We start from the raw sequence: 58,326 nt of genomic DNA on the forward strand, positions 1-58,326 counted from the left end.
AATATTGCAATAATATTGTTATATATGTAAGACCTTTATCAAATTGTGCATTTTTCATTCATATTAAGCTGCTCTAATCAGGTCAACATTTGTTTTACAATCAGTGTGGTGGTTTTGTAATTGTAATTTGGGTTTGTAATTGTAATTTGTGCTTGCAAAATGGGTGGTAAACTAATGATACAACTGTAGTAACTGTCGTGGGCATAGTGGTGAGGTTGAGGTTGATTGAGGTTGCAAATGAGATAGTGGATTGTGTTGCTTATAAATATCAGAAGTGGCGCTAATGTTCATTGTAGTAGTTGTGTGGCCTGTCTCTTTAAAAAAACATTTCGATTCACTATGTTCCACAACTAACAGATTGCCTTATCTGTCTATGTGAGTCTCACTGTGAGGCCCGTTCATCGGATGGTCGATCACTGGAAGCAGCCATGAGAGTCAGGGAGTGGTCTCGAAATACTGTGAAAGGCCCACTGTAGAATGCCATCGAAGGAGCCCTGTAAAGACCAGCACAAACAACTTACTCGATGCACCTCTATGACGTCACCCGATTAACACTTGTTTACAACAGTGACCTCACCGCACAACTATTTTTACTGTGACGTTATCAAGTCAGAGCCTCACCTGCAAGGAGCTTTTATGTAACTAGTTAAATGCAAAATGACACTATGTGAACTCTGAATGACAGGAATGAGTCATTTATATGTGGCATACTTTTGAGTACATATAAAATGCTAGTGTGTAGAGAACCATGCATGCAAACGGTCACAGAGCTGCAGTATTATGAACCACCGGGCATACAGTGGGTTTATTTATTATTTCATTTCTATTGGTAAAAAGTCAACCCTACTACCCTAACCTAATGCATTAAAATAGAAAGAATAAGGTCTAATGTCATAGTGGCATACATATTTAGACCTTGCAGGCCTATTCCCTTGGTCTCAATCATGGCTGTGCAGTGTTTAACATTTCTTAAAACTTTGATCTGTATGTAATCGCAGGACGCAGAAAGCCGCTATATAAGGCTGAGATAGATTAGTGATAAAGAATAAAAGAATGGCTTTAACTATTGAGGTATCAGATTTCATTATAATACTTAGGGATAAACAGAGCAGCATGAACTCATCCTATGTAATCAAAGATGACATCATTCGATCTTTACCTGAGTCAAACTCACGTCTCCCAGCATCGAGTCCAGTTCATCTTTATGGAGAAAGGCATCCGTTTCAACAGAGTTTTGGTCGTGGCTTTGTGGAATCTGAACTGCCGGAGCGATCTGGATGTAGAACACAATTCCTTAGTATTTCAACTATTCTATTTGTTTCCCGGCTTACACAAGAGTGAATGAATGAGCATTTTGTGTCCACACCTGCAAACACTCAGCGGCCCCCTCTGCTGAGCCTCCCCAAGATGTGGAGCATGACGAGCACACAGACCTGCCTCTGGCACAGACGAGCACAGATGACATATATACATTGAATGCAACATATGGGAGCAATAGTGAAAGGCATTGTTTGAGTTTGTGATTTGTTTCTATCTTGATTTTAGATAGTAACGTGCTTAAAAAGAGATGCCCTTGCTTAACTTTACTTCACAATTCATGACTGTCTTGCAAAGTGGCTCTGAAGTGTCCCAGTTGACCCTTAAGGCTGGGTGCACTCACTCCTATGAATAAAAGACCCACAAAAAAACAGGTAGGCAAGCACTGATACATAGGATATATCTTCTTTCGGGGAGACCGGGGTTATTTGTCACATTGCTTTTTATAGCCACAGTAGAGGACAATGGTACTGATATATAATATGTGTATTGGTATTCCTCTTCTCTTCCAATAATAATTCTCTCATTTGGACAGAAGACATGAGGACAGGACACGTTTGAATTGATATTATGCTTTATCCCAAACTTTAATGTTTGGGTTATTTCTGTAATGAGAGCCTTCCTTTAGTTAGTCCCTTAAACAAAAAAACACTGTTCTGAAAGTCAGAGATGTTAGCTTCGATTTGAGCCATTTTAGAGCTAACATGCTAAAGCCGTTAGCTAGCTTACATTTCTGGTAAAGTGGAGATTCGGGGGTTATTTGTCACAAAAACTGAGGGGTTATCTGTCACATGGGGTATAACATGGTGGGACATCTTTTTCTTTTCTGTCTAATATGTTTTTCTGATCACTTTATTTTAACATTAGCTTTTATAGAGACTATGTTTGGGTCATTCTAGTAAATTTGTACATTTTACACCTCATAGAGCATCTTAAAAAAACAACAACAGTTAGATCAAATGAGTGCTACGAATACATGTGGCTTTGCATTGTGACTGTTTTAAAGAGGGGGTATTATGCTTTTTTCAATCACATAGCATCAGTCTATATCACATTACTATGATGACGAAACCTTCTGTTGGTCTGTAAATGCACTAAATTAGAATAACTGCCTTGTATAAAATTGCTCTCTCAAAATGGCTGTAGCGAATTTCTTTGTCTCTTTAAGAACCTCTGACCCTTTCCGACACGCCCCCTCCACACGCTGTCTGTGGCATCAGTGGGGAGGGGGTTCTGCTGAGGAGCAGTGGTTGGTTACTCGGCTGGTGACGAAAGCTCGAAGGCGTCTCCAGGAGGTGGGGGCGTTCCTAGGAGGACTCAGGCAAACCTATCCCTAAAATGGCCGCCATCAGAGTTTTTACAGGTTACTCAAAAATACGTGAATGTGCCAAGGCAACACTTCAGGCATGTTTTTAATGAGGGAATGACATAATAACATGATGTAAAGCTTGAAAAAGTCGATTTAGCATAATACCCCCCCTTTAAAACATATTTTGTCCTTTTATCTCAAAAAGCAAATAAAGTTACAAAGGTTTATCAAATTTCAAGTTAACATAAAAAAACAATAGTGACAACCCCACGTCTTGTGACTCCTTGCCCCGCACAAGGGGCACATTGTCACAGTCGATTTTGTTGTGTTTGACGGTTAATAACTATTTATCACAATATGATAGGAAAACGAGAGCGAGGTCTACTTCAAGTCAAGGGTTCAAGCTTTCATTTAATCCAAGTGTGACCCTTGTCCCCTTCCAAATAGTCCCGGTCTCCCCTATCCTATGAATGAGTGAATATTATGTTGATCTACCCATTATTTTAAGTGACACAGAGGTGAGAGCAGGTTTCCTTGTGCCTCTTGCAGTCTTTCTGCCTTCTGTGTTAAATGAGTGATCCTTGCTGGAGCATACATGTGGCTGAGATCCATTTACAGTCCATTAGTCACCATTAGCGGAACGACCAGCAGAAGCACATCGCTTTAATGTACAACAATGATCAATACTAACAAGAATTCAGAGGAAGGAAATCCATCCGCAGACTTCGTAATGTATAGATGATGGAGATATAAATAAAACCTGGCTGTAGGGTCAATATATCAGAGTTTTAGACTTGGACTTGAACAATAAGTTAAAGCTATATTGTTAAATGCAATGTGTCTTACTTGGAGAAATGGCAGTGCGAGTGGTACCGCTTTAGACATTGGGGGCAGTGAGTCAGGTCTCCGCCAAGATGGCAAACGCCACAGGTTTCTCTGACTGGCTCTGCGCACTGATCACAGAAAGACACACCGATCATTAGTAGAAATGTGGTGGTGAAATCATCCGCAAGCTGTTTTTACCTGTTTGTGCTCTGTCGAGTGGAAATTTGTTGCAGCGAGAGTGAATGATGGCAGCGATGGGAAATAGGATGGTGTTTGCAGGGGCTGGGGTGTGTGGGGCTGAAAAAAAAACAGAAAAAGCACAATATTGATGTGAATGTGAAGTGACAATAATCTTACAACTGTTTTGTGGTCACACTTTACTAATCACAGCCCAGTAATAACATGGTAGCCGGATGGAAATAGCAAGAATAACAAGAGGTCATGCATTCTGATTAGGGCTGGGTACCACTTATTATTATTTTTTTTGGATGAAAAAAAATTACTGAACGATTCTTTACCTTTACGAAAACATTTGTTGTCTAGAACCAGAAAAAAGAGCAATAAGATGTTTGGAAGATCTGCAAATTTACAACATCGGGTTCATCTCCAATGTCAAGAAATGTAAAATTGGGAGAAATAATGGCAATAATAAGGAAAAGATGTGCTAAAAAATAGAGGGGGGAAATTGGGGGAGAAATAGGGAAAATGTAACTTTAAAAAATAGGGGGAAAAATGACAAAAAAAAAGAAAGAAAAAGAAAAGGGTAATAAATTGAGAAAAAAAAACAATGAGGGGAAATAGTTAAAATATTAGTAATAAAAATTGAGCAAAAAAGAGGGGGGGAAATTTGCAAAAGTGAGTTGGAAAAATTGGAAATTGGAAAAATTAGGCAACCATTGGGCAAAACAAGTATGGAAAATGGGAAAAATAGGGAGATTGAAAAATGGGGGGAAATGTTGTCTCTGGGCCAACCGCATCAAAACTTTTTTTTTTTTTTTTTCAGTTTCTGCTTTTGATACTAATTTTTTCAATACGGGCAGTACCTAAACTAGACTGGTATCGTTTAACGGTACCCAGCCCTAATTCTGATACTAATCATGTTTTCTTGTAAGATGTTATTTCCACTTAAGCACCCCCTCCTCCCACTATGACTGTGCTGCTGAAGTAAACGTTGATGTGTTTTTGCTATGCGGTTCAATGAGTACATGTAACTTTTTAGGTTCAGACTGCATCAGAACTGTGTAATTTTAATTGAACCATTACGTCACACTACTAACATGAGTCTCAATAATGCTCGCCTGAATCAAACCCAATTAACGCTTATGTTGTGTAATTCTGCTAAAAATGGCCTGCAACATTAGCTTACCTGTGTAAATTGAAGAGCATCCTCTTTTTTCACAACCCTGCCAAAGCATAAGTCACACTGCCACGTGCCACTGCAAACACATTTATTAGACCTGCACTGCTGTTTTTAGATCAACAAAACCTACCTTGGTATAGATGTAAGAGGAGGGTTTAGGCAGCTGAGGTGGAAAGCACGTGGACACCCATCACAGCAGATGAGCTCTCCTCCGTCCTTGCACACAGCACACTCGTCATCATTACTCTGAACCTTGAAGCAACAAGACACCAAAGCACCAGGTTTGAGACACCTCAAATGTATTAAGGGCCACTTTCTATTGAGCACATTTCTACTGACAGGCTCCCCCTTGTGGTTGAAGGTCGCGCTTGCAGCTTTGCACTTGGATGCAGAACTTGAAGGGCCACTGCAGGAGTAGGAGCCCTCCCCAACTTTGACAAACTTCCAAGAGGCGCCTGCCAAATTAAAGTGCACAAAAGTGAAGACAGTTGACGTCGGGGATGGGAAGATGAATATGCTCAGATTGGCAGAAATCAAGCATTGCGTAAGTCACCGTCTGATCCAACAGCCTTTTCTCTGGATTTGGGGCTGGGCAGCTGCTCACTTGTGCAAGCGGAAGGCAGAGGGGCTGTGGGAATCCCATCTGAGGAAACAAAAGTCTTTTAATTTCATAGACAGAGCATAATGACACGACCATGATATACGTACTCGGTGGAAGAGGAGCCTCAGTCTTAACTTTTAATAACTTGACTTTTCCTCCTGGAACAAAACATTATTTACATCCATTTCTGTTTGGCATCATATGTGATTGAAGATACACAGCTTGCACAAGAAATACAAAAGAAATGGTTCATAAAAGTGCTTGAAGGATGTCGGTACAAAGTTTGACCACATTACCGGGTCTGTCAGTAGTTTTGGCTTGGTAGTGTGAATGCTGGCTTGGTGCTGTTTCCCGTCTGTTTTCCCGACTTCTTTTCCTGCTGTGACTTTTGATGTTTCTCTCTGGGGTCTGCTTCTCCTCTCTCGAACGTGGAGTTGCCATCCCTTTCACAGAATCAACATTAAATCCATTCAATAACATCGAAGGCAGCAAAGGTTTCAAAGTCGCTCACTGTGTTTCAGTTTGGCCATCAGTGTCCGCAGCTTTGGGTAGCGTTCCAGATTGTAGTCTTTGTTCAGGGAGCTCCAGAAATCCTCCACTCGGGACCTGCTCTGCTCCAAGACCCATGACAGGAGGGAGTACATGGCTTTGTGGATGCCCTCCTGAGCCTGTTTGTCTAAAGATTCCTACACACACACACAAAAAAAAGAGCAAATGTCAAACGAAAGAAGCAATATGTCGTGGTCTAAAAACCTGTTTGTTCTCACCTTGAGTTGCAGATCCGAGATGATGTTTTTGTCCGCCAAACCGTAGACGAGGGGGAAAGGGTCGTCCACAGCCATGGAGATGTCCGTGCGGACCTCCTTCAGCAGAGAGCGCAGGTTCGTGTCTCCGAAAGCCTCCACTCTAGACATGCTCTGCGTTTTTTGTGAATGAAATGAAAATGCCTTGGACTCCCCAGAGCTCACATCATGTTATTAGCCCGGTAGAGGTGTGTCCTGGATCAGATGATAATATAGTCTTTCTACATAATGCCTCTCGTTTGCTTGTTAGGCTTATTCGTGATGTGTTTTCATTATATCTCTTCCATTTTACATTCATTTCATAGAAGTAGCTCTATTGCCAGTGTTTAAATATGATTGAATATGAAGGATTCCTATAGATTTTTTGATCTACCTAAACCCAAGTCTCACCAGTGTTGAATGTTTGCTGTATATTTTGAGTATGTGTAAAATGTGAAGTTTTATACAACAATATAAAAGTAAAATACCAAAATCACATTATCTGTTATTCCTACTTTTCTCCTCTAGAAAGAATCTGTGTACAACTTAAATGACATTTCTATAAACTTTTGGAGGTCTTCTTACGCACACAAGGAGCGAAAAGTCAGTGAGAGTGACACTAATGTCTGTGTTAACCTTTGACCTTTCCGTGGGATCGAATGGCCTCTGTCCGTGAGGGGAATACCTCTCCTCGTGCGCAGCTGAACCTAGGCCAACCGTTTTCTTCCTAACAGGTTCTTTCCACCTCGACTTCCCCTTAACTTCAGCTTTTCAGACCGTGACTCAACCAGACGGAGCGTGTGACTTCTGCTGCAATTACGAGGCAGCGGGGAACAAACGCAGTAAACAATGAGGGCTGATTGACAGGTTGATTGGCTAAAACTCATTTTTCTTCAGCACTTTTCTTCTGTCAGTAAGTCTCTCTCAATAGACTGCACCATTGTCTAATATAAAAGCAGATCAAGGTCTCAGGACAATACTAGAACAATACTAACAGGCACTTCAGGTCCAACACTTTATAATAAAGTATGCCTACAAAGCAGTTACAGACACAATTTAAAAAGTATTAAAGCACTAAACAATGAACTAAATGTGAAGAAACGATATGTATGCCATTTTTAAATCAGTAAAGAATTTGGTTGAAATAAATAAATGGTTTAGGGTTGGGTTTTATGCTTTACAAATATGCATGATCAATGATAAATAAGGATAAATAAATACATTTAGAAGTCTTTACAATCTATTCTCAATAATTTCACCCATGTTAGATACTTTAAATCATCAATACCGTTGACCCCAGACTGTAGTGAATGTAGTGAGTGAGTGAGCTTCCGTCAGTCTACCTCAGGGCAGCTGTGGCGACAACAGTAGCTTACCACCACCGAGTATGGAGTGAATGAATGAATAATGACGACAGTGTAGCGCTTTGAGAAACTTGGTAATACAGGCTTGTAAAGCGCAATACAAGTGTAAGCCATTATTATTTCATTATAAATACCCAAAGAGGGGGATGCAAAGCACTTAGCTGGAGGGCATAAGATTCATTTTATTAAAGTAATTGAATTTTAGTCATTCATTGTGTAATTCAGTAGTTGTGTATTGAAATAAATGAACTCACATAACAAGATAAACGACTAAAATAACTTATTTTAAATGTTTTGTCCCTTGAAATGAGTACAAGCACTCATTTTACCTGCTGATCATTTGGGGCTGGGAGGGACTGCCTTTTATGTTGTTCCTCATAGCAACATAATTGCAAGAGTTTATGTAGGCCTCCCCCCACATTAGTATTATAATTTTTACACAAGATACACATAGCAGCAGAATCCATTCTTATGCATGTAAACCAGGAGGTGAGTGTTGAAGGTTAAGAGAGAGAAGCCCTTTAATCTGTAATTTATTAATCATTAAACATTATTACATTATTCATACTGGTGAGCAAGGACCACTTCTACAGAGGGACGTTCACAACATACATATTACATTTTATATACAGTGCAGTGCATTACAGTGGATTGTTATGGGTGTCTTTCCGGGATGGAGGGATCGTAGGGGGGGCGGGACTGGAGAAGGGTAGAGGCAGGTAGAGAGGAGGAGAAGTCAGAGGGAGGAACAGTTGTGAGTACGTCTTATTTTTATTTTTTTTATTACTTATTTTTCAACCACAGTACAATTTGTTCTATAAAAGTTAAACCCATAGAGAGCGATAAGAGTGCCACGTTTTCACAGCTAATGGTTGGTGAACCTACAGACTTTGGTGGGAATATCGAATGAGATACGTTTGTCATGAGATGCTATAGAAAGATGCGATAGAAAGCTTTCATGTGACATTCTTGGAGGCCGAAGCAACAATAGGTAACAATTGCTTTGGAAAAGGCCAGTATGTAACATAACCTGCGGCACTGTCTGAAGTACTGGTTACTCAAGTTAAAGAGAAGTCTGGGCTTGACTCGGGAAGTGACGTGAGGCGTCGATTTGCGCAAGCGCCTCTGAAATAATTTCAAATTCACAAGCAAGGGCTAGGTATGTGTAGTTAGCGGTTGTTATTTAGTCACTCTCACCATTTATGAAAGAAAAAAAAAACAAGGACAGAGCTTTGCATGGATGACAGTTTCCACAAAAGTTGTAGCTGATGCCATATTGTATTTTTTTCTGAACTTGCCGAGTGGCTAAAACGTATTTGCTAGCAGTCAAGTTGATATTATGTTTACAATGTATCACCATGGTTACTGCCCTCCAAGTGATGTCAATGAAAACCATCAATAAAACATTCTAAGACAGCCGCCCTCCGCCCAGAGAGGGTCAAAGATCAGCTCAGCGTGCATGCGTGCTGTAGACATTCAGACGTGTTTAGGCCGGCCTCCACAGAAATGGCTGACCCCAACTGTATTTCCTCCTCCTTCTGCGTTTAGGCATCATTTTTGGTGCTTTCCCTTTTTTAATATAAAAAATACAAAACAGAACAGCTCAAAGAAAAGAAGAGTTGGTCATCTCGGTTTTCCCTTTTCCTTTTTTTTTTCTCCAAATTTGCTTCTTTCGATATTTTTCTTCTCTTGTACTTTCCATATTGACAAAGTATACAATATTTTACAACTGAACAAGACTGAAAGGTAACATTTGATTTGTCCAATTAGATACAGCTTTCTTATATCCAATCAGAGAAGTCAACTGGGAGCTAACCAGAAGTAAGCAACACAACAAGCCTATGGTGTGAAGAGAACTGTCCGCTCGCAGCTCGCCATTAACACGAGCACCCGCCTTCGGGCACAGTGGGCTCCGCCGGTTTGTCCAGCTTTATGTCAATCACTGCGAAAGGCACGGTTAAGGAAGTCATCAGATATTAATGAAGAGCTGTCCTCCCCTACACGCCATTTTTGTCAGATAAAACATACAGTGTGTTCCTGTTTACAGTGACGTTGCCATAGAAATCTGTCAATTAAGAAGGAACTAGCAAACATTTATCATGGATTAACATTAGCTAAACAACTCTGCCAGGTCTCTACTGGTACCTACATCTAATTCACTTTAGCGTCCAATAACTCCACTGCAAATACAAAACTGGAAGCTTTGTGACGTTTCTGTTCTTCTGCCTTATGCGGCTGTTTGACTGAAAACGTTTCAACAGGCACATTAATGGCACTGTCTATAGTGGGGAAGCTGAGGATCTGTATCAAAGCCAACTACTGCTAGGAGATTAAAAATAAGCTTTGTGTCTCACTGCGTAAAGGATACTGCCTTCAGGGTTTGCATCGTCCAAGCTTTCCATCCCGGGTAGGGCGGCCGCCACTCGACGGAACAGCTGAGCAGATAAGAAAGAGGGGAATGTTTAGAAGAAAATAAGACACAGTTGAAGCTTTAACTTAGTAAATAAAGTAGTTTGGGGGTGGGGTAACAGCAACCATAGCCCAGCGAACCAACTTAAACTGCGGCTGTCACCTGCTTGACATTGCAGCCTGTCTTGGCACTTGTCTCGATGAACATGACGCTCAGTTCTTTGGCTCTCTGCTCCCCCTCTTCAATCGTGATTTGCCTTCGAAAGACACAGCAAAATTACATTAATGTGATGAAACTATTGAGTCAAATTCCTAACACACTGTGCTGACAACAAAGACTACAGTAGCACTTCACAGACAGGGCTAAAGTATGAACCCGGAGTTTAAAGTTTAAAGGTCTTTTTTAAGCCAAATCTAGAAGGCAATAAAAATTTTTTTTTAAAAACAGAGCTGTATTATTACAGGAGCTACTAGCCAGGTAGCTACTAAATGCTAGTAGATTTCCATTTTTCCCCATTGGAGGCATACCTCTGTTTTAACTGAGGTCTGACCAATATTATATACATTAATATACAGCCTTGAAAATACGTAATGATATGAGAAGTTAAATATATGTAGTAAAATACACTAAACACATATTGAGACGACCACATGCTGCATATTCAAAGGGATGTGATTAAACTGTGGCTAGTGAGAACGCTATTTGGCTAGTATGGACACATAGCAATACCAAAATATAGATATCAGTATCAGTTCTTGTGTCATGATACTTGCATTTCTATAAAAATACGCATTACATTTTAATATCTATAGAATTTGTATTTAATTGTGTTTTTTCTGCACATTTTTAATCGTTGATCAGTGATTAGAAATTGCTCTTTTTTTTTACTCATGTTGAGCATGTAAGCATCATGAGATTGTCCAAGTTTTAAAGCACATTAAAGTAAAATGTTTAGATATTGGTATATTGTGATACGAAGTCTAATGGATTTAAATGAAAATAACTGGTAATGCCCTTTTGGCTCAGGCAGTTTGCCATTGTGGCCAGAGATCAAAAATCACTTCAAGCCCTTGTTAATGCAATGTACATTTTTACTGCACTTCAACCACCGACACATTTGACTACCTCTTTTCCTCCAGGTCGGTCTTGTTCCCTACGAGCATAATGATGACATCACTTCCTCTCTCTGTCCTGACATCATCAATCCACTTGGTAGTCTGCTGGAACGAGTTTACATCTATGGACACCAAACATTTCATACATTTCAATAAAAATGACACAAAGCTATCAGGTTACATTTGTGACGTTCTACAATTTCATTTTAAGATCAGTCGGGGCGCTGGAGCCTACAATATTCTGCCTTTTGAAAGAAATGACCACAGAAAAGCCACACGTGCTGAGCCTAGTGTTTTCAGGGATAGTGGCCATGACGCATTTGTAGGCTTTAAGTCATAGCATTACACCAAATATAATAACAATACAAGCTTTTATTTAATGGTGGGTGTTTCATGTGTCTTTACAGTGAGTGGGCTTACCTTGCCCTTATCCCTCACTTATATGCACTGTTTATTTCGATATTCCTCTGCAAAAGGTAGGATTGCTGCTGTGTCGGTGTTGCTAATCATTAGGAGCATGTTTGTTAAAGTCTTTCGTTTCAGAAAATCTCCCCTCCACCTCAATATAGGCTCTAAGTCGCATGAACACAGCCTGCTTTAATCACTCTTACTTGTGATGTCGTAGACCACCACAGCCACCGTTGAGTCCCGAATGTAGCTGGGGATGAGACTCCTAAAACGTTCCTGTCCCGCAGTGTCCCACAACTGCAGCCTCACCTGGTTTACACACACACACACACACACAAACACATGTAAGCTGTGCAGATGAAAGCCTTGTAAGTACACGTCCAATAGGGGGATAAGCCTGTATCAGCTTGTATGCAGCCACACAGTACTGACATAGTAATGGTATTAATGCCCGCTAAAGCAGATGATCCACGCAGAAGGCTTTGACATCTAGGTTTAGAAATGCCGGCGCTATTACCACATGAAATAACCTTAGCCTAATCGTGTTTGGCTGTGAAGGGAGCCGTAATTAGGGAAATCAAATCAAGGATTAGTCAAAAAAGACATTTTGGGCTGACTCACTATAGGCACATTTAGTCTTTCGACGCTTGTATTAATTTAAAGTGAATAACAATATTAGGGACTTACTGTTCGGTCTTCCAGGTACATTGTCTTTGATAAGAAGTCAATTCCAATGGTTGCCTGTGGTCAATACAGATGAAGTTATTAGAAAAACATAATTTAGCTTAGCACCAAAAAGGGGAGGACTAGTCTAGCATTGACATTATGTGTAGATTCAAGACTTATGTAAATGTTTAATGGTTTTTTGAATAGACAGTGCAAATGTGTGTTACATCTGTCTCTTGAAAATCAGAACGCAGTTGTTCTGTGTGTGTGTTTTTTTTTCTCTTCTTCTTCTTTACCTGATATGTGTTGTCAAAGCTGTCATACATGAATCTGGTGATGAGTGATGTTTTCCCCACTGAAAAAAGAACCCAGACATGATTAGCACCATATTGTTACATTAATAAAAGATGTCAAACTGTGCTGTCATTCTGCACTGAAGAATCTGAGATGAGCAGAGACTAAATATACAACAACTACAAAAACAAACCCAAACGGCACAGCTAATCACCTCTTATCTAATCAAGTATTCAAAGCGATGTATCCAAAAACGTATTTTTCTTGAGGTAGGTGGTGCAGTATTTACCCCTGTTTATCGGCAACAAAGACATTTTAAGTTAATATATTCATTGTGGTTGTTCCTATAGCTATAGCCAATGTAATCTCTATTAGTGCAAGGAACTATCGCCTTCTAACAAAGCACAATCATGGTACTGAAAAACATTTTTGCTCTGTAGCGTATAAAAAAAACAACAGTGGTTTGGAGGCTGCGTGTCTGCTGCCTGCCAGCGATGGGCAGTGGCCAGGCCTCAATTCAGCACCACGGACAGCTACATTGCACCACGGGCCACACGAGCCCACACTAGCCTCCTCACAGACACGCACGCAGCACACATACTTTATCACCTATTGGCAAGAGCTCAACGTTTGTCATTTTAGGCACTTCAGATTGAATTTCACTGCTTTTTATGGCATTGGGGCTCCTGCTGCTGCCACCTTGGATGTCAGACACGTATTGAAGCGGCTTTAAGACCTATCGATCCCGAATTTGTGCCGTCACATCAAGGCACGTACACAGCCATTCTCCACAAAACAGATGGATTATTGGAGATGGGTTAAAAGCTGTGGCGCTGTCAGGTCGCTTTGATGTGTCTTTTTGTGGGACGGAAGCAAAGGTGCGATGTTTGGAGAGGCTACAGACACGGACAGCCGGAGCCTAGGGTGTGTCCCGAACTGACACATGGGGGAACCGTGCGTTATCTCCGCTTAGACCTCCAAAAAAAAAACCCGGCATACTTTGTATTACCACCAACGCGCTTCTTGATCATAAATGTGCAACGAGAGTGTCATAATTGAGTTAACGCAGGAAACAACACGCTTATTTGTGGTTCCCTGTACCAAGCACATCAAAACATTCCCTTTAAAAGCATCTGCTCGGACACCAATTGTGCCATTTTGCGCAGAGAAAAGTAGGTGTTTGACACGATTTTTAATCGCCCTTGAGTAGTGATGCTTATCATGCATAATTAAAACCTTAATTTGTTCACGTTTGCTTATCTTGGTCTTCCACTTCCAACATTTTTACACGCATTTATTAGCCAACAGCATGGGCGTCAGTGCACTAACATAGGAAGCCGGCACCGCACCTATCTTTGAACAATTACAAACCGGCAACATAAATGGCCTTCATTATAAAGCTTACGTATGTTAAGCGTCAGTAGTAGACGATTACCAACGCTCAACAACACTCACCGCTTTGCTCTCCCAGAAAAACGAGTTTAAATTTTCTGAGGGGGTTCCCCAGATCTCCTCCAGCTGACATGGCGGTGGATAAAAATGCTCAACTTGGATTATTTTCTGTTTTCCAGTCGCTTTGCGTCTTGTCGGCTGTTGTGGTGCGCGGAGAAATCTTCCTCACAAAATGATGGGAATGCAGCTCAGCATCCTCCTGTCAATTTACAGTCACAGTGCGCATGCGCGACCTCACCTATTAAAATCCTTTACCTTTCAGAGAGGCAATGCTAACTGATGGCGCTTTTTAACCTCAAGTTTGAAAATGTGTCTACAATGAGGATAAGAACATCAATGATATAATGACAAAACCAAGAATGAGAATACATCGTAGTTTTAACAGACCTGCCTATGGGTAAGAAGTTTTAAACAGTAAACAGCTTTGTAGTTAGGCTACTTGTTTATCCTATTTTTGATCCATGCTCTTTATTTTGTGTGACTTGCTTCGCAAATATTATCAATCAATGGTTTCAGATTCATATCTTGTGTCTTTCCTCACTTCAGCTAACAATGAAATATTACAGTTTGCTTATTTGAACATGACTCTGACACAAGACACTAGCATGTGAAGATGTGCTTTGATTGTGAATGTGTGTAGCGTAAAACTGCAAAACTAGTTTAATTAAAAATAAATAAATAAATAAACTTGATCCTCCAATTTATTGTGATTTTGGACATACAAAGAAGAACAAGACACAGCAATGCAAATTCCTTTTCTACCCTTTGGACGAATGCTCAAAGTCAAACAGCTCTGCCTCTTTCTCTTTCCAGAAGGCGAAACTGCGATCAATATATTTACAAATGTCTTCTTCATTGTTGAAACAGGATACGTCTGTGCCACTCCTGCACTCATCGGGGCCAGAGGATTGAACTATCACGCTGGGCACCGTCCTGGACTCCTGCAACAATGTCAGCGTTGGGCAGCAGTACACGCTAGAGTCCCCGAAGAAGCGAACTTTAATGTCGTCAAACCCATCGCTCCACTGCCTCCGTCCGGTCTGAATCTCCTGCAGGACGGCTTTATGAAAATCCCTCACCGTCTCCCAGGGGAACGATCCAACATGGTCGAACACCTCGAAGCACAGGAGATGCCTCATTTTCCTCTCCTCGGCTGACAGCGGCTGCTCCAGGATGTGGAAGTACCCCAGCATGAACAGATCAAGAGTCAAGCTGTCATAGGTCACTGTATCGCCGTTCACATTGGGGACAAACTCCTCTGGGGAAAAAGTTGTGGAGGGGAGCTTGCTGTGTGGCATTGGCAGATCTTTGTCGTCCAGTCTAGTCTTCCACGAGTTAAGCATCTTGTCCACGGCACATTTTTGTTGACAGAAGTGCCGCATGGAGTCCGCTTTAGACTGGGCAGCGCTCACATGACGTTGACCATGTTTAGCTTTTGCCGCTCTCATCGATATAGCATAAGCGGACTTCTTCCAGTGGCTCAGAAACAACACTACTATGCGTTCTTTTCTCAGGCTGGTGCTCTCCATCACAGGGACGTTTCTTTTCTCACTCAAAGCTCCAACGGCTGGATTATGCTGCCCCGCATCTTCGTTCAGAACTCCTGCAAAGGGATATAGACCACCAATCTGACCTTCAAAGTTAGATCGGAGGCTTCTCACCGATACACCTGACTGCTGGATCTCCTTTTGCACTCGCTCCCTCTGGGCTCTGTTGTAAGTGCTGGTCTCCAAGCGGTGGCTGAAGGCTGTTGCCATCCCTATGTGGGGTAACCTGCAACCACCTGAAGTTTCATGATAAGATGATGGCGTCTCTTGTCCTTGCAGTTCCAAAGCTTGGCCCTGTTCAAACCCTAAGCTCTCTTTTGCCTCTTGAAGTTCGTTCACTCCTTCTCCTGCCTCGTTCTCTTCAGTTATTTGGCTCAAATTAGCCAAAAGCAGCGACATGTTCTTCACCATCTCGGAAACACGACCACACCAGCTTTGCAGAGTGCGACGTCCCTCCGCGTCTATTTGCTGAAGGGCGTCTTTGTTGAGGGAAATGTTGACAACGGGATCGGGGAAAATGGCTTTTAACTCCTCTGTGAGCCTCGTCAGCTCCAGCTCGTAGGCCTGGCACCTCTTCTGCAGTGAGACATTTTCTATCTGCTTATGGAGATAAACTATATCGTCTTCACTTAGCAGCTCGCCAAAAGGCCCCAAGACGGCGTCGTGGGCTTCAGAGTACTTATAGTCATCACAGGAAGGGTAGGCAGTCGTGCTCTGTGACAAAGGCAAAACAGTATTAGGTTTACTTTGTCATTGCCTTTTTGACATTTTAACTTCCCACACATTCCTCCATTTAAGTAAATATAGCCAGCTACTGTACCTTCTCACTTCTGGCTGAATAGTTGAGGGTGGTAAAAACAATACTGTCCGTAATTGACTCCAAAAAGTCTAATGCAACATAACCCAAACTAAATCTCTGGATATATTACTGGTCAAAGCATTTCAGAGCATAACTCTCTCAAATCTAGTAGTAAAGTATATATTGATGAACTACCTGTTTGATGTCCTCCTCTTCGTCCTGCAGCTGGACCTGCAGCTGTCTCACCATCACCTGTCTCTTCCACTCCACGATGGGATGTCCCGTTTCGTCATGAGTGGGCACCAAGGCGTCGATGTCTGCCAGAATCACATCAGCGAGGGGCACCTTCTCCACCACTTCCTCACTGTCAGGCCTCTGCCACAGTTCAGCCACAAGTCAGACTTGATTAGCATAGAGTCAGACTTCCACTCCACACAACATTGTATTAATTTCTCCACAAGTTACAGGAATACCATTTTCATTGTATCATTCATACAGTGACATTACACTTTGGAAAGGTTAAAGGGAAGATTTTCAGGATCTTTGACTCGAAGTTATCCAGAGGGTTGTTGATTTCTGGAGATTTTTTTTATTTATTTTTATTCAAGCAGTCATTATATTTGAGTTTAGTGGCGCTAGGCTAGTGCTAGGCTAGCGCATGTCTATGGTAACTAGTAGCCTGCATTAAAAACAGTGCACCTGTGTTAAATCACTTATAACACCAGACTACCGATATAAATGCAAAACCATTTTGCATTTAAATAACTTATATTTGCGCAGCATCAGCTTCCTGGTTGTAAGCTACGCAGTGGCGGGGTGATCTGCTCGGTTACTAGATCCACAGTAGTTTGTTTACCTGCGGCCGGCATTACTACACATGGAATTCACAAAGGAGCTTTCTACAAATCAGATATGGCAACGTTTGGAGGACTACCCGATGATTTAGAAGAGGTTTTTAATGCTGGCTACTAGTTACCATAGACATGCGCTAGCCTAGCACTAGCCTAGCGCCACTAAACTTCAAATAAAGGACTGCATGAATAAAATATATATATATGCATATCTCCAGAAATCAACAATACTCTGGATAACTAGGAAATGAGGCCCTTTGTCAAAAATCCTGAAATATCCTTTTAAACATATAAAACACACACATTTCCTAGCAGAAACATGGTCCACACAAAAATGCTTTGGTTGATTCAAATAGGCTGTAAAAAAAAATGTCAAATACTAGTGGCCAGAAAATTAAATCAGTGTACTCCTTTGCTTGACTGGCATGGATGATCCGATGCATCTGACCTAACTCCAATGATAAATGAAATGGGGTATCTCTAGACTGCTGTGTTTTTTTTTAATGTAGAATAAATTTCACAAGTATATTACTGTTATAAGCGTGTCAGAATTTACAAGTGTTAAACTTACATTTGGTCCAGTGAAAACAGCTGTGAGGCCTGCTTGTCTCATCGACTTGATAGCTTTTATGTGGGACGCTGGCGTGAGATCTCTCTCCGGAGGTTTCAAGTAGTTGAATGATGACACCACTGTTGCATTGTATTTGAGGACACAACTTAGCACAACATCTTTTTTCCACAGAGGATGAAATTCCACATAAACCCACCTGTTGAGGCCACCTGCAGATGCTGCAGGGAGCCCCCGGGGTGTTTTCTGGAGCCCATACCAGGGCTCACACAGGAAGAGGTCATGGGATGTTGGGATGGGTATCGAGGCACCGGCGGCACTTCCTTCACCGGCTGCTGGGGACACCAAACACAAAATGGGTAAGAAATACTGAAATTAAACAGATTTTACTGTACATTTGGTCACCTTGGTGTTCTCCATTTGGGTTTCTGCATTTAGTTAGAGACTGTTTTCTTTCTGAAACTGAACAAAACAATGATTACTAATACCTTTGCCAACATGTCTTCCTGAAAGCAGCAAAAAAACTACCCTAGCAGAGGAGAAATCTGACACACAGCATCCCCTATGAGTAAGTGATAACAGCAATTTAGTGACACAGACCCCCCTGGCGGTAATGTACAAAATGTGCTTGTAGTGACTGAAGCAAATACACAAACTGCTGAAACAGGAAGCCAACACAATGAATGTAGTGTAGCCCACACAGAGAGCTGCAGTTTGGAGACATGTGATATCCTGCTTCAGGTAACCCCAATTATTCAGAGCATTTTAAACAACCGTTTAGGAAGATAAGTACTGACATACTAACAAAGAATGATTGAGCTCGGCACTTACAGGCATTACAACTTGATACGGGACTCCATCTGATACATACAAAGTATTGTAGAGAAAGTTACTATTTGAATATGAGAGTATGAATATGAAAGTTTTGTAATGTACATTTCATTTGCAGTAATGACATACTGGGAGCTGGTACCTGCATATGTGTGTCACTTCCATAGGATTATCAATCTAATGAGACTGTGATTTTGTGTCCCATCAAAGTCATCGCATTCAGTTTGCAATTTGTTGCTGTGTCCCACATGTCCTTAGATGTCCCTGTATGTGAAATAAACAGTGCAGAAAATCAATTTCTGCATTCAGAGCTTGACAAGCCGATAGTAGATTTGATTTTGGCTCGTAACTCCATAACTCTCTCTAGAACTTTGTCACTTTGTCCAATTTACTTCTATTGAAACAAACCAACAAACTTTGCTACAAAACTACTAAGTATTATCATTGAATAATCAAATGCATACTTACATGCTAGATTATCATTCATCAGCTCCAACAGCAACAAAAACAAGCAAACGCAGTCCAAAACCACAAATGTAAATGTGTGACGTGAAAATCCTGCCGTTTCTCTCTCGGCAGGTGGAAGCCAGAAAAGCCCCATATCCTGAAGCAGCTGCACCCGGCTCCAAACCTCAGATGGGGGTCCTACTTTCTGTGCATTATTGAAAAGGTGGGATTGGGTGACCTACATGCGGAAGTATAGCTCTGCGAATGTATGTGGAAGATAATGTACTACTGGACACTGGGAGGGGGTGTGGACGCAGTAAGTGGTCAGGTTGTGTGGCACATGCTCAAATACAGCAGGTTCACAAAGTTATGTATGCAGCATTTTGATTGTAAAATCAAATAATTACTTTTGGTTAGATTAATCTGCATTGATTACCCTTAATTGGTTGATTGGCAGGTGTGAAGAGACACTGTCATCCACACCCATTCCCCACTCTCAGCTGTTGTTGTGCTTTTGAATGTTCAGCAAAGGTGTGTTGTTATTTCCAATTGTTGTCCATGATATAAAGAATGTATATATATGTAAGTTTAAAGAATATAATAGAATACAATTTGAGCATTTTCAGTGTCTCTTGGATAGTGGTGTGTAGTGGTATGACAGGCTTTCAGAACTCGGTTTCCCTGGTTGTGAAATAAATAGTGAATTAAACACATTTTCTCGTCTTTTGCCGTGGTGTAGAAAGAAACACATTGTTCACACTGTAGCTACGCGAAGCAGCGTCTCCAAAGCTAAGAGCGGTACATGACAGGAGACAGCTGCCCCTCTCTCTGCCCAGAGCCTTTGTGCCCGCCTCCCTGTTCTGTTGTTAGTGGATTAGTCTGACTGGGCCTGCTTCAGCTGAGTACACGATGAGTGCATAATCAATAATGGAGGGCTGCACAAATGCCGCAGAACGGTCTCCCCTATGAGATACAGCTCCAACTGTACAGCACACGTGAAAAAGATCTCTGTGTATCTGTGGGCTGCCTACATCCATCAGTGTATTGAGTTACAGTCCTTTCGGATCCAAAACAGGACCTTAAATGTGAACGGCCACTCCCGAATGATTGTGTAATTTCAAATGTAAATCTAACTTCTAACAAAAAAAATAATGAAGTAACAAGTGAGAGATTATCTAAATGGGAACGTTTGAATCCAGATCAAGAGCCCGATGACAAGTTGTAAAGCAAAAATCAATCATGATGGCATTACACAAAAGAGGTCTTAAACATTTATTTATTTGCATTTTTGTTAACAACTTTTGTTATATGTCCACAGACATGAGAAACAACACTCAAAAGAGAATGGTGAGACGTCTTTACTGGACCTGTATCGTTTCCGTGTTTTCAGTGGGCCATGCAGATAAACCCACTTTCACTACGTTCCCCACGGTGCTAAGACTGTCCGGGGTCCGCTCTTTTCAGGCTGAAGTGACGAAGCATTTACATCATGGTACACACAAAGTTATCACCTTTGAGAGTGGACCAACACAGAAATCTCCATTTATATACAAGACAGAGCCAAGAGGAAGGTTTTCAGTCGGTCATAACAGGGGTCAGGGATAATACTTTACAAGTAGCACTTCAGGGTAAGAAGCTGTTGTCATTAGCAAGCGGTAAGGCAGGAAAAAGGGACATAAAATCAGTACAGCTCAAGAGTGGACCCGCATGCTTCGATCCAAAGCGATGACAGTTAAGAAGCAGCCAAATAGAAAGCAATAAACCCTTTAGCTATCAACAGTTACTGGCCAGTGCCCCCCAACTGTCTCAGTGCCTTATATGGAATCCTCCAATTATGAAGGAAGGAATAAAGCTAGAGAAAGACAAACACTGCAAATTGGAACAAGGCTTTGATTATGAAAGCCAAAATCATCTTTCTTTTAGCTCAAAGTGTCACAGTCCTATCATACATTCTCAAAAAAATCTAAATGATTTTTAAAAAGCCAGTGCACATTAACTTAACTTGAGCAATAACTTTATGTACCACACAGTGGCATGGCAAGCAACCTGTCCATTATAAGTATTTTATCATAACACAATGATTCACAATATAATGACCAATTTTATAAATTATTTTCAAAACAATTTGGACTTCAGACTATATTGCTCAGCAGGTTGGCTGACCTGTGACATACGGCCCAAAATGTATTCATGTATAGAACAAAATGAGAAGACTGAATGGCTGGTTGACCATGTCTTACCCTTTGTAAATCTTAAATACAAAAGTCTTAATTATCTTATTTATGACGATTTTAATCATAGTGATATAACACCTACAACGCAATTACTTGTGCCATGGGTGCAGTACTTTTTACAGAATATACACATAACATTACACAATATTATGTAGAGCTTGACATATTCTCTATCCATTCTCTATCCAAAAAAGCCTTGAGTAGTTAGTTATTACATAAAAGCCTTTCTCTGCTAAAACAGTGATATATTTAGGACCAGCTAAACAATAATAATAGAGGGAGGCACTATCCGGTGCATGGACAACTCAAGTAACCAAAACAGTTACACAATAACAGCAACATAAGGTCCGACTTTTCAGCTACTCAAGGACAGTGAACTCTGCAGTAAGTGCTTTCCACTGTCACTGTCATTCTCCACATACTGATTTAAATATGTATAGAGCTATAGCTTTATGGGTCTGACAGCAAAACCCCAAAACAAACAATCCTTTGGTTAAACAAAAATATAGTGCAATGCAAAAAAAAATAAAAATAAACAAAAGTTAATAGCTATGATAAACTTTGTCAAAAGACAAGATTGTGTAAAAATAAATAAATCATAAGATTAAGGACAAGGCAAGAACATTTCTGACAGTACAGTATTTTGACTCTTCTTTGAAACACATGTACAACAACAATTACCCTTTAATGCTTATGCTACTTTATGTTAAATGACCAGTGGTACAGCACCAAGCCATTACAAACTGAGGTAAAAGTATGCCAAAGAAGTAGGATTACTTTGCTATGTTATAACTGGAATCTATCCTGCTTTTTGGCTACAAAGCAGATGTTTTATTTCCTATTTTCTGGTGGCATAATATTGGTAATCAGTCAGGTTGGACACATATGCACCACTACCTCTATACACATGATGAAACTACATACACTAATCCTTTGGGTGGTTAGTTTGCCTTATGTATCTAAAGGTAAGACCATGCAGGGGTACTGAGAACAACTGTAAAACAGGGACATGATAAAGATAGTAATCACTGTGTGTATAAGTTTGTTTTTATAGAGAAATGTTCTTAAGTGGAGCTTTTAGGTTGTTTCCACAACCACTTTACATCCTCTGAGGTGATGCCACAGGGGGAGCTGACTGCACAGACTTTCTTCTTGACAGCTTTGACCTATAAAGAACCAAAAGATAGACTAATATGACAGGTTCCTGCAACGAATACATTGTAGCCCAAGATAAAATGGCCAACATTTCAGCTTGTTCCATAATACTTACCGGATGGTTCCGGCTAACAGAGGGTTAAAAGCGTAAAGCCAGTCATGCATCTCTTTGTCATTGGTGGCCTGGAGTAAAATCCCACGATGCTCGGTGCAGACGGCGAATGTGTTCGGAGTCTGTCAATAGGAGAGAATTTGAGGTTAATTGCGATTCAGGACCTTCAGCAAAGTTTTATCATGAATAAGGAGCCCAGTCATACTCGCAGTAAGGTCTGTTTGTCTTCGCTGTATTCCACTTTGGCAGACGACAGGTTAATGACGGCTCGCTCCACGCTGTCTCTCTCACTGCGGTACAGATAGACATATGGCCGGCGCACCACTACATATCTTTTGACCCAGCCGCTGGTGTGGGGCTCCAGGAAGTGTAGGTAGCCTTTCTTTGAGACGATTGGACTAAAAAACATAACTTTGAGTCATTGCTAAATCCACTAACTTGTAGGGTTGGAAACATCTGAATATGAGAAGTTCGCTGACCTGACGCGGATCTCCTGTATGTCAGGAACAAAAGTGTAACCTCTGAAAGCTTTCTTTCTGTCGACTGGGCTGTAGGGGTCGAGGTCTGGAGTGGACGCCCCTGAACTGGGCTCAGTGTGTCTACATACAGTACACGACATCAGCACAGCTATCAATGACTATTATATAGAATACGGAGATATTACCTGATGTCAAAGTTTCCCTCAATCAGCGAGGGGCAGGTAGAAGAGGGAGTCAAGGTGCTTAGACCCGAGGAAGTCGAATCCCTTCTCAACGAAGCTGACAGGTCCGAAAGCTAAAACACACATACGTTCACATGCACAAAGCAGCAAAAGCAAATCGAAACAGACAAACAGACAAGCGAACATTTGAGCACATACAAGAGAACAGTTTGATCAGACGTGTAAACAATATACTTATACCTATATACTAGTATATCTGAGAGCCCCATGCTGGTTAATAAGGTTAAGTACATGCAGGTCGTATTAGGTTCGAGGGATCCTCACAAGGTTAAAGGGATGATTTGGGGAAACTGGGGAGGAATGAGTTTATGTAAATGATCTGTTTACATGGAGAAGTTTCCAAATAGGATTTGCATTATTATTATTATTATTTTACGAATTGTGAATAGAAATAATAATAATAAAGAAAAATAATGTACGAGATATGGACTGCAAGATGGATGACGAAAGACAGTATTATGCCTGTTCAGCCAGTATGTGAGGTGTCAATAGGAAAGTAATGCGTTGAGAAACAAATGCATGTGGACAGTGGGGCTTTGTAGTGGCAGCAGGTTCATAGTTAGGACTAAAGGGCCGGTCAGAGGGGCTTGGCTGGGGCTCACCTTGCTCTCACTGGCACTGCTGCTCACCTGGCTGTACTCTCTGTTGAAGGTGTGCATCAGCAGGCGCAGACACTGCAAACAGCACAAAGTAAAAGACTTACAAAGTATGTAGAAAATGTTTGATAACATTAAAAAGCACAGCCAGTGAAAAACACAGAGTATTGTTGAAAATTAACAGTCACCTTAGCAGCCAGCTCACGCTGCCTCTGGTTGGGGCTGTCTGGGGCAGGACTGCTAACTGGACTTTGGCAGAGAACAGGACTCTTGGCCATGTCACTTATGTCATTGCACTTGTAGAGTGCGTCCTGTCCCGCTAGCAGTGTCGCCTCAAGTTTCTCCCTCAGCAGCAGATAATGCCTGGTCTTCTCCACCTGGGCACAAGTCACAGTTTGCTTTTAGTACCAATCTGCATTGTGTAACCATATCTGTTCCCTGCAGCTGACCTCCTGCAGCAGGCTGAGTTTCTCTAGCTCCCACTGGTGGTCAAGGATGAGACTGTCACTGCGCGGTCTCCATCCAGCCAAGTTCTCCTCTCCACGAACGTAAGCCACAGATGTGTCCAACACTCGCCTTCGACGCCTCTGCATACCTAGAGAAGAACCACATTTTTACTTCAAATAATCTCATGTCATTTTGTACACTATTTGTAAAGTAAATGTTATTCTCACCTGGGCTTCCATTGTCTGCCACATGGCACAGAGTGATCTCATAGACTCCAGTGACACGATTACTGAAGTGTGGAAATAAAAGCGTTAAATGGAGGCTGTGCAGTCAGGCGTGTCAGTCAGTAATTACAGTTAAGCTGTACCTCTCAGATGGCCTGAAGCAGCCCGTGCTGAAGAGGTTTCTGATTGAGCGAGAGGCCGGCAGTTTGGTGTCTCGGGCATAAAACACCATGCAGAAATCTTTGGTGATTACAGTCGGCTGAGTGCAGTTCTCCATCTGGAGTGAAGTTATAGTGTGAACAAATCATACTTTAAAATGTGGGCTTTAGTTTACAACGAGATGATATACCTCTAGATAAGCCGACAGTGTGATATAGATCTTCTCTCCATAGGGAGTGACTCTATTCAGGAGTAGAGAGTTGTGCATGGAGCTGTCCCAAGCAGCTTCAAATCGGTAGAAGGTTCTGCCAAAACAAAATGAAAATCTCAGTATCGGATGTCAAATATTTTTCCTGAAATAATCAAATAAAGAAGTGCGTATACCTATGATCAACACCCAATGAGATGCTGTGCAAATAGAACATAGGATGTTAGCAAAAGGTATTAGTTTAGCAAATGAAGTGTCTTGGAAATTAAATGCTGTGGTTTAAACAAAACAATATTGAAATGGAAAAGCATGAAGCATTTAATGGTTAAGAAATATTTATACTTGTCATCGTGTTTTGGCCAGTAATATCCAGACGAAAGTATGTTGAGGGAGAGGATGTTCGGGTCTACAATGGTTTCATCTGCTTCAGGAGTGTTTCGAATACGACCTTTACGGAAACAGGGCATCATGAGACAGGGGATAAGGAAAGGGATAGGGGTTCAGTGTGTTCCTCAAAACTCACCAATAACCAACTCTTTGACCTCTTTCCACTCAAAGTCATTTCCATTTTCATGAGCAATCGTCACTGTAATTCTCCTCTGAATGCCCTGCAGAGTACCAAGATTTGTTTTAAAACCTGCATTTTAAAACAAAACTGAAGCCTACTCTTCTAGCTTACCTGATGTAAAAGGAAGGTCCCATGACAGGGCATGCCTCCTCTGTGGTCAACAACAGCTGGGATGTATCTGCAATAAATGCCACAAAGATCAGACTCTGCCAAACAATGAGCAAAGTGTACTGTAGTCAAACATTAGGATTCCACTCACTCTCCATTGGCCTCCAACTCACAGACCTCAAAGAAAACCATGAGGTCATATTTGGCATGACAAGGCCCTGCCGTCGACCGTGTCAAAGTGCTGAGCTTTGTGGCTGGCACTGAAATAAAGCACACAAGGGAAAACATCAAAAACATGAAATGTACAATTTTCTTTCAATTTAATATTTATTCAGACACATTTGTAGCTTTACTTAGTTGTGTGTGCACAAACCTGGTTTGGATAGTGGCATGACTCTGGGAAACGGTCGTCTGGAAGGTCTAAGTGGGCTAAGGAATGACAAAAACAAATGTAAAAACCTATTCAGGGCTTAAGTTGAGCATAATAAAGTATTAAACCTTAAACCTGATAAGATCTTTGCAGAGCAGAGGGAAGGGCTGTTTCTGATAGTGACCAAAGACCTCAAAGACTATGGGCTGTGTCTTGATGTATTCCACAAAGGATTTTGTCACTTCGACTGTGATCTATTGCACAAATACAGAATTTATGTCAAACGATGTGCTCTAAATACAGCTAAAATAACATATTTTCATTATAAATGTTTACATTTTGCACATGGTAAAAGCCCAGAGGGGGCCCTCTGCCTGTGTTCTTCAGAGGCTCAGTGGAGAAAGCTTCGTCATGACGATGGATGAAACTGAAATAAAAAAGTACATATTAAAGCACTTGTACTACACATTAAAGGTTGCTTCAGATGACATCATTCATTCACTCCTCATACCATATTCAAGGATATTCTGCATTCAAGGATACATTCACTTACTGTCAATATACTGTAGTAAAGACTCACTTGAACTGACAGAAGATGTCGGCGTACTCTGCCGAGATGCTGGACGCTTGTAAGACTGTGACTCTGAAAGTGAATGTGCTGCCGATCTTGAGGTGGGAAAGAGCCTTTTCAGGGGACAAGTCCAGAGGGAGGTCCAGGCCTAAGCTCGGGGTTTTCATGGGGCTTCTAGGAGGATCCACTTCTGTGACAAATGAAAAACAGTGTCAATACGCTTTAGCTAGCAAGTAACTATTAGTCATTTATTTGATACAGAATCAAACTAGTTTCTACCAGTGCATGTATTGTTGTTGACTTCATCGGCTGAAATTCCCATCTCAGCATTTTGCCCCTCTCCCTCGACAAAGCGCAGCTCCTCTTGAGACGAGTGCGACACAGTTCCAGAGCATGACTCTGTCTGGAACTGAGACAGCACAAAAGACAGATATTACATATCCTTTTTGCAACACAGTCGTCATAAAAGGTACATACCTTTTCAAATTGTTTATCCTCAAATGAGATTTTGGCAGTGCCTGATTGTCTCACACCAGAGCCATAATCAGGTGCCTCTTCATCGGCTGAAAAAAAGAGCAAGGGAATATTTATGTTTATTACATCATTTTGTATACTAGTATTGCTGCATTTTCACATTTTCTCTATAAATGTATTGTCTCTGGTTCTCCATGTGGCATAACACAACTGTCATCGTTTTACACTTTACCTGATATGGCCTGCACAGCGACCCGGAGAAAGCCTTTAACCTCTCCTTTCTCACTGACAATGGCCACTCGGTGCACAAGCGGCACTGGGTACAGCAGGTTACTGAGGTACACAAAGGCCCTGTGGACAATGCTGACAAGATTAGCAGTAGGGACTTATACAACCGCTAAGGGCGCAGAAAGATTAGAAAAACGACCCTGCTGGCACTGACCTGCCGACCAGACGGAACCAGGGGAAGCGGTCGTAGAAGGGGTCTCCTCCTGTGAGAGCGGGGTCACACTCCTCCACTGCACTACTGGGAAGCTCTGCAGCTCGATCATACATCTCCCTCATTAGGTCCAGCCTCTGCCTACAGGGGGCCAGAGTTACACATATTACTGTATGTAAACCGAGCATGGTATGTTGGATACATTTCATCAACATTAACTTTCTATGCTTGCAAATGAGGTAAACATGTTCAAATACTGACTTGTTGTTGTTTCAGTTTTCAAGCTAATTATCTAATCAGAAAGCATGTGAGTTCTTAACTTTAAGTTGCCGGATTTTCTTGCTAAAACCAGCGTCCTATAAACATAGAAGTACTCTCTCTGATCTAAATCTCTACTCCCAAAATCCCTTGACCTGTCCCAAACCAAAAGCAATTTAACGCTAGATTTCTGGATGGTCTCTGAGGTACAGATACAGACGGCATCTCTGGAATTGCCCATATATGGTCATGTTTGAAAACACTTCAGGGGGAAAACAATTTGGAGAAAAATCTAAACTTTCTCTAATTCAAAAAATACTTTAACAAATGCTGAATTATGAATATAGTTTTCTACTCAATAAAGATGCAAAGACAGAGAGGAGCAAAGTGGTTCAACAGCCCATAAATACATAAATAACGGAGAATGCTAGCATGATGCTTCATGTTAGCAATGAGCTAATGCTAACGCAAGCTAGCGCTAGATACGACTGCCATTTTTTCGCTTCTACTGAACAATCTGCTGTGAATAAACATCCATATGGACCCAATTTGACGTGACTTTATTTGTATGTGATACATAAGTTTATACTTCGCCAGAAAATGGCTAAAAAGAGTGAAAAATTGTGTTTCCCCCTCCGCGAGGCCACGCCCCATTCTGTATCTATGGCAGGTGCAGATATAGCGCGTTACATACATCATTTAAAGCCCATGCTACACTACCTTTAACTTGCGCCTTTAAGGGGTGTTACCTGAGTTTCTCCAGAGTCCAGTAGTGTGTGGCTCCATTCTTCTGGTCCTGTACCTCCACCGCGACAATAGTGCGAGGGAAGGGCCGCCTCTCCCGCTCTTTGGCCACACTCGGGGGCAGCAGGTCGGGCGGCAGTGGAGAGTAGAGCGTGTCCGTCAGAAGAACAAACTGGAACTGCACCTGAGGACATGGGAGATGTGCAAACTGTGAGAGGGGTTTCACTGTCGACTGCGCAGTGGTCCAACCTACATGACTGGAGACTGTCAGGACAAGTACTCTTTGACGGTAACTCTCATTGATTCAAGTTCAATTATCTCATCCCTAAGCACTGACACATACTGAACCGAAGCACTTACTCATCAAAACTATGCAGTTAGTTACCTTTTTCTTGAGCTCCACGCTGATTGCATTGGCCTCTTTTAGAAATATAGCGTTGCCCCACAGGAGGTCCCTGAGCGAGGTGAACTGGTAGAAACGCCACTTTCTGAACGCCCACAGAGCCAGCTCGGTCTCATGTTTAGTCCAAGGAACTGAAAGCGTAGACACATCCAAGGTCAAACACATTTAGCACGAAAACGATCCAAAAATACACCAAAAAAATCAATAACGTTTAAGTGATACTGACCTTCCTCTTCTGGCTCCTCCTCTTCTTCGGGAGACTCCAAGTAGCGGGAGTCTACTTGCTTTTGTAGAGCCTCTAGTTTGCTCTCATAGTCCTTGGGGGAATATCAATTTTATTTTCTAATGCCATTAAATAAAAGGAAAAATATCTCAATAATGAGCAGTTTTCTTACCAATCTCTGTTGTTCCAGTAGGTTGCTGGCTTCTTCTCTTTCCTTCCTGTACTGATCCTCAAGCTCTTGTAGCCTGTAGAGAATAAAATAAACCATTGCCACTCGGGGATTCATTTGAGGTAACAATGTGATACCTCTTTCCCATAACACACCTCTGCTCCATCTCCTGCTTCATGTCGATGCCCTGTTTCTCCAGTAGTTCCCTCTGAGCGAAGGCCCAATCTACCGGCTCCACAGGCGTTTCAGCACATGGCGTCCTCTCTCGCTCCATACGGGCCTGCTCCGGGTCATTGAAGCGGAACACATGGCTCTTGCCCATAATGATTCGATTCCCTGTTGAGAAAAAAAAGAGACAGAAGATTTTAGAGAGCTATGACTCTCGCAAAATAAAACAGATTAGATTAAACTTATGTACAGTATTTGATGTTAGGATACACCTGTGTCTACTGATCGTACCCACCTGATCTTAGGATGATCGGAGAAGTGACCCTTTTGCCGTTGACGTATATTTCTGCTTCCTCGCATGGCTCCAAGATAACACAACCTGTTGAGAAAAGGTAAAGAATGACAGTAATGACAGTAAAAAAAAAAAACATTCTTTAAAATGAGGTTCAGTGGAGGCAGTTCATACTTTCGCCTTGTGGGCTGGTGGTGCTGCTGAAGGTACAGTGTTCGTCTCTAATGAAATGGCCGCTGAGGACGATGTCTTGACGCGTTTTTGCGTTTTCTCGTCCAACTCTGAGACAAGAAGAGACAATTAGACTTGGCCAAAACTCCCTCATGTTTCATTGATCTGAGAGTGTAATGAATGTTACTTGGTCATGCCGTCCTTGATGTAATAGAGCAAACACTCGGACATCAGTGGATCCTCGTTCAGATTCACCAGATGAGGAGTCTACGGGAATTTGCAAAAGAATATGAATTACTGCAAGTTTTACAGAAATTATAGATTTAATGTAAGGGCCAATGAAATGTTACCTTTTTAGGTGAGAAAACGCCCACAGTTCCTCCATCTTCTCTCATGGCTACACCCATCTCAGCCAGCAAGGCCTCTCTACAATAATGGATTAAAAATAAAATCAGAATATAACACTACGCTCACAGAAAAGACAAAGGGAGAGAGGGATATTGTTCATCCAATTACACAATGGAGATCATTTTTTTCACTCAAACGTGGCTGTAAATACTGTTAAAGTGGCGCTAGCCCACGGTTAGCTTTGCCCGTTAGCCTGTTAGCTTCTTCTTCGTGATTCCATTCGTGTGTGTATAGCGCCTCCGACCCGCAGGCAGCAAAGTTGCAATTGTGGTTTTCTGGCCAGAGACACCAGGGGGAGATGAAAGACCCTCCAATCATCCCATTAACAATTGTATTACCCCCAGAGGGGCTACAAAAAGGATTTATTATGGTAAACAAGTTACTTAGTACTGCTTTAAACTTCTGGTTTCAGCATATCTTTTGAACTCCCCAAATCAGCCGGATAGTGAGTTTACCTTTCCATACGGATGGCTTCTGTGCGCCTTAGTTTCTCCTCCCAGGTCTCATTAAGCTCTGCAATGATTTTTTCTGTTTCCTGCGCACATGATCACATGCAAGCATATTTAAAAAGAAATCATTGATTATTTGGACATTAAATGTATTCACAAAATTTTGCATCATCGTTACCTTGAGCCTTTCGATGGCCTCCTCACTGGCCGGGCTGAAGATGCGGTCGTGGAGGTTGCTGATAGACCCCGCACGGCTCGATAAGGCGGACAGTGACGGAGATGGGCTCATCCCCGTCATGACGTGGGTCACTGCGGAGAGATCACCCCTTTGATTGACAGCCTGGCGATTATTCATGAAGTTTTTGTAATCACCCAGGTCTGTCAGAAAGAGAGGCGTCGCATGGGAGTCAGCACAAAGAAAGAGAAGGTAGGAGCAGACGCCGGAGAAGTAAGAAAAGGATGTGAGGATTAAGAGACACACAAATGAATGGAAAGGGGACGAAAACCCAAGGAAAGACGAGGGAGTACAAAAAGAAGAGAATTTTAAATCATGTGTCAAGAAAGCAGCTAGACAAGCCATTACAAAGCAAAAACAAGCATACTGATGAGCACAAAAGAACGCTAGAGGCTCGTTTGCTGGTTTTTAAGTAGGTGCACATTCAACAAGCGTACAGGCAGGGTGAACTAATAGGAATAAAATAAACCCATGTGTTAGATGAATGTTAACCATCGCGTGATTCAGCTGTTCAGCCTCAGAGTGGCTCCTGGCAGCGGCGAGGCACCTGACTTAAATGAGCTCCACACACAGAGACCCGGGAGGCTCAGATATAAAATGGCGTCCATGGGGATGATCGCAATCTTTAATTAAAATAAAGTTCGTCTGCTGGTCATTTGAGAGAAACCGCTTTGCACTAAAAAAAAAAAGTCCAAAGAGAAGAAAGATAGAAAAAATATTGCCATTGGAATTCTAGTTGATTTCAGATCCTTTCACTTTGCAAAACAGAAAGCTGTAGTTAAAAAGGGAGGCCATTTTATTCGAAAATAAGTTTCCAAATTTCTGCTCCTGACTTTAATGAAATGTAATATTTCAAAGAAAGTCACACTTAAAAATATATAATAGTGTTTTATGTGCTTTTGGTCTCCTCCGGTTGGTCTGTTGTCGGCTTAAAATTCATAAACATTAGGTGCAAAGCGCAGGCTCGTTGTTTTTCGTGATACACACGTTTCAAACCATTGAGGATGGGGCCGGGACAGCGATTTGCTGACAGAACAGAGAAAAGACAATATCCATGAGAGGCACCTATTCTGGCTATGCGTACCCAATCGAGATCACGCCATATAAACTGTCATGCGTACTACAGTCTTGAATATGTCTGTAAAGTCTGAATAGGAGGGACTCACTCTCAATGATGTCTCCCAGGCCCTGTGCGAGGAGCAGGTCTCTGAGACGGGCCACTTCCTCTTTCAGCTCACGCACCAGCCGGTTGTTGGGGTCCTCGTTGATCACTGCGTTACAACGGATCTGTTTGGCGCGGTCAGCATACCTAACAGCAAAGGGCGTGGGGACCAGTTTTAAAATGCATGCCTCATTTCATACTGTAGATTAAAGCGGATTATTCTCTGATCTAAAAGAAGAGGTCATTTATGTTTGTCTTACCGCAGAGTGCTCAGAGTCTCGTCATAGTTAATATCTGCAGGACTGAGAGCAGCAACCATAGCCGTGCGCGAGTTTCCTCCTGAAGGCAAACGGGAACACAGAGCTCATACCGATATCCACAAATGCAGATGTAACGTTCTGAATGGATCATTTTTTATGCTGCATACCCAGGTTTTCCCTGAGAAGCCAGGTCAGCACTGAATCTCTGTATGGAATGAAACTCTCTACTTTCTTCTTTTTCTTATTCTGCGCAACATAAAACATTGCATTTGATTCAAAGTAATAAACATACTGCTTTAGCTGTTCATTTTTGCCAGGCATATCGCTACCTTATTCGGCGCTGAATCCTGAAACACAAACAAAACACATTCACGTAGTTATATTTTGTAACAGGATGTGTGAAATAAATGTACAAATCAAGATATACCTGTTCGGCCAAGGCTGAAATAACTTTTCCCAGCGTGGTCAGAGATTTGTTGATGTTTGCTCCCTCCTATAAACATGTAGTATGCACAACAATCAATTTCTTTCTAGATATAACTGCAAACACATGATAAAAGCTTTTAATCCACACTTACTTTCAGTCTGGTTCCTTTTGCTCCTGTCGAGTCAGCCCTTTCACTCCCAGCCAAATCCACAAGGCTAATTTTGCTGACCTACAAAATGAATTGCAATCAGATCGGAAATTGCATATTTGAACAGTTGCGCCTATTCCCAAAGAGCACAATGTCATGTCATCCTCTTATCCTGCCTCCATGTGGTTTTATTTTCTATATATAAAACCTACAACCCTGTAGTTTAGAAATCCACAAACACGTTCTGAAATGCATGTGATTGTTGTGTTTGCTCAGCATTTCATATGTCTTATTTCAGTCTTGTAATTACAATATGTGTGAGAAAATCATAAGTAGACATTATTTCCAGTTCAAAGATTTTGTATCCAACCTTTTCTGACGTGTTGTCTGTCTCCGCGTCAGATTTCTTCTGTGTAAAGATGATGTTGAACACAGCGTGAGAGCGGCTACTTGTCTCATTCATGTTGGTCGCAGCCACCGTTCTGCAAATGATTATGAAAAATATTTAATCATATCAAAAGTAGCTTACTGCGAGAAATGTAGAACATTTTTGGTTTTGCTTTTATACCTGGCTTTGTTCCCGGAGTCCATCAGGTCTTGGATGTCATTGTACGAGGTGACGGCGAGTTTGGACAGATCTTCCACATAGGGTCCCATCAGAGGGTGCTCCCTGACACGCAGGTTTCCTTTGTTTTTGGGGTTTAGCAGATCGCGCACACGCTCACAGTAGATCTCCATGTAACTCACCTAGAAAGTTTACAAACGTAAAAAAAGGAGAATAAACTTGGGCATGTTTTTAGGCTTATGTTTCAGTGTCTTACCTCCACAGAATATGACATGTTATTGTCATTATTGCAGTCACTGATTTTTGTGAAGAGGTCCTCACAGAGCTAGAAGCAGAAAAAAAGGTTAAGCATACTGTATTTAAAATGTAATTTCATAGTAAGAAATGGAAACATTAGACTCCTATGGTACTAATTATCAGCATTTGCCATATATTTCCTCATAAAAAAGTAATGTAGTTTAATGTGATTTATACACAACTAGGGATTTACCAGAGGTATAATGCCCTGCTGGTCCTGTTCCTGGCGTCCCATCATGGTGTAGCTTTTTCCAGCTCCTGTCTGACCATATGCAAATATGCACACGTTGTACCCCTCAAATGCATGGAGCAGCATTTCTTCTCCTATATCTTTGTACACCTGCACCTGGGACGCATAGTGATCGTCCTCAGGCTGCAGACAGAAAAGAAAGGACATTAACATGTGTACTACAATGTCTACATACTTACTTTTAGAGCTGTGTTTTGCATTCTTTTTGTGGTGAAACTTACTGTTGTGTGTGACCAGTAAGAAAAGTCAAAGTTGAAGCTCTTGTTTTCTTTTGGCTGTTTGGGGTTCAGGATTGCTAAAGAAAAAAAACAACAAAGTTAGAATTATAAAAGCATATGATAGTCACTATTTGCACTACGAAAAACAGTATTGACAGTAATTGAATAGTATATATCGGTTTAAAAAAGCTACAGTAAACTCCAGTGTGCTAGCTTGCCAGTCCTATAGCTTGAATCAATGCAGATGGCTGCATTAGAAAGTCATTCAGGAGTCTCCTTTAATTCAGTCAGGGTCTATATCATTTAGACAGGGCATACACTTTTGACACCAAATTCTATCAAATGTATTCATTTTAGCATTCATTTAAACAATGTGTACTATTAACTAAAATGAGCAGTTATTTTATTTTTACTGGCTTTACTGAATGCATTGACTCAATGACTTTAATTGTACAGCATTGATGTAAATACAGAGTCGCACTTGTAAATATGTCTTAATGAATTATCTATCAAATGGGACAATAACTAACTTCATCTTTTGATAATAGGCACATAAGGGAATGGTACTTTGATCCACACATGGGGTGCAGCCTGTCTGGCTCGGGATGACACTATCACTGCGTCCCAAACACAGAGCTGGCTTCATGGGGGCCAGGCTTGACTGGAGCTTTTGTTTGTTACCCCCAGCCAACAAAAGGCCACCACAGTTGTGTTGTAAAAGTGGAAACTGCCTGCACGACAAATAACTATAGGCCAGTCCCAGACAATGTGGGTCACAGAGGTTACTTGGAAGAAAATGGATACATAATAAACTTTATTAGATTCCATACAGAACACATTTTTTATTTTTATCTTTGTCATGTTAATGTTTTGTTTTGTGTTTTTCCAGACACATAGAAGTCTGCAGAAACATGAATTTCTCAGCAAGGACATAAACATTATCTCTAGGGTTCCATGCTGACTATTTCTGTTGATAGTGAGAACTACAGACCGGGGGAAAACAACATGTGCATGTGCTCGAACTGTTTACATGTATCAGACTTACTTGTTGTATTCCCCGACATCTGAATGATGCACTTGCTATCCTTCCCGATCTCCCGGGAATTAAATGGCCGGACCCTCACGGCCACTTTGACAGAAGCCCCCGCCATGGTACCTGAGGCTGAGTGAACGAGCCGATCTGTGGAGCTATGAGCCGGTCACCTGCCCATGAACACACAACAGCATGACCTAAATATATGCGAAATCATTCAATAAAAATGAGTATGTGAATGCCAATCTGAACCTCCTCACTGCTCTCTGCATTAAAATGGCTGCTTATCTGTGGGCATTCTCGCTCTGGCCTCCCTAGTGCAAGGCCTTGTTATGGAGAGAGCTCAATAGCTTTCCATCAGAGCATCCACACATGGCCTACTACTATATAATAAGTCAGTGTTTTAAAGCATAATGAAGATAACAAAAAAAAACATGTAGTCACCAAACCAGTTCATTTTACTTACATAGGCCGATTAGAGCCTATTTGTATACAGTTAGCTTGCATTTGATTACTACAACAGAGAATGGGTTCATGTATTCTTCCTGTACATTCTCACATAATAAGAAATAACGACACAAACTACAAGATGTTAGCATTAGGACACTTAGAAGTTGGAACAAATAACATCTACAGTGACCGCACCTCAAAAACAGGCCTCGTAAACAGAAACACCACAGACCTCTTCGCACCTAAGGGTTTACTGCGTCAGAAAGTAGGTCGGCATATGGATCGCGTTTTGACTGCAATCTTGGCAGCCTCTCTTCGTTTTTAAGAGGTACGGTCACATAATGCCAGCCCAAAAAGGTGAAATCGACAATGCAAGGCCTATTTGACGCAGCGTTTCAGGAAGAAAAAAAATGTACGCGTATCCAAGGTGCGTAAAATCCTTTGACGCTCATCACTGTATCATTTAGAAACATCCGAAAATGTCCTTACCTCGACACTCAGACCCGTCGAGCGCAGGAGCTGAATCCAGTGGCCATACAAAACAACCTCTCCCAAGTCTCCCTCGCAGACAGACAGCGATGTAGTTGCGTGCGTTTCCCCCAGTCAGCGCTCAGCCTACAACATCCTTCATTTAGGCGCGTCCAAACATGGAGCGTCCGCCGGAGAAGAGGTCCTCGGGGGATGAGTCAGGATTCACAAAAATGGGCGAGTGGGTGGGAAGAGGAGCAGGGTGGCACACGGACGAGCCGAAGATGGGTGCGGGACGCTCCTGCCGCCCGTCGTCACAGTGTCAATCTGGCGATGGGGAAAATGGCGGCGCTGCTGTGGATGCTGCGAGGCGGTGTGACATCAGCACCAGCATCACCATCAGCAGCAGCAGCATCAGCAGCGAGCGATGCGCCGCAACCACACGGTCCTAAAGAGACAGGGCTTGTTGGTCATGCTGGGAATGAGAATTCGCAAATTAGGTTACGTCTCAAAAACCTAGGCCTATAGCTTGGGACATTACTATCTACCCAACATATGTTTGGCCCGTTATCTAGAGCCTAACCTTTTTTTGTGTGCATCCCGTGAGCTATTTTTAGGGACTCTCAGAGATAAACAGAGCATTGTTAAAGGTGCATTAGGCAATTTTTGTGTGTGTATGTATATATGTATATATGTATGTATGTATGTATGTATGTATGTATGTATGTATGTATGTATGTATGTATGTATGTATGTATATACAGTGCCTCTCGTAAGTATTCATACACCTTGAACTTTTGCACATTTTATCATGTTTACAACCCTAAACATAAAGATTTTATTTTGATTTTTTTTACTGAACGTTCACACACAAGTAACCGACAACTGTGAAGTGAAAGCAAAATGATACATGATTCCGTTATTTTTCAAGTGAAAAGTGGGGCTTGCATAAGTATTCATACAGCATTTTCTGAGTGCATTAAATTGCCTTTAAAACATTTCTAATGACTCCAGAATGTTCACACCTTGGCCACCTGTGTGTAATCTACTCTCAGTATAATTTCAGCTGTTCTTTTAGGCCCTCAGAGCTGTGGTCGGAGTGTGTTGGTCACTAAACAACATCATGAAGGTCAAGGAGCACCAGAGAGGTCAGGGATAAAGTTGTGGAGAAGTTTAAAGCAGCGTTAAGTTATACAAAGATTTCCGAAGATTTGAACATCTCCCGGAGCACTATTCAATCCATTGTTCGGAAATGGAAAGAGTATAGCACCACTGCCAACTTACCAAGGCGTGGTCCTCCACCTAAAATATCAGAGCGAACAAGGAGAACACTGGTCAGAAAGGCAACCAAGTGCCCCATGATAACTCTGGAGGAGCTGCGAAGTGCTGCTGCTGAGCTGGGGGAAACTGTACATGGGACAACTATAAGTCGTATTCTTCACAAATCTAGCCTTCATGGACGAGTGGAAGAAGAAAGCCATTATTGAAAGGAGGCCATAAAAAATCCCGTTTGAAGTTTGCTAGAAGTCATATGGAGGACACAGCTCCATGTGGAAGAAGGAGCTTTGGTCAGATGAGACAAACGTTGAACTTTTTGGCCCAAATGCAAAACGTTATGTATGGAGCAAACCTAACACTGCTCATCGTCCTGAGTGCACCATCCCCAATGTCAAATATACGGGGGGGAGCATCAAATACAGAGACATTTTGGAGGAAAACCTGCTGGAGTCAGCAAGAGAACTGAGGCTGGGGCGGAGATTTACCTTCCAGCAGGACAATGACCCGGAGCACAAAGCTAAATCTACAATGGAATGGTTCAATAAAAACATATTAATGTGTTAGAATGGCCCAGTCAAAGTCCTGACCTAAATCCTATTGAAAATCTGTGGAAAGGTCTGAAAACTGCTGTTCACAAACGCTCTCCTTCTAATGTGACAGAGCTTGAGTTGTTTTGTAAAGGGGAATGGGCTAAAATGTCAGTCTCTACATGTGCTAATCTTGTAGAGTCAAACCCCAAAAGACTTTCTGCTGTTATTACAGCAAAAGGGGGTCCCACAAAGTATTCATGCATGCTGTATGAATACTTATGCAAGCCCCACTTTTCACTTTTCTATTTTTTGAAAAATAACAGAATCATGTATCATTTCGCTTTCACTTCACAGTTGTCTGTTACTTGCGTGTGAATGTTAAGTAAAAAAATCAAAATAAAATCTTTATGTTTAGGGTTGTAAACAATGTGCAAAAGTTCAAGGTGTATGAATACTCACGAGAGGCACTGTATATCAATCAAACACCTACTAGGAACCTAAATCCCGCCACCGGGATGGTTAGTAAAGGCGCTACCCGCCCCAGCAGACACTGGGTCAAATACGCATCAAGTATCAAAAATACATCAACATTGATAAGTTGTTGTTTTTTTTACTTTTATGTTAAAAAAAACGTTGAGTTGTTTTATTAGAGAAGCATGTCTGCTGTGTTTCTGCTTTAAAGTCCACAAGCACACACATTTTGTTTAATGAAAGTTTTGTTGTTGTGTGATTTCTACTTATTTGATCTAATGAAAAAAATAGTAAGACTGACTGCCCACTGGTTCTTCCTGTTTAACTTATTTGTTGTCCAAAGGCCAGTCAGGGCGACACAGATGCTTACTCACAGTGTAATCATTTACACACTACTGTACATCTGGCCTAGGATTACAGATGAAAACTTGAAAACTAGCCTTTGGGCTAACTTTAGGATATTTTACTGTTATGTTCAGTGTAGGGGAGAATACTTTGCAATTGTATTTAGTTACAGAATACTGAATACTTGTCTTAAAGTGTAATTTGTTAACTTATTTTGTTACTCTGTCCAATCAGAGTACTGTATTCTGAATACTTGGAATACTTTCACATTGATTTGCATTATATTCATGCACAAAAGCGGCATATAAAAAACATGCAGCTACACCACACGGCCTGTTATGAACTCAATCAATCAATCAATCAATCAATCAATCAAACAAACAAACAAACAAACAAACAAACAAACAAACAAACAAACAAACAAACAATCAAACAAACAAACAAACAAACAATAAATTACTTTTCAAGTATTCAATGCACCTTAAAGTGCTGTACAACAAAACAACATAAACATTGATATATGACCTAGTGCAGGCAGCATAACAGTGATACAGTGGCCTATCAATAAAAGAGTTAAAACAAACAAAACTTTAAATAATTAAAAGCTCAAAGGATCTGAGAATGAGTGTCAATAATAAGAACGTCTTCAGCCTAGATTTAAAAATCGTTAACATTCACTAAGTCTGCAAAGACGTCAGTTGAGAGCCACTGACTTGGGACTTGACTTACTTCCCTGCTTTTGACTTGGACTTGAGGCCAGTGACTTGAAACTTGTAACTTGCAAAACAAGGGCTTGCTTCCATACTGCAGAGATGAATCGGTCAACCTCTCACTTGTGTGTGCTCCAGGTTTGACCATTTTGACCATTCCTACATACAGGCATGAGCAGGCCATATTGTGCCTCAGATGTCGTAAGCTTCACAAAAACAAGAAGTGAAACAGAGAGTTTTGGTTTTACAACATACAAACTTAAATGTATGTGCATGTCTTAAGTGTCCGCAATAATAGCCCCTGCATGTGTGACAGCTCAAATGTTTTTAAGATCACAAGATACACAATGTTGGATTATAAAGTATTAGTCACTGCTTAACTCACAGAGGTCATTGAGTCAGCGTCACTATGACGTCATCTGGTCCTTTGGGAAGACGCTGATTGGTTGTTAGAGAGGAGGCACCTCTCTGTCACCTGCTCCGGTGGGCTGTAGCGGCTGCAGACAAAATCAATAAGCACTTTGAAACTGACCTGGACTGGTTTCGGGCAACAAGTCTGAAGTTCTGAAAACAGTTCAGAGCGTTCAAAGGCCAACTCTGAGGGAACAGTAAAAACAAGGAAACACGTTGCTTGTGTATGCTGTCATGTTTTAGCGTGTTTAATTATTTAGCTCCACAAAAACTGCCCAAAAGACCAAACTGTTAACAGTAATATTTTATGACGTTAAAGCTACAGTAATTCAAAGCCCGACTTGTATAGCTAATTGAAGTTGCTTTGTTTTGCTTGTTTACTTAAAAAAAAAAAAAGCATGAATAAACAACAACAAAACTACAACAGTGCTTTAAATAAAAACACGTCCATATCACACCTTCTAGCTGCTGCAAAAACAATCATTTAAAAAGAAACAAATATGTAATAGGCGTCTGCAACTATCACTGATCTGTTGCCCTCTCGCTGCGCTCGTGACGCAGCCAAGGGTCAAAGACCTGTTTGTTTAAAACTTCACCCAAAACTGCATATCCCGCGCAGTTAGTATTTCTGCGTGTGCGAAGCTCATCTGCAGGTGCCAGAGGACTTCAGCCAAGATGCAGCGCGCTCTGTTCGGCCGCAGCGCGAAGCTCGCTCAACAGGCAGCTGCTGCCCTCGACGGGCCTTTGGCAGCAAGGAGCGCGACTCTGATGCAGCGACAAGAGCGTCCCATGTCCTCCGTTACGATACCACCTCCGGCATGCATGCTCCGGCCCCTTGAAGCGCCCCTGCGGTACCTATTTGGACCAGGACCTTCTAATGTTCCTCCACGCGTTTTAGCTGCAGGTGGAAGGCCGATCATTGGTCACTTGCACCCAGAAATGTATGAGGTATGACTACTTTGTGTCTGCAACAAAGACCATATGGAATTGTGGTTAGAAATGTTCAACAGTTTCGTAATTTCATCATAACTTGACATTTCTTACGATTGTAGATTATGAACGACATTAAAAAGGGGATACAGTATGCCTTCCAAACTGAGAACAACATGACCATATCCATGAGTGGCTCTGGACACGCCGCTATGGAGTGTGCAGTGTTTAACACCGTGGAGCCCGGGGAAAATGTTGTCGTTACAGTGAACGGGATATGGGGAGAACGTGTTGCTGAAATTGCAGAAAGAATGGGTACGCATTTGCGCACACTTTTACGCAGGTCAAAGTGACAACTTTTCGACTAACATATTGTTTGTATCTTTACAGGTGCCAATGTCCATAGAATGGTCAAAACTCCAGGAGGATATTTCTCCAATAAAGAAATAGAGCAGGTTGGCATCTATTCTTTAAAGGGTTTTAGACAAAAGCATAGACTTTCAATTAAATATTTTCCTCCTTTCATTAAGGTTATTGAAAAACACAAGCCTGTCCTGTTTTTCCTCACACATGGGGAGTCTTCAGCTGGGCTCTGTCATCCAATAGATGGCATTGGTGACATCTGCCGAAAGTAAGACTATAAAACTGTGGATGTTTCTCTTTGGCCCAATGTGTTGTCATATTGATTTAGTTGTGATCTATTGCACCAGACACAACTGCCTCTTCCTTGTGGATACAGTCGCCTCTCTTGGAGCAGCGCCTATTTTCATGGACCAGCAAAGTAAGTTGGGCGGCACGGTGGCGCAGCGGTTAGCGCTTGTGCTTCATATTTAGAAGGTCCCGAGTTCAATCCCCACCTGTACGGGGCCTTTCTGTGCGGAGTTTGCATGTTCTCCCCGTATACTACTGGGTTTCCCCTACCACTAAAAACATGTACAATAGCTGAATCCTCCAGCCAGGTATTTCTGACCATCAGCCTGGTTTCTCATCTGGAGATGGGTCCCTGAGTGCCGGCCCACGTTGGCTGCTCACTGCTCCTACAGGTTGGGGATGGGTCAAATGCAGAGAATGAATTTCCCTACAGGGATTATACTAAAGTATACCTTACACTTAAGTAAGTAAGTAAGTGTTTTATTGTCATTGTACGAGCGTACAACGAAATAGTGTTCAGGTGTCAGTCCTGAGCTGCTGCGGCTGAGCCGCATGACCTTGGAGGACGGAGAAACTGTAGCTTCCCTCTGTCTCCTCTGATCATCTGAAACGGTGCACCGTCTCCTGGGCTTGTCCCCGTCTCAGAGCGTGGTGTCCTGCACTGGTCAGCTTCACCTCCTCCTTCCTCCTCCTCCTGCACAGCTCGATCCGCAGTCTTTCACCATCTTCTTGTTTATACCTTTTTTAAATTTCCTGTAGCTCCTCTTGTGACGCCTCTTCTGTGCTACAAGTGTGGGGGCTCTAGGTGCCTCTTCAGTGTCTCAGAAGAAGATATTTGTAGATCTCAAATGGGTTTAGCTGATAAGCTAGCAGTGTAATGTACTTTTTGTTTGCTGCCTTTATAGACATTGACATTCTGTACACTGGATCTCAGAAGGCATTAAATGCACCTCCAGGAACTGCACCTATTTCCTTTAACGAAAGAGCTTGGTAAGATGCTATAAGATGTTATAGGCCTATTCTGTCCTTCTGTTCTGAACAATATTTGTTTTTGTTTTTTTCTTTATGCAGTCAGAAGATGTTTAACAGAAAAATCAAACCAGTGTCTTACCTCTTTGACATGACACATTTGTCTAACTACTGGGGGTGTGATGGAAAACCAGCCCGAATGTAAGTCTCTATTTGCAAGGAATCAACTGTATGGACAAACACTGCCTGTGCTAATGTGGCTTCATCTTCAGATACCACCATACTGGTCCAGTGTCTGGCTTTTTTGCACTGAGAGAGAGTCTGTCAATTTTGGCTGAAACGGTAGCAGCACCTGAGTATTTGTGTCACAGAAGATTCAAGGTTCACATTACAGATCTTTACATTACTTATATATCATCCAGGGCCTGGAAGCATCATGGAAGAAACACAAAGAAGTGGCTTCCTACCTTTACAGAGGCCTGGAAGACTTGGGCCTCAAGCTCTTCATCCCTGAGAGGGTAAGACAAAACATGCCACAGTAAAACTTGATATACATAAATCACATGATATTAATCTGACGAGATGCATTGCAGGACTTGAGGCTTCCCTCTGTCACCACAATTGCAATCCCTGAAGGCTATGACTGGAGGGAGTTGCTGATGTACATAATGAAAAACCACCAGATGGAAATGACTGGGGGACTTGGGCCATCCATTGGCATGGTGTGTTTATTATTATTATTATTATTATTATTATTACTATTATTATTATTATTATTATTATTATTATTATTATTATTATTATTATTATTATTACTATTATTATTATTATTATTATTATTATTATTATTATTATTATTATATTATTATTATTATTATTATTATAATTATTATTAAGTTAACTTTTTATGAAGTAAACTCTATTATGTTTGGGAGTTTTATCACAAACTTGCAAAGTAAATGTGTTTTTTTACATGCACCCCACTAATGTATACTACTCCTTATCAGGTAATGCGGATTGGACTAATGGGATACAATTGTGAGAAGCATAATGCTGATATGGCACTGCACGCTCTGGCAGACGCTCTCAAGAACTGCAAAAAGAGCAAAGCCTAAATCATTCTTTTTGAGCTGAAATAAAGAGACATTGCTCAGGAATGCTACAGTGTGATTTCAGGAAACTCGCGTGACGACTTTTCTGCAAAACACCTGCACTACTTACTATTAGGACAAGTGAAATGGATTGATGTGAATTTTAGGAATAAATACATTTATTTTTCAGTTGTTGTTTTTTTTGTACTATTTTATTTCTCTATACTATACTATAATGTAAATAATATAAATAAACATGTCAGAAGGGTTTACATATTATACTACATTTCCCAAGATTCCTTAGTGTAAGTAAGAGCAGTTCACGTCAGGTCGACTTTCAGCCAGTCTTACTTTACAAACACTTCTGTCATGACCAGTCCCATCAGTAACACAGGTGAGTTGATGCCAACTTAAGCAGCATTGCGTTGACCTTCCTGTCTGTAAAAATCACAAATATTCCATAGATAGTTATTTATTATTGTCACTGACATCAAGGGAGCCATAAATGAATGCTAGCAGGCGGCAGGCTAACTTTTCAAAACGAAAGTAACCAATGTTACAGCCTCCTGTTGTTCCTATTGTACATGTCTATTTTGCTCAATCTTGAAGGATGTTGACATTAATTCAACCTCACTCAGTAATGTACCACTACTAAAACAACAACAACGAACATACTTTATCTTCATATCCACGGTTATACCTGGCGGTGCACAGCAGCGCCACCTGCTGTCTTAAAACTATATTGCATGGCCGATCTTTACCATTCCTGTTCCCCAACCGTGGATGAGAGACGCAGAGCAGATCCTCTTGTTCAGGGCCCCTCCTCCCGCGGGCAACTTAACTCCCTAAACTTCCTTAAACGTTTATTTTATTTTATTAGTGAACTTCTCATTTATAATCATGACCTGGCCTGGCAGGCCAAGACAACACAAGGGCAGTAAGATAATTTAAAGCATCTATCCATCCATTTTCTTCCACTTTATCCGGGCCGGTTTGTGGAGGCAACAGTCTGAGAAGAGATGCCCAGACTTCCCTATAAGTGTGGGCATAAATTATAGCAGTATAATTATCGTGGTATAATATATTACTACTACTACTTCTAACCCTTCTTTTCCTATTTTCTTTCTCGTCTTTGAGCTGGCTCCTCTCAACATGACGGAGCAGCGGCTCTACTCTGAGCCTCTCCCAGGTTGACTGAGCTCCCATAGAGATAGGGTTATCTCTAAGGGTGTGCCCAGCCACCCTGCGAGGAAACTCATTGGCCTAATTAATTGGCCTAAATAATTGATAATAACTTTAATTTAAAAATCAACAGTTTGGAAAGTAGTAGTAGTAGTAGAGAAATGTTTCTCTTTTATGTGTGTGATGAACCTTGTTGTACTTGCAATAGAACATCCAACCAAGTATTAATAACATAGTGTTTATTTATGCCCAGTGCCGCTGAATGCAGCTCTGGCTCCTCTTGAATGGCTGTTGGGGACATGGGAGTCCGACGAACCTGGAGAAGGCACTTTCCCAACTATAAAGCCTTTCCATTACACCGAGACGCTGCACTTCAGCCATGTTGGACAGCCAGCCATCAACTATATGTGAGCTATTGGGGAAAATCTGTACAATTTCTGCCGTATGTCGCATGTTTGCTAACAATCCTTACTGTATTTTATGTCCTCATGTAGGTTTAATGCCTTTCAAATAGAAACTAAGAGACCTCTTCACCGGGAGTGTGGCTTCATTCGGCTGAAACCTGGTACAAACCATGTGGTATTCATAAATGCACAAAATACAGGTAACTTACTTTCAAGTTGGTTAGTTTTCTATTTATGCCAATATTATGAATACTGTGCATCTAATTATAAAGCATTTTTATCAATATCAACATGTTACTACTTACTGTGACCCTGAAAAGTGACCCTCCAAGTTGTGAAATGTGCCCTGTGAAGAATTTGGATGCTACAAAGGAATGACTTTGCACCACAACTAACATTTAAATTTAGTGGCTTCCCCTTTCATTGTGTGTAATAAAAAAAAAACGGGTATAAGGCCTTTAATTTTACTGTAAACTGCACTCATACAAGGTTTGGTGGACATTGAAGAGGGGGAGCTTACAGAGAATCAGCTGAACTTGCAGAGCTGTTCCTTGTCCAGGATTTCTTTTGCGAAAGAACCCCATGTTCACCAGGTGAGAGCCCTGTTGCCGAAAAGATTTCCTGCACTACGTGGACTTTGCAGTGACCTCAGATGCTTCCCTTTATTTTTCAGATTTGCCGAGTGCTTCGGCTCCGACCAGATGGGAAGTTGGAACAGACAGTTTCCATGGCAACAAACAACGTGCCATTGACGCAGCATTTGCACATCACTTATCAACGAACCTCCTGAGCTGACGATTATGTTTTCTGTTTAGAAATAATACTGGGAATGTCTAAATATAACTAATGCATTTGCCCCATTATTATTTAATATTTAAGAGGAAGCTCTGGCAGCGGGTCTTTATTTAGAGGTGTGTGTTGGGGTAAATAAACAATAAGCACTTTTCTTCCAGACAAACAAGGAGGCCGAACTAGTAAGTCTCAAATACTGTATGAGATGTTTTGCTGTATATTGTCTTCTTCACATTTTCATATTTTGGGTATACATATTTTTCACAATATCTGTATTTTCTACGGTGTTACAACTAAATAAGTAAAATGCTGATTCAATGAATTGTAGCATGGTTTATTGTGAAAAATACATAAACTAACACTGATTGGGGACAACTCACAGGCATAATGCTCAATTACCAGATGAGCACTTGTTTTGTGGCTGTCTATACTGCAGTGACATTGTGAAACCAAATGCAAATGTACATTCCAAGATAAAAAATAAAATAAAAAATAAATATCATTTATAAAACAATACACAAAAAAATGCTAGTATCACAGACCCCAGGCTTGTACTTAAAAATAAGTTTCATGCCTTGTCATCTTTGGTCAAAAATTCATCATCCCTTTCATAAATAACAGCTTCTGCCAGTATGCAGTGTTTCTTTGGTTCTGTACAAACAGTACAAACCTCATAATACATTTAATTCAGCACTGCACCACTGTGACTTTAAAAGCCGTCACATAGAAATGTGAGCCAGCTCTGTTTTCATTACATGCACAACTCTCACTGCATTGTCACTTCCTCCAAGGTCACACAAAACAGCGTGAAAGCAGAGACAGTTCTCCACAGGACATGTCCCCTCTCTTATCTGACCCACAATTGAAGCAGGTTTTAGGTACAAGACCAACTGTACCGACTGAAGCCAGGACAAAGATAGACTGAAATACATCTGGAGTTCATCTGTGAATTCTTCAGCATTACTCTCTGGATGAAAAGTAATACCTAACATCTTCATGAATAAAAGGGGTGCTGATGAAACAGTTGTTGGTGAGTCAGCAGCAGAACGGGCCTTCAATCATCCCATCTTGTTTTACTGAAGTACAAGTCTCAGCAACACCACTGGCTGCTGTGGTGCAATAGCTTTCAGGGCTCCTTCATTATGTAAACGTACATTGATGTGAGGAAGTATTTCATAGAGTCTATCACTGAGGACATCCAGTGCTGCTCAGGAATAAAGTCTTTTCTCACCACGCATTTAGTAATCTCCGTCTGGGGAAGAGAGACAATGATTTTTCATTATTATTTCATTTATCTTTGAGTACTACATTGTGATGCCTCAAATATCTTAAACTAGAACACCAATAAAAGCAAGTATTTAAATTGATGGAATAGGCACTATAGGCAGTCTTTGAATGCGTTGCCACTTTATTTTGTCCCTGGACAAAATAAAGTTATATATATATATATATAGTATATAGTATATTAGTACTAGTATATTACTTCTGTAATTCAACTTAAACTGTGAAACTAATATATGATGTAGACTCATTACATGCAAAGTAACATATGTCAAGCCTTTGTTCTATTTTTGATGATTATGGCTTACAGTCCATTTTTAAAGTATTCTAATTTTCTGAGATTTTTAATTTGGGTTTTTACAAGCTGTGAGCCGTAATAAATCAAAATGATAACAATTATTATTATTATTATTATTATTATTATTATTATTATTATTATTATTATTATTATTAAGATAAGATAAGATAAACCTTTATTGATCTCACAAAGGAGAAATTCACTTGTTACAGTCGGCGTTCAAGAAGAAGAGTTAATAAAGTGCAGCTGATACAGAGATGATTGCACATGTTACTTTACAGTCTTATTGTACAGTCTGACAGCAGTGGGGATGAAGGCTTTGCAGTAGCGCTCCGTCCTGCACTGAGGGTGTCTTTATTCCGGACACTAAAAAGATGGTCCATATCAAAAGAAAAGAAAAGACACACAAAACAATACATTTATCTCCTGTATAGGCTCAGCAGCCAGTGAGTCTAAATAAAGGCCACATACCTCACTTTGCATGCAATGAGTCTATCATATATTACTTTCACAGATTAAGTTGAATAATAGAAGTAAATGTACTTTTTCATGATATTCTACTTATATGACGAGCACCTGTATATAGTATATTAGTGATTTTGCCACGTCTCCATGGCTGTGCAGTCTTTTACCGTGCATTTGTATATCTTATCACTTTGTCTGATAGCCTGTGTTTTTTTGTATAGATATTCAGAAGAGTGCAGCACAAAAATAATTTTAAAAAAGCATATAATGGACACTGGCTGCTGTTTGCCCTCTCTGTTTCTTGTTTTTTCCATTAAATCAATAGATATGATAATATACGGTTATTAAAATATCTTTAGCGGGACCTATTCAAAAATACACTTAGTTCAGCTTAGTTCAATTAAAACGCATTTAGAATGGTGCAATTGTTATTAACAGAGCTTATAAACTTACAAAAATCATAAAATATTGCTCCTTGAGCACAACACGTAAGGTCTTCATTAAGTTTAGAGTCTTGTTATTAGAAGTATATAAAAAAATACTATTTGGCACTGCATTTAAAGAACTAGGTAAGATCCCTATAAGATGATAAGATAAAAAAGACCCTCCAGTACTACTCACCCATCCTCCACGCCGCTTCAGCCATTGAAACAGGTACTTGCGAACAAACTGGCCAAGACTGTCCACAATAACGTGAACATTATTCACCCGGCCTTGTCTCACACAGTCCACTGCTAGAGCACCTGCTACTGCATACATGGCCACGACTTTCCCCCAGGTTATACCTACAACAACAAAACAAGTGGTTTTACACTTCAAAGCAAAGTCCAACACTGTTAAAACTGTGGGTTCAGCATTCAATCACACTCATCCCAAATACAAGATTGAGGCTTGTATTATTGGCAATGACTTATGAAACAGCACCACTAAGATAGAAGTTATCTGCGGTCATTGTATAGGGCATGAATACTTATGTCACAATTAAACATTTGTTTCTTTTTACATGTATTTGTATTCATTGTATGTATCCTTTTAGAGTAATCACTGGAGAATTTTTGGCAGTGAAAACGTTCTAAACCCACAGATAGTATAATTAAACTCTGTTTTATTTCATGCGTTATATTGTTTTTTGCACTACACTGTATGTGACCTGACCCCATCCTTTTATTGCAGCTGTTATAGCACACACTAAAATGAGCTGTAAATTCAAGGTTAAAGTCAACAAGTCAGTGCATTTGTGTTTGAGAAGCCGATAAGACACCTCGCCGTGCTACAGTTGCATTGAACTTGACCGGACTTGCCTTCCTGTGTGTGGGCGTTGGTGACGCAAGTAAAGGAAAGAAAGCAAAGTATGTGAAAACAACTGCAATCAAACCCAATAACACCAGCGTTATTTTTAGCAAAGCCAACCTGAAAACAATATACGCTCGGAATAGATAGCATCTTATTGCTGCCTTTTCCATGTAAGGTTTTGAGGCCAGTGCAGCTTGTTATAATGACCGCCAGTGATGCAGTGACCAGAGTAATGGCATTAGCCTCTTTCAGAGCAGCTTAGGAGGTCATTGCTGGACCAGAATGCTGACCTACACTAAGAGAGCTGCTCTGGTATAATGGGATAGACGTCTTTAAATAAGATCTCTGGTTTGCTAAGGCTATGAGGCAGCGTCATGTCTCACTCCTTACTGAGAAGAAAACCAAGAATAGAGTGAAGATTGTCGGGGATAAGGGAGAGGCTCAGAAACATGAATGAAAGAAACGGCTATGGAGAACAGAAGCTTAATAATGATGCATTCATACAAAACATGAATTCTGATATTTCCAGTACACACCTTAAAACTAGATAAGAGAAATAATAGATAAGATAGGTCAATTTAAGATAGAAGATAATATACAATAAAACCGATTGAAGTTTAAATTTAGATTATTAAATTCATATTTAAACATGAAGCTTTTGTCACTCGCATATTTAATCTAATTTTTACTCAAATAAGAGTACTACTGTTACTTCAAAATAATATTACTCAAGTAGAAGCAAAAGTACTGTGATAAGTCCTGGTTAAAAACAAACCAAAGCTGTACCCATTTGTAAATAGCACTGAGTCTGTGTCAACGTAGGTGTGAGTGCATACAGTTGGTATGAGTGTGACTGACAAAGTTTTATACAAATGTTTGTATTTATGTATTTTATTATTGTAAACTGTGTAGAAAGGCCCAACCAGGGACATGAGCTGCGAATTAGCACAAGCTACAAGCTCTTCATGCATCGCATCAGCTGCAAATATTAATTGTAACTATGTTGATGGTATCGTCCCTGATAAATAAATAAATAAATAAAATAAAGCTACTCTAAGAAGTAGCTTAAACTTAAGAGTTATACATACTACTCCCGCTTGGTCATTACACTGACAAAAAAGACAGCTATTAAAGCTATTTTGCATCGCAACTGAAGCAAATCTTCATGCACTTTCTATTTATATGTATTTTTGCCCAGCACAGAAGGCCGGGGCAGTCTGAGTTCAACTGTTTGTTTGTCTTTATGAGGAATCCCACGCTGTGTCTAAAAACATCCTCATGACGCCTAAACAAGCACAACTGCAGCCCGAACATGGGCATTATATCAAGTCACCATCTATTTTATCTTTCTAGAACATGATTGCAGAGACCTAAACTAGAGGGTCAGCAAGTGTAATACATACCACTCCCATGGAGACACAATAAACAATACATTACTTGAGTATATATTACTTACATTTTGCCAATGCAACCATTCAAATCTGGATTTTGCTTTTATTGTACTGCTTTTACCAGGCAGTCCCTCACTCTACTTATCTAGGCCTTCAAATAACTTCTGAATTCTCTTATTTTACGCCATTAACATTAGTCTTTCAAGGGACATCATCATTTTGTTTTGTCATCCTGTTAGTATTTGATTTGCTTCTCATGTTCCGGCCAAACACATCAGTGACACGAGGTTTGTCATCACCACCAACCTGTTGAGAAAATCTGTGTGGCCACACCAATGAAGGCATCAGACACCATGCTCTCCATGGCAACAGAAATGTTGAGCTGCCGAGCCACGTTCCTGTACAAACCGGGCTGTATACTCTCCAGCTCGTCGCCTGGGCAACCGAGAATGGGACAGAAGACAGCAAAAACGTTCATGGTCAGTGACAATTTCAGGTATAACAGGTATCATTTTGGGCAGACAAACTAATAAATAAAGATTGCACATTTTTGCATAGTAGGGTTTACAAATCCAAATGCACACGAGTTGTTTTGTAAAAGATATCTTGTCTTTTAGTTTCACGAGTCAAGATATACAACAGGAAGGTTGTTTAAAGATAAATTACAATCTAATCTAATGTGCTGCAAAAAGGACTTCTAAAATCTTACCGAGGCAGAGAAGCACCACTGATATTTCACAGACTGATGTGTTTGAGCTGGAGAAATTGAGTTCAGTTTTTGACCAGCCCAGGCCATTTTGGTTAAGTCTCGAAATAATGTAGTCTCTGCACAGCGCTTTAGACTGTGACACCAGTTCCTTTTCAGTCAGAGAGCGGTCAAACACATCCAGGACCTCTGCAGCAAAGCCAGTAGAGCGCCGCAGGACGTCCATGTCAGAGGGATGTAGGTCAGAGAGCAACTGACCTCAGGAGATCAGTGTTGAAGAACGGGACAATCAGGCACCTGGGAGGAGGATCGCACACAAAAGATTGGTACAGTCAAAGCAAAAGTAATCATTATGTGTCAGATAAAAGACGGTTCACATTGGTACAAAATGTAGCAAATATAAATACCCAGACACACAAAACAAAAAACATCCCCTCTAAGACAGATACAAAGCACCACCATAGGGCCCCTCTTGGGGAAGACTACCTTGTGCATGTAATTCTGACCAGACTTACATAAGAATGAATTGTAGGCGTTATTGTTGTGAGTGGGACAGCACAAGGCATAGCAAATTCTTAAGTTATGCAATACGCACTGATATAGAGTCGTTTATCTAACAAGAAGATAAGCAATTCAATAGTTAATCAGCTAAATATTGTTTCCTCACTGAGAGACCATTTTACACTTTCACTCATGAAGGCACAACGCTTACCTTCATTATATCATCGTTGGCTACAGAGATGACAGCGATGATTGGCAATATTATGATGATAATTGTTGTGTGCTAACCTTAATACTTAATTAGGCGCTGCACTCTGAATTCAATCATGACCAGCGTACTCTTTTAGTTGCTTTATTCATCAACGCGGACCACTCAACATGCCGCTCCGGAGGCTCAACTTGAATCTCCACATCCGGCTTATACGTCATCGCGCATAGACGTAACCTGATATCAATACATGACATCCCCCTTTTCCTTTGAAATCAAAGTTTACCATCACAAACATTTCTTTCTTTTTTTTTTTTACATTCCATCATTTCCTTATCTTACTTACTAACAATGTATTTTCTAACTGTCTCACAACACATGAACACGTTCTGTTATAACAAACCTTTTACTTGTTTTTATCTCTTATTTATTTAACCACAAAGTCTCGAAACCTCTCTGGTGCCTTTCTAGCCCTCTGGGGTCTGTTTGTTTGTGTCTCTGGACCCTGAGTGCCCTCTTGTGGTGTTGGACTGAAAATGTCAGTATTTTTGTTTACGTCACTTTCCTCCCTTTCAGGTATTATGTCTTGTCCATAATGTTCTTCGTTGGTCTCACGTGTCACATATTTCTTTACATGTGTCGTGTTTCGGTGGTAACGTGCTCCAGTTGGTGATTCAACTACGACTTGGTTTCCAGTTTTGTTCACAATTTTGTGAGGTGTTGCGTTAAACGGTGTTGTAAACTTGTCCACTTTGTCTTGTTGAACCAGTACTGTGTCTCCTATGTCCACTTTTGAGTACTGAGCACCTCTTCGTTCATCAGCATATATCTTTGCCTTTCCTTTTTGTTCAGCGTCTCTGTCACGTACATCCAAAGCAGAAGTTTTCATTTCACAAATGTCCGGTAACTTTCCTCTCATTTTCCGATTAAACAGGAGTTCTGCTGGACTTTTGCCTGTGATTGGATGTTCAATGCTTCGATAAACTGTGACATATTTCCTCAATTCTCGTTTCCAGTCAAGTCCTTCAGCTTGTGCGATCCTGATCCTTTTCATCATTGATGCGTTTTGGCGCTCGACTTCTCCATTGGCTTGAGCCCATTTTGGTGTTGTTCTCACATGTTTAAGTCCATTGTTTTCACAATATTCTCTGAACAATTCAGATTTGAACTGCGGTCCGTTGTCTGATTTAATGGTAACTGGTAGTCCATGTCTGCTGAAGATACAGTCAATAGAATCAATTACCTTTTCTGCAGTGGTAGAAGTCATTACATCATACTCATAGTATCTACTGTAGTAATCTACTAGAACGAGTATCGAATGATTGGAAGGTAGCGGTCCTAGTAGGTCTACAGCAACATCTTGCCAAGGTCCATCCGGTAAGAGTGTATTTCTCAGTGGTTCAGGTGGATCTGGTCTGGCTACTATTTGACATCCGTGACATGTTTTACAGTGTTTTTCCGCAGCTTTGTCCATGCCAGGCCACCACACTTTTGTTCTGAGATGTTGTTTGGTTCCGACAATTCCTAAATGTCCCTCATGAGCTAGTGACAGTGCTTTAGCTCTGAGCTTTTCCGGCAATACAATGCGAGTCCCTCGCAAAACTATATATCCTATTACACACAGTTCATTTGCGATAGGTGCATATGTTTTACATTTGTCAAAATGTCCATTTTCAATTGCCTGCCGCACCTCAATTAACTCTGAGTCTGTAGCAGAGGCTTCTTCAACCTCTCTTGTGGTAAGTGCTTTTGGAGTTGCATTTACTGTAACGAATCTCACGTATTCCTCTGATTCATGTTTGTGAATCTCCTTTGTAGCTGTGTCTGACAGCAGTCTTGACAGTGAATCAGCGATGTTTTGTTTCCCTGCAACGTGTACAATTCTAAAGTCATATGGTTGTAGTCTGAGAACCCATCTTTCTATGCGTGCACATGGTTTTGACCTCTTGCTGTATATGACCTCTAATGGCTTGTGGTCTGTGAGTAGGTCAAACTTTCTACCATACACATAGGGATGTAGTCTTTCACATGCCCATACCAGTCCTAGGGCTTCTTTTTCTGTTTGTGAGTATCTCCGCTCACAGTCTATTAAGCTACGACTTACATAGCACACAGGTACCTCTTCCCCACCCTGTTCCTGTATCAGCACCGCGCCCAAGCCTACTGGGCTTGCATCTGCTATGACTTTGGTAGGGGCTTCTTTGTCAAAGTAAGCTAGTGTACCTGCTCTGGTTAGTTCCGTTTTCAATGTCTCAAAAGCATGTTTTTGCTCTGGTCCAAATGTAAACAAAGTGTCTTTTCGTGTTAAACGTCTTAATGGTTCTGAGAGTGTAGCAAACTGTGGTATGAACCTGCTGCTAAAGCCTACCAGTCCAAGAAAGCTTCTCACCTCTGCAGCAGTCTTTGGCTCTCTGGCTTCCATCACAGCTCTCACTCTTTCTTCCGTTGGTCCGATGCCTCTTTGTGTCAGTAGTATTCCCATGAACACAAGTCTGTCCATGTTGAACTGGCACTTTTCTGGGTTTAGTGTCAATCCACATTCAGAAAGTCTCTTCATGACAGCATGCAAGCTCTTGTCATGTGTTTCCTGGTCCGGTGCGTGTATAATCACGTCATCTGAGATGTTCTCAACTCCTTCAATGCCTGACAGTGCATTAGCGATCTCGTGTTGGTATTGCTCACTGGCTGACGAGACTCCAAATATTAGTCTTTTATATCTGTAAACTCCGTTGTGCACTGCAAATGTTGTGATCTCTCTGGACTCTGGGGTTAGCTCCAACTGATGGTAGCCCCACTTGAGATCTAGCTTGCTGAAGATTGCAGAGCCGTTTAGTCCTTGAAGTATTTCATCCACTGTGGGGATAGGGTATCTTTCTCTGACTATTGCCTCATTTGCTTTTCTCATGTCTAAGCACATTCGGATATCTTTATCACTTTTCTTTGGGAGTACCACTACAGGGTTTACCCAAGGTGTAGGTCCTTCTACACGCTCTACAATGTCCATGTCAATCAGTTCGTTTATCTTTTTCTCCACTGCATCCCTTAAATGGTAGGGTATGCGCCTCAGTGGTTGTGCAACTGGTTTCACATTTGGGTCAATGTACAGGCTTATCTGTTTAGTGTTTAGTTTCCCTACTCCTTTAAACACTTTTGGGTACTGCTCTTTAAGAGAGTGCTTTAGATCTGTGACAGCCGCCACATGTTCACCTATTTTCAACACCCTTAGTTTAACAGCAGTCTTTTTCCCCAGGAGTGGTTCACCATTGCCTTTTATCACAATAAACTCGGCCTCCTCAGTCTTTTCACCAATACTGATTTCACATCTGAATGCACCTTTAACAGATAGTGACTGGGTTGAGGAATATGCATACAAGTTCCTCTGCTCTTTGGGTACATATGAATGGCACTTTATCTTTTCAGCCTTTAGCTTTTCCCATACGTTTTCACCCATTATATTACTTGTAGCACCAGAATCTATGAGCATTTTTAACTCAACTCCCCCCACAGAAAATGTTAGTTTCTCAGGTACATTATCATCCTTTACAATGAATGCATAATCATCTTGTTCAACAACATTCACATTTTGTTTCTTATGTCCTTTGGTACGACACATTTTTGAGAAATGGTCTTTACCATTGCACTTGCGACATGTTTGTCCTCGTGCTGGGCATTTTGGATCCTTACCCATGTGATCAGTATATCCACACCTGTAACACTGTCTGTCCGTCATACTTTCTTCTTTCATTTTTACTTTTGGTTTCATGTACTTTCCTTTCTTTGTCGTTGCGATCCGGTTGACGGTGTCCTCTTCTTTTCTCTCCCTGGTAACGCTCATTGCTGCCAACTGCTCCTCCACTCGTTCACATTGCGAAGCCACCTCCAACGTGCGAGCCAATGTTAAACCTGGACCTTCTTCTAGTAGCTTTCTCCGTACGTATTCAGAAGTGCATTTACACAGGATAGCATCTCTTATTTGGTTATCTCTGTCTCCCCGAAAGTCACAGTCCTTTGCAGCTTGTCTCAAACGAGTACAAAATTGTTGCACTGTCTCACCTTGTTTTTGGGACAACTTGTGAAAAGTCTGTCGTGCATATGCTGCATTTACTTGTGGAACGAAATACGTGTTGAGCGCTTCCACCGCCGCCGCGTAGTCAGTCGCCTCGCCCGTGCGCGGTAAAGTAGAGAAAATGTCCTGCACGTCTTGTCCGGCCAAGTGCAGTAGAAGGGCACGTCTCCTCTGTTTAATTGCATCTGTAGCATCATCGGCCAAAATTAGTCCTTTCCCGTCCGCAAACAACTCGAAAGATGTTAACCATCTCGTCCATCTCGGTCCGAGTGTAGCAGGATCCGTGTAGCAAGCAAACGGTGAAATGCCTGACTTTTCCATGTTAGCTTGAAACTTTCGCTGCTAACTCGCCGTGTCGCCGTCGGTTTCTTTGATTTACCAAAAATAAAAAATGGTCCTCATTTTCCTCGTCGCCATTGTTGTGTGCTAACCTTAATACTTAATTAGGCGCTGCACTCTGAATTCAATCATGACCAGCGTACTCTTTTAGTTGCTTTATTCATCAACGCGGACCACTCAACATGCCGCTCCGGAGGCTCAACTTGAATCTCCACATCCGGCTTATACGTCATCGCGCATAGACGTAACCTGATATCAATACATGACAATAATTTCCAAAGAGGCAATTCAGTCAGGTGTGGTATGTGCGTTCCCAATCCAAATAGCCGCACTTCCGCCGCCGTGATGCCTTTTTTTGTTGTTGTCAATAATACAAACCAGACAAAATATGATAGTTATTCAAAGTTTTGCCCCGGCACTCGTTTACAGCTCTCCGTTCAGATCCACTCGTTGACTAGAGGCTCGAGGCGCAGAGGCAGGAGAGGACGCCTACCTGTTGGTTAGATCCGCCTCCTGTTGCCTCGCAGTGGGTGGGTTTGTTTTAGACGCTTCAAGCGCGCAACAAGGGCGGAGCGCACCCACTATTTCATTGAAAAGCCTTTTGTTGAATTGTGTAGCTTTTGACAAGAGGATACTAATATTAAACAGAAGGGAAATATGACTTATTGGGCTTTATTTTTCAGTTCTTCGCACTAGTTTGTGGGTGTTTATGTAAGAGTGTCGCACTGGAGCCAAAAGCGTCACACTTAATCCCCAGCACTGACCAGCTGACAAATAGACCTTGCAAGACATGCTCTCAAACAGCAGGGTAAAGCAATTGCTGTCAGATGAAGAGTTAAAATCGAAACATGACTTGTATTATAGATAAGCCAACAATACAAAGCTTCAATAAAACAAATAATGGTTTAAAGGTGCTGTTTTGAAATTGAATTGGTTTAAGAAGATGCATTTATTTTGGGGAAAGCATTTTAAGTAATATTTTGCCATCATAAACTATAAGGGTAAGTGGAAAGCATAGACTGTAAAAAAGGCCCACAAAGTCTTTTAGACTCTTAGGCCACACGATGTCGCTGTTCTCTGACAATGATTTACTAATGGCGTGATTAGGCCGATGTAAAATAAATAATCCTGCTATGTAGGCTATAAAACTGCATGTTCTGTATCTGGCTAGCCATGATGGATCTATAATGGGTCTTTTAGGCACCAGATAACTGGATCTGGGGGAGGTGGGCGTGTTGATGGTGAAAGTATGTTATTGTCTGTTCTGTGTTGTTTGCCTGTATTATGTTGTGTATTTTTGTATTTGGTTGTTTGTAGGCTATTTATTTGTTTTCTGTACTGTTAGTTGTGTTTTATGCCCACCCCCTGAAAATTAGATGCTACATCTAAAGAGGCATTTTATAATTAAATCATAAATAAGTAAAGTAATGAAATCATTACATTTGTATGGTCTAGCTCATAAAAAGCCATGTATTTATTTGTTTGTTTGTTTGTTTATTTGTTTATTTGTTTGTTTGTTTGACTGTTTGTTTGTTGTTTACATGATATATACCTGGGAGTAACTCGTAAGTTTCCATGGAAGGCAGGCTGTCTTAGAGTAATTAGCATTTCAGAGGGTGAAGTGAATTTCACAAGATCGCTCATTCTTACAATTTAAGCCTTTATTCACTCAGTTATTGGGGCATACCTGCCAGACTTAAGTGCACAATTATGTATGTTTTCAGCATTATTCAGCCCTGGCAAAATGCTTTTGGTTGTCACAGAATTTTCATCTATGATTCAAAAAATGTATCCAAGTATTCGTATAATTTGGCTGTTGCAGCAAAATGCCTGTGTAAATGGTTAAATTGGTTAATTGAAAACCATGAGGATGTCGAACACTGC

The 58,326-nt window shown here is 41.1% G+C and overlaps 7 protein-coding genes across 15 annotated transcripts; 2 read left to right on the forward strand and 5 right to left on the reverse strand.

The window, feature by feature from the left end:
* Positions 1-322: 322 nt before the first annotated feature.
* Positions 323-6,464, reverse strand: aire (autoimmune regulator). The gene is made up of 11 exons (XM_079569493.1): positions 6,180-6,464; positions 5,924-6,098; positions 5,709-5,855; positions 5,416-5,454; positions 4,942-5,353; positions 4,818-4,887; positions 3,650-3,748; positions 3,473-3,579; positions 1,367-1,439; positions 1,160-1,273; positions 323-494 (listed from the first exon to the last, which is right to left on the reverse strand). The coding sequence occupies exons 1-11, from the start codon at positions 6,324-6,326 to the stop codon at positions 414-416; spliced, it is 1,464 nt and encodes a 487-aa protein (XP_079425619.1). The 5' UTR covers positions 6,327-6,464; the 3' UTR covers positions 323-413.
* Positions 6,465-8,194: 1,730 nt separating this feature from the next.
* On the reverse strand, positions 8,195-14,117 carry rab6bb (RAB6B, member RAS oncogene family b). The gene is made up of 8 exons (XM_079570279.1): positions 13,907-14,117; positions 12,454-12,512; positions 12,179-12,232; positions 11,695-11,800; positions 11,094-11,205; positions 10,131-10,224; positions 9,927-9,993; positions 8,195-9,500 (listed from the first exon to the last, which is right to left on the reverse strand). Exons 1-8 carry the CDS (start codon positions 13,974-13,976, stop codon positions 9,436-9,438), a joined length of 627 nt encoding a protein of 208 aa, XP_079426405.1. The 5' UTR covers positions 13,977-14,117; the 3' UTR covers positions 8,195-9,435.
* A 544-nt stretch (positions 14,118-14,661) lies between these two features.
* On the reverse strand, positions 14,662-16,645 carry espnlb (espin like b; the record flags this gene model as incomplete). Its single annotated transcript, XM_079569494.1, has 2 exons — positions 14,662-16,164; positions 16,445-16,645. Coding segments are annotated over 2 exons (1,704 nt in total), but the record flags the coding sequence as incomplete, so codon positions are not given.
* Positions 16,646-22,251: 5,606 nt separating this feature from the next.
* Positions 22,252-36,501, reverse strand: kif1ab (kinesin family member 1Ab). Of its 8 annotated transcripts, none has more exons than XM_079568659.1 (49): positions 36,152-36,501; positions 35,225-35,382; positions 34,183-34,256; positions 33,905-34,084; positions 33,671-33,739; positions 33,418-33,596; positions 33,220-33,331; positions 32,853-32,930; positions 32,702-32,767; positions 32,604-32,621; positions 32,442-32,520; positions 32,275-32,353; positions 32,019-32,161; positions 31,840-31,878; positions 30,796-30,926; positions 30,624-30,703; positions 30,111-30,186; positions 29,948-30,027; positions 29,764-29,870; positions 29,593-29,676; positions 29,285-29,465; positions 29,133-29,205; positions 28,964-29,054; positions 28,720-28,868; positions 28,340-28,518; positions 27,336-27,473; positions 27,126-27,244; positions 26,897-26,982; positions 26,699-26,828; positions 26,429-26,609; positions 26,185-26,275; positions 25,984-26,102; positions 25,852-25,907; positions 25,630-25,738; positions 25,482-25,548; positions 25,326-25,410; positions 25,145-25,250; positions 24,979-25,002; positions 24,785-24,899; positions 24,579-24,712; positions 24,439-24,500; positions 24,214-24,359; positions 23,953-24,141; positions 23,771-23,842; positions 23,112-23,221; positions 22,927-23,046; positions 22,653-22,845; positions 22,451-22,569; positions 22,252-22,346 (listed from the first exon to the last, which is right to left on the reverse strand). In XM_079568659.1, exons 2-49 carry the CDS (start codon positions 35,328-35,330, stop codon positions 22,280-22,282), a joined length of 5,091 nt encoding a protein of 1,696 aa, XP_079424785.1. In that variant the 5' UTR covers positions 35,331-35,382; positions 36,152-36,501; the 3' UTR covers positions 22,252-22,279. The 8 variants fall into 8 exon arrangements, with proteins under 8 accessions (XP_079424785.1, XP_079424782.1, XP_079424780.1 ...); XM_079568656.1 differs by having other exon boundaries at positions 23,798-23,842; positions 30,796-30,995; XM_079568654.1 differs by having other exon boundaries at positions 30,796-30,995.
* Positions 36,502-40,397: 3,896 nt separating this feature from the next.
* Positions 40,398-43,573, forward strand: agxtb (alanine--glyoxylate and serine--pyruvate aminotransferase b). The gene is made up of 11 exons (XM_079569631.1): positions 40,398-40,823; positions 40,928-41,120; positions 41,196-41,260; positions 41,336-41,436; positions 41,516-41,586; positions 42,362-42,446; positions 42,528-42,626; positions 42,698-42,767; positions 42,848-42,943; positions 43,019-43,147; positions 43,433-43,573. Exons 1-11 carry the CDS (start codon positions 40,551-40,553, stop codon positions 43,538-43,540), a joined length of 1,290 nt encoding a protein of 429 aa, XP_079425757.1. The 5' UTR covers positions 40,398-40,550; the 3' UTR covers positions 43,541-43,573.
* A 312-nt stretch (positions 43,574-43,885) lies between these two features.
* On the forward strand, positions 43,886-45,926 carry thap4 (THAP domain containing 4; the record flags this gene model as incomplete). The annotated part of the gene is made up of 5 exons (XM_079568779.1): positions 43,886-43,910; positions 44,952-45,105; positions 45,193-45,302; positions 45,592-45,695; positions 45,776-45,926. 5 exons carry the CDS (start codon positions 43,886-43,888, stop codon positions 45,890-45,892), a joined length of 510 nt encoding a protein of 169 aa, XP_079424905.1. The 3' UTR covers positions 45,893-45,926.
* Positions 45,927-46,249: 323 nt separating this feature from the next.
* bokb (BCL2 family apoptosis regulator BOK b) lies at positions 46,250-52,104 on the reverse strand. 2 transcript variants are annotated; one of them, XM_079570212.1, is made up of 5 exons: positions 52,041-52,104; positions 51,332-51,625; positions 50,929-51,057; positions 48,560-48,723; positions 46,250-47,146 (listed from the first exon to the last, which is right to left on the reverse strand). In XM_079570212.1, the coding sequence occupies exons 2-5, from the start codon at positions 51,552-51,554 to the stop codon at positions 47,021-47,023; spliced, it is 642 nt and encodes a 213-aa protein (XP_079426338.1). In that variant the 5' UTR covers positions 51,555-51,625; positions 52,041-52,104; the 3' UTR covers positions 46,250-47,020. The 2 variants fall into 2 exon arrangements, with proteins under 2 accessions (XP_079426338.1, XP_079426339.1); XM_079570213.1 differs by lacking the exon at positions 52,041-52,104 and adding an exon at positions 51,815-51,832.
* Between the last annotated feature and the right edge of the window lie 6,222 nt (positions 52,105-58,326).

This window comes from Gobius niger (assembly GCF_951799975.1).
Source record: "Gobius niger genome assembly, chromosome: 13".
Lineage (NCBI taxonomy): Eukaryota > Metazoa > Chordata > Actinopteri > Gobiiformes > Gobiidae > Gobius > Gobius niger.

What these genes read in the sequence shown, in the direction of transcription:
- bokb (XM_079570212.1), bottom strand. Translation starts at nt 51,554, where the DNA reads ATGGACGTCCTGCGGCGCTCTACTGGCTTTGCTGCAGAGGTCCTGGAT. An exon ending in AGTGGTGCTTCTCTGCCTCG is followed by an intron (nt 51,058 to 51,331) that starts GTAAGATTTTAG and finishes TCGGTTGCCCAG; the next exon opens with GCGACGAGCTGGAGAGTATA. An exon ending in CACACAGATTTTCTCAACAG is followed by an intron (nt 48,724 to 50,928) that starts GTTGGTGGTGAT and finishes TTGTTGTTGTAG; the next exon opens with GTATAACCTGGGGGAAAGTC.
- aire (XM_079569493.1), bottom strand. Translation starts at nt 6,326, where the DNA reads ATGTCTAGAGTGGAGGCTTTCGGAGACACGAACCTGCGCTCTCTGCTG. An exon ending in CAAAACTACTGACAGACCCG is followed by an intron (nt 5,455 to 5,708) that starts GTAATGTGGTCA and finishes TTGTTTCCTCAG; the next exon opens with ATGGGATTCCCACAGCCCCT. An exon ending in TCGCACTGCCATTTCTCCAA is followed by an intron (nt 1,440 to 3,472) that starts GTAAGACACATT and finishes CGTCTGTGCCAG; the next exon opens with AGGCAGGTCTGTGTGCTCGT.
- agxtb (XM_079569631.1), top strand. Translation starts at nt 40,551, where the DNA reads ATGCAGCGCGCTCTGTTCGGCCGCAGCGCGAAGCTCGCTCAACAGGCA. An exon ending in ATTGGTGACATCTGCCGAAA is followed by an intron (nt 41,437 to 41,515) that starts GTAAGACTATAA and finishes CTATTGCACCAG; the next exon opens with ACACAACTGCCTCTTCCTTG. An exon ending in GATGGAAAACCAGCCCGAAT is followed by an intron (nt 42,627 to 42,697) that starts GTAAGTCTCTAT and finishes CTTCATCTTCAG; the next exon opens with ATACCACCATACTGGTCCAG.
- rab6bb (XM_079570279.1), bottom strand. Translation starts at nt 13,976, where the DNA reads ATGTCAGCTGGAGGAGATCTGGGGAACCCCCTCAGAAAATTTAAACTC. An exon ending in GCTTTGACAACACATATCAG is followed by an intron (nt 12,233 to 12,453) that starts GTAAAGAAGAAG and finishes TATTGACCACAG; the next exon opens with GCAACCATTGGAATTGACTT. An exon ending in ACCGACCTGGAGGAAAAGAG is followed by an intron (nt 10,225 to 11,093) that starts GTAGTCAAATGT and finishes TGTCTTTCGAAG; the next exon opens with GCAAATCACGATTGAAGAGG.
- kif1ab (XM_079568654.1), bottom strand. Translation starts at nt 35,330, where the DNA reads ATGGCGGGGGCTTCTGTCAAAGTGGCCGTGAGGGTCCGGCCATTTAAT. An exon ending in GCAGTGCCAGTGAGAGCAAG is followed by an intron (nt 23,222 to 23,770) that starts GTGAGCCCCAGC and finishes TGTGTGTTTTAG; the next exon opens with CTTTCGGACCTGTCAGCTTC. An exon ending in GAGGGAAACTTTGACATCAG is followed by an intron (nt 23,047 to 23,111) that starts GTAATATCTCCG and finishes TACTGTATGTAG; the next exon opens with ACACACTGAGCCCAGTTCAG.